The 70,669-nt window shown below is 49.5% G+C and overlaps 1 protein-coding gene across 5 annotated transcripts; it reads right to left on the reverse strand.

The window, feature by feature from the left end:
- Nucleotides 1-509: 509 nt before the first annotated feature.
- On the reverse strand, nt 510-52,134 carry NTNG2 (netrin G2). Of its 5 annotated transcripts, none has more exons than XM_042786883.1 (12): nt 52,050-52,134; nt 48,288-49,411; nt 28,378-29,021; nt 16,284-16,456; nt 14,494-14,520; nt 7,635-7,697; nt 6,408-6,482; nt 5,004-5,066; nt 4,409-4,483; nt 2,598-2,765; nt 2,007-2,141; nt 510-1,661 (listed from the first exon to the last, which is right to left on the reverse strand). In XM_042786883.1, exons 2-12 carry the CDS (start codon nt 48,498-48,500, stop codon nt 1,438-1,440), a joined length of 1,860 nt encoding a protein of 619 aa, XP_042642817.1. In that variant the 5' UTR covers nt 48,501-49,411; nt 52,050-52,134; the 3' UTR covers nt 510-1,437. The 5 variants fall into 5 exon arrangements, with proteins under 5 accessions (XP_042642817.1, XP_042642816.1, XP_042642819.1 ...); XM_042786882.1 differs by having other exon boundaries at nt 5,004-5,069; XM_042786885.1 differs by lacking the exon at nt 7,635-7,697.
- Between the last annotated feature and the right edge of the window lie 18,535 nt (nt 52,135-70,669).

A 70,669-nucleotide genomic window follows, 5' to 3' on the forward strand; every position in this document is an offset into this window, starting at 1 on the left:
GTCTCTGGTTTCTCCTGACTTTGTTTATATGCTTGACTGCAAACTCTTCCTCAGATAGGGTCATGTTTATGAGTCTTAAATGAGTTGATCTAGTCCCTGTGAGCTCTATATTGAAGTTCCAGGCTGTAGCTGCTTAAAAATAAACAGCTTTTTCTGCAAAGGTGCGTCACAGCATTGGACAACTGAGGTCCCCCTGGAGAAGCATCCCTGGACTACCCAGCCTTCTGCTGCAGGCTCATTTGGAAATGGCCTTTCCACACAAGACCAGTGCTTAATATATCACTCAGGCTTTGTTCATTGTCTACAGTTAGTTGTCTAACCTAGGTTCAGCGAAGTAATTAGGAAAAATAATTAACAGCTCTCAGTGATGAAGCAACCTCTCTCTCCCTCCCCTCTCCCTCACCGTGCGGTGCACCTTAGTAGTGACTCAGAAAACACAAGAGGACATTATGAATCAAAAAATAAGTCTTTACCTGTAATTAACTGTGCACACAAAAAGAAAAACGTGGTGATCAAGCAGCCATTAATAGTTGCTTTACTGGAGGAGGATACACCAGAATCAAATGCTCATGGCAAAATGTCCCTTTAAGTTGTGGTTCTTCTATAACATTTAATCCAAACAAAAATAAGTCTCTACCAAAAAAAGTATTTGAACCGTACACTCTACGGACATGTGTGGATAAGACACTGCACTCCTCACGTACCATATGCCTAATGGCCCCTGCGTTCTCTGTAAGTGCAAGAAAACAAAACCCAACAATGAAAATACAAAATCAATGCAGCAACTAGAGTTGTAGGCAACAGTATGTGTGCGGCCAGGCCAGGCCAATGGTGGGACGTGGGACTATGCAGCACGGATGGACCAGAGTCCCCCCTTCCCTCCCTCCCCTTCCCCTGCCTGTTGTGTTACGGGGCTCTGGAGTTGTCATGACAGGCTCTTCCAAAACAGGACACTAAGAAGAGGAAAAATAAGAACACCCCAGCCTATATCAAAGTAAATAAAGTAATAATAAAAAAAATATCCCTTAGATTGCGGCACTATGTCATCAGGGCCCCGGTGGCCCCGGCCCCAGGTCGCCCTGTGTGGAGCAGGGAAGGAAAGTCACTGCACGGAGGGAAGGGTGGGCTCCGTGGGCCCCGTGTCCCCAGTGGGCTGTGGGACCGCGGCCCTGGCACAGGCTGGTGCCGTCCCCGCGCTGCTGCTCGGCAGCCGGCTCTGCGCTGCGGCCACCCCGGCTGCTGCCGGGATGGGTTTGGTGGCAGGAGTCAGCCCCTGATTTTCTGCATACCTCTCTGCTTGGAAAGTGGACCGAAAGACGTTGTGCAAGTCCTAGTGTGAAGGAAGGCGGAGGAGACGGTGGGGAGAGCCATCCGTTACCTTAGTCTCCCCAGGTCCCTCGGGTGACGTGCCTGGGCTGGGCTCCCTCCTCTGCAGCTTCAGAGGTCCACCCGGCCGCGCAGCTGGAGGGCGAGCACTCCAAGGAGGATGGTGCCGAGGCTGCCGCGCGCGCTGGGGCCACCGTTGCAGTCCTTTTTGTCAGCTTCGCACCGGGATTGCTGGCACAGGACCCCCTTGAAGCCCACGGGGCAGACACAGCGCTGGTTCTGGTAGCAGGTGCCGCCGTTCTGGCAGAGCAGGAGCTCGTCATCGCAGACGTTGGCTACAAGGTGGGAGGGAGGGAAGGATGTGGGTATTAGGCTGGGGTATGTTAAACCCTTTGACTGCAGCAGCAACTAGAAACTTTGGCTTTCTTCTCGAGTTCATAGGGGTTAAATTTTCCAACCCTCATAGTGCTAGAACAGCCCTAAGTCCAGAGGAACACAGTGGGGGCTGCAAACTCCAGGGGCAAAGCTATCAAGTCATTTTGGGTTTGGGAAGAATGGCTGGAGTCTGCTCCCTGCACACCCTGAGCATCACAGGGCACCAGAGCAAGCAGTACTGAAGATCCCCAACTTGTTTGGACCCAGCTCACATCCCCGTCTGTCCCTCTGGCTCAGATACTTACGGAAGCAGCCCTGTCTCCAGTAGTAGTTGGGCAGGCAGTCATCGCACTTGGGCCCCATGGCACCTTCTTTGCATTCACAGTAGCCGGTCTCGTTGCAGCGGTCGTGCATGGAGCCGATCTGGTTGCAGTTACATTCTGGCCAAAGACAGGGCTGTTAGTGCCTGTTCCTGCCTGGGGGCTTTGTGCCCCGTTAACGCCCTGAGAGAGGTGTTGGGGACTTTGGAAAAGCCTGGCTATGTGCTACAGGAGGGATCTTAGAGACTTAAGGGCTGGGAGGGCATGGTTGCATGAGAGGCTTCAACAGTGCAAACAGCCATAGGTGCAAAGACCACCCTCCTTTGGAGCTGAGCAGCTCCTGGTAGAGCAATTAATCTGAATCAAGTTGGAAATATATTATTTGGGCTTTGTTTTCAGGGAAGAGATGCCTTGGCATGCTGCAGAGACTGTAACGGCTGCTGTCTTTGGGAAGCATGCAGGTGGACACACCACACTCCAGAGAGGAGCTGGACTGAAGCCCACCCCACAGAGCAGGGTCCCACACGAGCCATCCCATGTCCCGGTGCCGCTGCCCGAGGCCACTGAAACTCTCACCTATGCATACATTCTCATCATCCAGCTCCGCCGAGCTGTTGCGGTAGAAGCCCAGGCGGCAGTGCTGGCAGTGCTGGCCCCTCGTGTTGTGCTTGCAGCTCACGCAGGTCACCACGTTCAGGAAGTCGATGTAGCTGCAGCGGTTGGAGTGGCCGTAGCATTCGCAGTCTACGGAGAGGAGGAGAGAGCTGGGGAGCTGGGCTGGGACCATCCTCCCTCATGCGGGGCAGAGGAGAGGAGCCACAAGGCTTTGGAGGAGGCTCCTACTCTGGGGAAATGCAATGGCCACTGCTGACTGGGGTGGGCTGGGGTGGGGTGGGCAGGATGAGTGCGCACAGCGGCTGCTGTTCCTCACTGCCATGGAGTAATCGGGCTGGAAATCATCGCTCAGGGAGCAGAGCGGGGTCAGGGGGCTCTGTCTCCTTGGGGTGAGGACAGGCAGGAGCCAGCCCACGGCTACCCCAGGAAATGCACCATCATGGGAGCAGGCTGTGGAGGGGAGTCAGGTGTTAATTAACAAAGTGCCTTGTTAACAAGCAGAGCTCAGCTTGGTGCCTGGGTTTGGCGCTGGTGGGGCTGCAGGACCTGCAAGGGAGCTGTGCTGGGGTGCAGGGCCCCAGAAAAGGCTCTGCCAAAGGCTGCACGTGGCCTCGGTGTGGCAAGGAGGGACCCAGCCCATGGGATGGGGCTGGCAGGGGGTGCAGCAGCACCCACTGCCTCCCATGATCAGAAATCCCTGCTGCATGTCCAGGTAAAACCTTGCTGCCTCTCCGGCTTTTTCCTCTCTGTGTCCCTTCTCAGCATGCCCCTTGCTGTTTTACCTCCCAAACCAATGCTGGTCTTGAAGCAGGTGACTTCCAGGTTAAATGCTTAAAATGGGGCTATGCAAGGAAGTGTGGCTTGTGTGGGGTCCTTCAACAAACAGTGGGCAAGTGCAGGAGGGCTTGAACTGGGGCTGCCTGGCACAGCACAGGGACATCTGCAAAGGCCGCTGGCAGCAGGGGAGATATCCCATTGCCTGGCCAAGTACTGCTCCTGTCCCCAGGGCTGACCTCTCTCAGCTGTGGGCATGTGTTAGAAAACAACCAGCTGGGTTTAATTTCTAGCCAGAGGAATTTGATTACTTGCTTCTTGTGCTTTCTTTTTATTACCATGACTTGGGACCATGGCTACCTTGCAGTGTTAGATTCAGGGCACTGGATTCTTTCTGGGAGTTTAGAAGTGTAACACAGGAGGAGAGGAGGTGGTACCCTAGTTACCTTGTGGCCCAGCTGCCCTGGTCACGAGTTGTCCCAGCCAGCATGGCCAGGGGATAATGTGAGCAGAAACAGTGTCAGCCAGGTCTGAGCTTCCCCAGCCTTTGGAGAAGAGGAGGGAGGCTCAGAGCTGGCGTTTTGTTCCAAGCATTAAACATTTGAGGATGGCAGAGGGATGGGAGGGAAGGGTGTGGGTTGGCATGCGCATGCTACTGGAGGAGAGATTTGTCTCAATGAAATGAAGATGAGGGAAGATGGAGCAGAGCAGAGGTTTCCCCACGGTTCACAGCTGCTTGAGGAGGAGCTGAGAGTCTGCTGTGATCTTCACCTTCTGTGAAACAACTTCTGCCTGTTTGACTAATACCCAGTGAATTTCAACTCAAATACTTCTGGCTGCTGCAATTCCCAAGTGTTGTTTCTAGGGATGTACTCCTACATACAGCTAACCACAACTGGACTGCCAAACCCTCCCCACCTTCTCCATGTCAGAGGCTGCTGGAGCACATCACCTGGGCAAAGACTAGGAGCACTGGAGCACCACGCTCTTCCTCTTACCTTTATATGTTTCAATAGGAGCCACTGGGCCAGAGTCTGGTTTGAGCCGGATGAGTTTTGAGCTCTTTGAGGATGCTTAAGAAAAATCAAGAGACATGCTTTTTCTCACCGCTTAGCACCACTCCATGTCCTACCCTACTGTGAGCAGCTCTGCCATGAGAACAATGCCGAGCCGAGCCAAGAACACCGCTCTGGCAGCACTGGCATCTATTTCTGCACCAGACAGCTGGTAGCTGCTAAATTTCTCCTCTTCTTCTCCCCTCCTCAAAGTTTGATGCATGAAAAACTCAATGCACAGTGCTATTGCAATGTGCAGAGCCGGGAGGAGCTACTGGCACATCCTCCCTTTATGCACATTTGATATGAATCAGGATATTCAGGATAAGGATTTTCAAGTCTGAACAGTTTCAAAAAAACCCAAATCTACTGCCCATGGCCTCAGTTTGATGGAGGTCATGCCAACTGGCACCCGAAAAAGCTGCTAGGAGTGCAGCTAGGAGGAGGAACACTATGGAGGTGGCATCTGGCAGGGCTTGGTACAGGGTCCTGCAGAGCACGTACCACTCCAGCCCGGCTTGTCCCCACCAGCACGTACCTGGCTTCTTCCCATGCCTCTTGCCTGCAGAGTGTGCTGTGTGCCCTGCTTTGCTCTTCAGAGCTGCTACACCAGATGATAAAAAAAAAAAAATATCTGAGTGCTGTGTTGGGGAGAGGGCTCCCAGAGCCAGCCCAGTATGGCTGGACTGGGATATTTCCTCAGGGTTAGGGGATGCCCCAGCTGGGATGGTGCTTCCTTGGGGCTGTGCTGCCAGCCAGCCAGCCACTGGTCCCACACAGAATCACCAGGGTGCTGGGGGTAAAGGCCGTTCCTTCCAAACTGAGCTGATGGGGTTTGGTGCTTGGGGGGTTTTGTGTTTTGGTAACCCCAGGAAGGGGCAAGGTGGAGCAATGTTGAGACCCCACAGGGTGTTTAGGAATGGGTTCCACCGGTGTCTGTGGCGTGCCAGCCTTTGCACAGTGCTGTGGTGCTCAGGGAGGTGCTGGGTGGGCACTGCCAGCTCCGTCCCACTGGTGCTGGTCACATCCCCCCGGCGATAGAGACAGCAGGAGGTGGCCGTGCTCCCACCCCCAGGGCTCAGCCATGTCAGAGTGGGCCCGCTCCTGTCTCTGATGCCATTTGAGAGGCTGCTGTGGCATTGGGTCCTCCTCAGGTCTCCACGGCTTCTCCCGGTCCCGTGGTGGGCTGACATGGTGCCCAGACACTCCTCCACCGACACGGCCTCTCCAGCTTCCATGGCTGTGACTGGCCGCCGTGGTGCCCAGGCCCTGCTCTGCCACCACGGCCTCCCCCATCCCCTGGCACGATGGCCGAGCACGGAACATGGCAGCCTCTTCTCACAGCCACCACGGCTCAGGGGGACCAGGGCCTATTGTCCCTGCCATGAGGGAAGTGGGGCAGCCCAGAGGGGAAGGAGCAGCTCAGTGGGTCCCCAGGGTTCTCCAAAGCCCTGCATCTCTGCAGTGGGTGCTGCAGGCGGCTCTGGGGGCCATATCCCTGCGTAGAAGCCCCCCCATGGTTGTGCCTATCCCTCATGAGGAAGGGGCCATGGCCGTGAGGAAGCTCTATGGGGTGTTGGGAGCACGGTGATCTGCTAACAGGGCTTAGCCCTGTTGGGCCAGAGCAGTTGATCAGCCCAATTAATCTTGGCAAGGGGAAGGTGTATGCCCCTCGCCCCGTGGCAAGAAACCCCTTCCCAAAGCAGCTGAGGCACACTCCCAGGGCCCAGAGACAGCCCTGCAGCCATTCCAGCCCCGAACACCTCTCCAAAAAGATCTTCATGGGGCTGGATGAGCAGAACTGAGCTGAGGCAGACCCTCTGAGTAGGAGAGCAGATTGTACAATAGTGGCTCATGCTGAGGATGGGTGGGTTGTCCTGACCTACAGAAACTTGGGGAGAAACCTGTCCTGCCCTGTCCTTGGGGATGTGTACAGCCTTACCTTGAATGTTCTCAGGAGGATCCCGTGGCTTCATCTTGGGTCCAAGTGCTGCTGTGTTTGGTGGATGCTGAACAGCTTACAGTGGCATCAGTTAGAGAGAACGTCAGATTTAATAGAGATCTCCCTTTCGTTTGCTTAAAAAGGTGGTGAAGGGACACTGGAAGCTCTAGGCAGGTATCTAGGCTTGGTTGGTGGAACCATGTCTAGTTGAGGATGTGGTGAAGCAGGAATGAGAGACAAAGTCTCCTGGAAATTAGAGACTTTTAAGTGTGAAGAGAGACAGAAAAAGTACTCCTAAGAGGAGGGCATGGGAGCTGCTGAATGGGCAAGTGTTGGCATGTGGTCATTCCATTGCCCAAGCATAGACAGAAGATGAGTCTGCAGACCACTCTCAAGACTCAGAAGCCCCCCTTGTTTGGCACAGACTGTCAGCATTACCTGGCATTGATGCCCATGGTGTAGCCCTATCTCTTGTTAGAGTATCGAAGACAGTTTTGTCTCTCTGTGAGGCCGGAGACAGACCCAAGGGCACAATTCCAAAAAAAGCCTCAATTTCAGAACTTTCTGCCCCCCAGTTGAGTATTTCCAAACACTGGGTTGTGCCCTGGGCCCAGCTTCAGCTGTTGTTACCTTCTGCACTGGAAGGGATGCTAATGTCTATGGCTGGGGTGAGCTACAGGCATCTCAGCTGGGAAACAGCACTTGAGCACCAACAGGCAACTGCTGAAGCGTATGTGCTGGTAGGAACCCCGAGGAGGAGAAACTTCAGCCTCAAGAGCCAGCATGAAGCCTCCCAAGGTTCCCACCAGGAGCAGCTCACCTTAGGCAATCAAGCAGGAGACCTGAAGCAAGGAAATACATAAGAAGGCATCTATGCTACAAACGACATGGGCCTATCTATTTACAAAGTTATTCTGCTCTTCAAGCAGAGTTCAGGCTTGGGAGACGATGGGATTTCCATGATACTCTCCGTTCACCTCAGCAGCAAGCTGTGAACAATTTCTTCTACCACTCGCCATCCTCATCTTTCATGTATACGACTAAACCCCGAGGCTCAATCCAGCCTCACCAGATTCCCAGCTGCATGTCGGGCACAAACAAACCCTGAGTTTTTTTCCCAGGTGGGAGGACGAGAGAGCTGCATGGAAAACGGAGATGCAGAACTAGAAACTAAAGCGTTTGCCGAGAGTCGGGAGCTGGGACTCGCTCAGCCACGCGTCCTCCTACCTTCTGCTCCTGGGCCAGCCTTGCCCACTTGAAGGGGGGCAGCCGCTGACAAGCCGGTGTAGTCTTGCAACGATCAAAGGGGAAAACAGTGTTACTGAGTGTGCTGGGGGGGGGGAGCTGGCAGCCAGCGAGGAGCTCTGCGGTGCTCTGATGGAGGGCCAGGGCTTTGGAGGACACCGCCAGCCCAGATCCCCGTCCCGCGTGGGTTTCCACGCCTGCTCCCTGCAAGCACCGCTGCTGGCACTGGGCAACTGGTGCATCCTCGGGCACTGGAGGGGCCGGGCAGCCCTTGTGATGGAAAGGGTGGGGGGCAGCAGTGCGCTGAGCTGCCCGTTCTCAGCCCCGCTTGAACGCGCGGTGTTTCGCTTGTGTGTTTGCATCAGGACCTCAGTGACTGAGCTTGTACCCCTCTGCTTTGAAATAATGGGATGGAGAAATGGCACAGGTGTCTTAGGATGGAGGTACTAAGTCCTGGTTTCTAATCCAAACTTCTAGGCTCTCATTCAGGCTCTGCTCTTCCCTCAGAAATACCAATTAAATAATTTGCAAGCCACTGCAGAAAAATTAAACCAGTAAGAAATTTATAGATCACTTGTTTGATTTCCCTGCAAACCCTCACCCCCACTGGCTCCATACCCCTTCCTGCCTCCTCAATATTGGTAGCAATCTTCAGGTTTGCTAGAAAACAAACCATGGGATAAAATTTTAAAAGCCATATTATTAATTTCAAGCTCCAGTTGGGTAACATAAGGAGGAGGAGGAAAAAAAAAAAAAAAATCACGATCCTTGCCAAGTTTCAAAGGACAAACCCGAGTAGGAGAGAAATGTGATTTCCCAGCCTCGTCAAGGGGATGATAAACAATGCAGAATAAAAAAAGAAAAAAAAAAAAAGATTATTTTTTTTTAATGACGAGCTCTAAAAGAAGGTGATAGACATTGTCCTTTTCAGTTGGAAAGTGGAAACCAATTGATATTAATATGGTGTTAAAGAGAATATGAAAAAAGCCCTGTGCAAATTGGCAAGGGTTTAATTAGAGTCACAATAAAAAACAGCCCTGGAGGCATTTTGCTTTTTAGTCATTCACATACACCTCCACTCAATGGCATTTACAGAGCCAGGAAAATTATTAATGCTCATTATCCTGACAATCTTTCCCTTGTAGCTCTTGGACATTAATGGACAGTTTTACATTTTTGGGAGGGGAAGAGATATGTTTCACCCTCAGACCCAGTTCATACAAATGGGAAACACTGGGCAGCTCTTATCTCAGAGGCTTGTGTGAGTCCTGCTGAAAATTGCTGGTCTTGGTGGATTTCTGGGGAAGTAGCATAAATTGAACCAAGAAGTCACACTTCACAGCAAAAACCAGTGGGGCAAACACTGCTGGAGTAGTGGGGAAGGACCCTGAAAAAGTCCTCAATACAGAAACATGGGGTCCCCTTTCTGCAGGACCTACACAAAGCCAGGCTTTTGGTGTTCTTTCTGCTGGAGCTCTTAACCATCAAGCAGGGTGCAGGTTGGTTTTGTTTTTCCCAGAGGTGAACTGGTGCTGCCAAAACTGCTACAAACCAGAGCACGGCAAATGGAAGCAGGAAAAAAAAAAAAAAAAAAAAAAAAAAAGAGAGAAGCTTTTTTTGCTTATTTTGAACGTGGGAAAAATGTAACAAATGTCAAGGAAGAATTTGACAGACTCCAAGGAAGGTTTTGAAATAACAGAACTGCAGAAGGCAAATGAGAATAGCACTTAATTCATTCTCCTTAGGGTAACTCTGTGATTTCCCTTCCTTCTACCCATTTCGGCAGCCTCGAATGCCTTCAGACAACAGACCGTGCCCATAAACTCATTCTTCTCTCCCCTCTCACCACACGACAGGTGACCGGGCACAAAAGCATCCTACGAACATGACCACAGCTACACCTTGACCACGGAAAACACCATGAGCAGCCAAAGGAAGCAGATGTCTAGCAGATTCATGCAACCCAGAGACAACCCAAATCTAATCTACTCCTCTAGCCTACGTGCTATGTTGCTTTTTGCCTTGCCGCTACCCACTAGTGTGCGGAGGCATGAAGGAGAATGGAAAAACACATCAGTCTGGCTTTAAATATCTGGTTTTTTCTGTGTTTCTCTCACGGGCATAGAAGCAGTGAACGCAGAGGTTGGTCTGACGATGCTTGCTTATGGTGGGAAGAAGAAATTCAGAGGACAGAAGATAGTGTGTAAATTAGAGGGTGAAACAGCACAGGGATGGGGCAGGGCTCTAACAGGACTTTTTTTTTTTTTTTTTTTTAATGTCTGTCTGTCTGAGCTGGCTTTAAAGCAAGGAGGGATCTGTTTAATGCAAACGGGCGTTTTACCAGGAGCTTGAAGGGGCATCTCTTTAACAAGGTGTTTCCCTCAAGGTCTAGGTGAGTAAGATTCACAGCCCCTTGGGCATATCATGGTATTTAAAGAAGCACTTTACATTTTGCAGGACCAGAGAGGGAGGAATATCTCTGGTCAAAAGCAGATCAGAATTAGGCTGTGCCTTGATTCCCTGCTGCTGGTCAAAGGCACACAGTGGACCTTTGGCATCAAACCCAGCATGCTGCCCTGGTAAGAGAACAGGTCCCTGAGCTGCTGGGTGGCCCTGGCTACCTTCTTATTTGGAGCAGCCCCTCTGGGGACTGTCTCCAACCCCAGGCACACGGTTCTGGGGTGGGACCTGGCTCTGCAGAAACTTGGATGGGTATCTGGATGAGGGCAAGGAGCTCTGAGCTCAGGCCTGACCATATCAAGCCAGATATGCGGCAGCTACACTGAGTTTTATTTATTTATTTAGTCACTTGCCATCAGTTAATGAAAGCACTATGAAAACATTTTTTTTCTGCCCAGGAAGCAGGTTTTGGAGTAGGAATAAACCCTAAGGTGCGTGATGCCAGGTCCCTCAGGACAGTTTGGCAGGAGAGACTACCCCCACCACCCCCAATCCCACACAGATGCTGTCCTGCCCGCCCCAGATGTATGACACAAGCGAGGCAGAACACTGCAAATCATACACAAGATAGACACTAAACACACCACCCACACGTACGCAGCACTTGCAAGAAAAATAGACCTAAAATGTTGCTATGGGTGAGCATGGATAAAAATCAAATGACCCCAAGAGTGTGGTGCAGATGTAGATGTGGTCCCCTGTCGCTGCTGAGGCCATGGTGATGGTGTGAGCTCTGGGCAGGGGTGGTGGATGAACCTCCTTCTGCACATGTACAACACAAATCGGGGTGGGGAGCACTTCTTAACAGACCCTAGACTTGCACTCTTTTGCTCAGGGTCACTGAAGTTGGAGCTAAACCCTTGGCTTCCTGATTAAGTACTCAAGCAGGGTACTTCCATGAATATATCTATATTTGCATAAACATGCAATCAAGTTTCCTCATCCCTTTGACTGGCTTCTGGCAGCTCCCCCAGACAGACTGTTACTAACATACTGTGGGTGTAAAACGTCCTCCTGGGAAATATCAGGCCCAGAAAGCATGGCAAGGGGAGGAATGCGTGTCTAATTCCCCCATGAGAAGCTTAAAAAAAATGTCCTGCTGTTAAGTTTTATCTGCTCATTCCCAAAAGACAAGTGAAAACGCCGTCTCCTTGTTCACGGCGGGGAGGGAAGGAGGAACCCCCAGAAAAAGGACAAAAGTTTTCCTCCACGGGGTGATTTTTAAAATTAGGAAGGGGTGTTTCTGGCACGTGTGTGAGCTCCAGCGCTGCACATTCCCTCGCTGCTTGTACAGCGGCTGCCTGGGGAACGTTAGAGCACGGCTCTGCCCTAGGAAAACTGCCCTTGAAGATGCAGCCAGCCTGCGCTACATCCTTGAGTCTGGTCGCAGGGACCTGATGCGGGACTGGAAGAGCCAGCAAGGACAGAGCCAGCTTCTCCCTTGACCCTACGGCCCGTCCCTGGCAGGGCTTGGCAAAGCCTGCGGGCTGCTCGGCAGGAGCTGCCCGCTCGCACGCCGAGGCTGCAGCCCTCCACGGGGAAGGTTCCCCGTCCGAGCGAGCGGCTGGTGGGGCAGAGCAGCACCCAGCCTTCTCCATCGCGCTCTGGGAGCAGCACCCAGCCAGCACAGCGAGGGCAGCTCTCTCTGGTATCACAGGTGGAGTTCAGGGATAGAGCAAAATGGGGTACCATTCCCCTCTCCTTCCAGCCAGGCAAGTCTGGATACCCGGTTTAATTTTATGGCGGGACAGTAAAGCCTTCATTGCTTTCCTGCCCTGCCTTGTGATGGAGCTGTAAGAGAGCATCTCTTGCAGCCATGCCAGCCCTGTGCAGGACAATGTTGGCAAGTGGCTGTAGGAGGGATGGATTTTGAAAACCTTTTCTTTTTAAAAAAGCAGAACTGAGAGAAAAAAGGGAAAAGCTTTGGTTCCCCTGCATCCCTTCTTGCTGCCCTGATAATAACAGAGTGACAGCAGAGTGAGATCAGCTGGTGAAGGGGGATGTCAACCCATGGCATGGTTGTTTCTTGGCTCTGAGGTGGACCCGTTGAGGCTGGCTCCCTGCTTACAGGGACCATAACGCTTGCTCCTCGCCCCTGTTACACACGTCAGAGTGTCCTTGGACTGAATAGAGAGAACAACAAACCAGGACTGCCCAGAGGCTGGGGGCACGTGAACAGAGTCAGGGTGATTTTTATCCATCTCCCTTTATCATCCTACAAAGCAGATAACCAGGCCCACCGACACGGCAGCCCTGTGCGTTCCCCACCACCGCCAGGATGGGAAGCAGCCGAAAAGAGGAGCCTGGGGGCAGAGTCCTGGCTCTCTGAGCGAGGCAGGGAGGGTGGCACCCACCTGGCTGGGTGGTGGCAGCAGGGAGGGAGGTGCTGGTTGAGGTTGTGGTGGCGTGTGTTGCAGTGGTGGTGTTTTTTGCGGTGGCAACCCGCTGCCGCCGCTCATACGCTAGCAAGCAAAGGGAAGAGGCAGGAGGCACTTACTGGGAGGGAACGGAGGGTTTACTTGCCAGCCCACACACCCACGAGGCTGCTGCTGCTGGGGCTGAACTGGTGACCGATTTCTCAGCGCGGTTACAACTGGGGCACCAAGAGGATTAAGGCGATGGCAGCTCGATGACGCTGGATGCAGCGCGTGAGTGTGTGCGGGCAGGGGCTGGAGGCTACGGCCGCATCAGCTTACTCTGCTGGCGCAGATTTGGCTTAAATACTTACAGCTCTATCACAAGATAATTGCCAATTAAGCTGAAAAGGGGAAATGAAAGCACACCTGGGCAGAGGTGGGGTGAGGAGAGGGTGGGAGGTGCAGAGGAGCCCCCAGCCCACCCTGCTTGATGTTCCAGCTGGCAGAGCCTTGCCCACCCCGGCTCTGTAACCGTCCCTGCTGTCGCCCCGCAGGCAGCAAACTACCTGGCACCATCAAAACCAACCCGTACCGCTGGTGTGTATTAATTTCCACCGGCAACCTTCGTTTGGCAGGGCAAATTAATTGATGGCTTAAGGTTGGTGAGCCCCCGCGGAGCTGTGCAGGAGCGATCCTGGGTGCGGTGCTCACCCCCCCCCCCCACTTGCCACAACAGCCCGAACTGAAATAACACTCGAAACACAAATGCCTACTTAACTTACACCTGCTGCCCTCCTGTCCTTGTTTGTCCCACTGCTCTATGCAGATTATCATGCTTAATTTCATAATAGCCCTGAGCTAGTTTAAATACTTAATTTAGGTCACTTCTAGTCTCCTATGCAGGCTAAATAATCTCTCCTTAACCAGCCTTGGACACAAATCCCTCCCGTCCACCTCCTGTGCATTGCTCCCAGCACCCTCCCAGCTTCTCCCTAGCAGAAAATTTTCGTGGGAAACATTTTCCAGTGAAATAAAGGTAGCACTGAGGATGCCAAGCTCTGTTAAGGGGGGGAAAAAGAGTTATTAAAATGGTTTTGACCAGAAAAGCAAAGAATATTTTGGACTGTTAAAACATTTTTTTTTTTTTTAATCCTAAACTACTTGAGGAAGACTTTTAATTTTATATTTTTAACCATTTAAATTTAACTGCTTAAAATCTAAATATGGTTCATTTACCCAGAAAAACTGCCCTCCACATTTCAATTAGGTGCATTTTCCTTATTTTCATTTGCATTTCTCTGAAACTATTTCTCCTCCAGTTCTTTCCACTTGCCTGCAAACCAAAGAATTCATTATTCATTCAGCTCTCCTATTTGTTTCTTCTGGAGGGTAATTCCAAGCCACAAAATTCAAACCCAGGCTTCTGCTTACCCAAAACTCAAGGCTCTGTGATATCAAACTACCTCCAGCTTTGTTAAATAAGGAGTCCTATCACATCATCAATCTTTCAATAGAAATCCCCGCTGAGCTCTACTGTCTTTGCTGCCGACACTTCATAGACATCTGTTTGCATACATACACGTGTACATACAGATGTACACAAACTCTATACATGTTTTTTTGTCGATAGCCCAAGGTGACCCTGGCTGAATGCTATGCCAAATAATTGAAACCCAGATCCTTCTCAGAGCAGAATTCTGCAGTACTGGGAGGTGGGGGGAAGTTCACAGCGAGCACTGGTGGTTTTGAAGAGTCTTTTTTTATTTCCTTTCCGGCTGCCATACTAACGAACCTCATGGGGGGAAACCATGCCAGAGGAAGAGGCAAAATGAGGCTACTGAAGTCAAAGGAAGAAAATATAAGACTCTTTGACAGGACAGAAAATGAGGCACAATTAGGGAAGACGTATTGCCTAGAAAATGATAATGGACAGAAAATAACCATTTTTTTTTTCTCTAGTGACATGCACAAAGACCATGCACCGAGGTGTTAAATGCCAGCATTTCAGTTATGTTTTTACTTACTGCCAAAGGCTGAGCCTGCAGCTGCACCTGGAAAAACAAGAAGAAGCCCGGTCACTGGAAGCAGGATGCCATCAGCTCTGGTACCAGCAGAAGATCAAACAGACACATGACGTGGGACCGAACAGCAACTAATTAGCGGGGGTCTGGCTCATAGGCATAGCAGTTTGCTGCAACATCTCAAAAGCTGCTTTTGTCAAACCACAGAGGCAACCAGACAGTGCTGTCTGGGGTCTTGCATCTCCAACTTTTCACCTGGGGAAGAAAAACCACCTTGATCCTTTCTGATGGGCTTTTCTGTTATCCATTTGCTTGGCCTACCGTTAAAGCCCAGCAAAGGACAAGGATATCGGCTGAGGATCACTCTTCTAAGTACAAACTGTGGGGTCTGAATCAGCTTGTTGCACCTAGAGAAGTTCTCCGTGAGCAAGAAGGGTTGAAGACCCTTCCCACTGCAGCACTTGCTCAAGAGGATGCTGCAAAGCCACTGGCTTCCAACCAGCCCGTTGAAGGCCATCCAAGGATTGGCTTCTGGCTTTCAGCACCCAGGAGACTAACGGCCATGCTCCTCTCTACTGTAACAAGTGGATGAATCATGGCAAGTCTCAACTTTGCCTGAATATAAAGCACAGGACCACCAAGAGGAGAGGACTTCAGAGAACTGCCTCTGTTGCAGAGGAAGAAGATGCCGATGTGGGAAGGGGGAAGCAACAGAGAGATGGGGTGGGGGGGAGGAAGAAGACTGAGTGACAGATGGGAAGAGAGATGAATGGGAGAAGAAAGAGCAGAGGAGAAAGAGAAATAGGAAGAGACACAAGGAACGGAGGGGAGGGAAAGAGAGAGAACAGCATGTCTGTGCCTGTCAACACCAGAAATTCTCCCAGGCTCCTTTGAAGCAATGCAGCCGCTTGGTGGGAGCTGACAAGCTCGTTCCCTTTCAAAGAACCTGCTCGTCTACCAACCCTGGCACGCACAAAACATTCCCGTCACGGCCTTCGGAGCCTGAATTTCAGCTTTGATCATCTTAAAGCGCATAAATCTTTCAAAAAATTTGGGGGGAGGAAGGGAAAAGATTCTCTTTGGTAACACTCAAAGCTGCTGCTTGAAAGGCTGGAGTGGCTACTGTGGCTCTGTGACATTTAAACAAGTCTGCTAATGTGGACTGGACAGAAACCCAGGAGAACCTGGCCCATCTGTGATGTTTCCTGCCCCAATTCCCCTGCTCAAACGATGGTGGTATGCATCTTTCATCTCGCCTGCGCGCCTTTGCTTCTGTCAGTGCCTTGCTCCAGCAGGCAATTGGATGAGACTGGAGCTGCGCAGAGGGACTGCAGCTCGTGGCACTCGCCTGAAATACCAACATACACAGAACGGGACCTAGAAAGCAACCCAGAAAGCAAGCTGCACTCCCGCACTTGAGCAGTGCCAGCGCTGAGCCCATGAGCTATTTGACAGCCAGTGCTCTACTGGGGCTAAATATTATCTTCAAAGGACAGTAATTTGCATTGCCACAAAACCATGGACCTGTGTCTTGGTCCAAGTTCATCCTTCCTATTCTTGACCACCATTTGGACTTACCACTTAGCTACCATCCACCTCCGCACCCACCCAGATCCTCTCTCGTTTCTCTGCGTACCAAGACATGGGTAAATACCCGCTTCCCTTTCAAAAGCTGAACATCCTGCACTGATTCAAGATGGAGAAGGGCAAGATGAGAATCTGCTCCCATCTGCAGGCATTGTGCAGCCCAAGGTGGGAGTACGGCCAGGGCTGGCTCACTGCAGGTTACTTACATGCATTGGGGGACCCGTTGGGGAGAGGCAGGTAGGATCCTGCTCGCCAAGACCTGGAGCGAAAGTTCTTCTTGCACTTGCCACAGTCCTGCCCCGTGGTGTTGTGCTCGCACTCGCACTGAAGGCTGCCCTCTTTGAAGGTGCACAGGTTAGCATGGAGGTTGCATTTACACCTGGAAGAGAAAGACATAAGAGCTGTCAGGTATTACTGCTACTCCTCCTTGCCCCTGGCGTAGTGCATGAGAATGAAGCTGGGCTGGTTACCCCTTTTCTGTTCCTTCTGCAGGACTTTTTCACTGCACTCAGCTGTTTTCCCCAGGTGCCTGGTGCTGGAGTTACCATGTCCGCTTCCTTGCCCAAGCTGGATCTGCAGTCTCTATTCCAGGATGAGAGATACTTTACTCCCACCATCTGACTGCAGTAGCACAGACCGTTTAATGGTAAGTCAACATCTCCAGCTGAGACTCCGGGAAGGAGCCACACACATTTCTGGCTGTTACAGAAATCTGGGTGATTAGCTCAGATGGAGGCTTTTACTTGGAGGCCGAGAGAAAAGCCTCAGGTTTTAGATGGAAGAGCATGGCTAACACTGGTGGGACAGCCCCTTGACCCCTGCACAACGTACTAAAGTCAAAAGCGTTTTCTCCCCTGGTGTGAGGTTGCACAACACAAACCCTTTTCCCTATGTGCAGCACAGCCAGCCTGCTGTGACCGAAATAACAGAGAGAACAAGTCACCATCAGAATCTGCCTTTTAGTCCCTGCCTCATCAGAGAAGGCAACGATGAAAAACACTATTCAGCAATTTGCAAACATTAACAAACTTTTAATGAGCTGTAGTGCAGTGTGCAGGGAATAATTATCTCTGTGTACAATAATTCCTGTTGCTCAGACTCTGGAGGTAACTTGCGCAGAGCACAGAGGCTGAGCCCATAATTCACATGTAGCTCTGGTGACTCCCGGGCCCGAGCTCAGGCCATCAGACAGAGACTTCAGGGACCAAAACCTCTCATTTCATTCCAGACAGTGGATCCCTAGCACAGCTTGTTTTTTTTTTTTTCACTGCTTTGTGCAATAATTTACACTCTTGGAAGCAGAAGCATTAGAAAATGGTAATGCTTTGCCTTATGTGAACGGATAGAGAAATCTGACCGGGCAGTGCTTTATTTTACAGGGCTAATTGCACAAGAAATGCAGAGCTGAAGGGAACGAACCGCTTGCAGAGAAGATAGAGGAAACATGGCCTGCCTCTTCTTGTGCTCTGTCTGCAGTGGGATGAACAGTCTGGATTAGGCTGGGAGCTGGGTCCCTCCTGGCTGCTGGCACCGTTCATGGCCACCAGTTCCTGGTGCCTCTGCCCCTCTCCCTTGGAGCCCCCAAAGATGCTCCCCAGCTGCCTGCCTGACCTGCTGAGGCTGCCTTTGCTGTGCTCCTTCTCATGTGTGGCTGGATAAGATGACCCCATGTATGATTTTTTTTTTTCTCCCCCTCCCCTCTCTGTCCTTAATTCTAGCAAACCCTGCTCAGAGGCTAAGCATAAGCTGGATGAACAGTCTATCTCCCCATCTTACAACCCTGGCCTGTCTCTGACCAAGAGGAGGGAATATTGTAGTCTTTAAAAGGGAGGAAGAAAGAAAATGTGGTCCATGGAGCAGAGGCAGACACGCTCAGCATGCTCCACTTGAGTTTGTGTGTTAGTGAGCGCTGGAGATGCCGTGTCACGGCTGAAAGCACTAACAGCCTCTGAGCACCAGTGCTCTGGGAGCAAGCCGTGAATTCGAGCATCCAGGGGAAGGAAGCGGCTTTGGCTGGTGCCTGCACAGGACGAATGCTGTATTTCAGCTGCTCTGTGTCTCCTCCTCCGATGAGGAAGGTTTTTGGCTGAGCCGTCCCAGCCCTTTAGCAGAGGCGGTGCCCAGCCCTGGGGTGCTGCGGAGCTGGACTGAATTATTCAGTGTCCACACATCACGGCCGCCTTCTCTCGCTTCAAAACAAGCAGACGGGAGGAAAGCAGGCAAGATAGTGGGTTAAAGCAGGTCAGAGCCTCACTGCTGCCACTCTGGGCCCAGCTTGAATCAGAGCAACAGCTTCTGGGAGCTGCAGCTCTCTTCCCTTCTACCACTGGTGGGATTGAGGTGGTGGGAACCAGCAACCTTAAAATCCAGCTGATGGGGAGTTTAAGAGCCACAGGGGAGGCGATAAAAAGAAGGCAGGGCCTGGCATCCCCCTTATTTTCTCTGAAGTCTGAGATGACGTGAAGGTAGTGCCTGGCTCCTGTCCTTGACCCTGCTAGTCTCGCAATGGGCACGTCAGCCCTGGGTGACCACCACCTTGTCCCCTGCGGTGGCCTGCAGCAGCCTCTTTCACCCCTCTCTGCCTGTAGCACATCCACGCTCCTGGAATCCCCTGCTGAGGGCCAAGCAGCTGTTTTGGGGTGCTTCTGCTGGCTTCAAGCTGCTGCTGTGCAGGAGAGTGAAACCTGCTTGCCGTTAATTTGGCTCCAGCTACAAAAGTTCCACCACGCAGTGAGACCCAGCCTTTGCTACCGGGAGATGGAGGCACGGATGGTTGCAGGAGGCAGACAGACGTGCCTGCTGGTACGCACACACCGCTCAGGAGAGCCAGGAGCTGAGCACCAGCTCCTGGGACAGCCCCCAGCTGCCTCCCGTCCCTGCAAAGGCACCCACGCTCCCCTGCCAGCAGGATGGGGACAGGGTGGGTGCTCATGGACATCCCCCAGCCACTGCATGTAGGGGTGGTGGAGCACTGCTCTTCCCAGAGAAGACCCTCACTCCCTAATTGATGTAAACAAAGAAAATGGAATAAAGAGAAAGCAGAGGTAGCTGGTCACCCTGCCTGCCTGCGCCCAGGTCACTGATATTTCTCGCTGGCCGGCCCTTCGCCACTGTACAAAAGTTTTGTTATCCAAAGGATCAATTTTACTGGGGAATTGCTTTCTGAATTCGACCTTTGAGGATCATCAATCTAAGCAGAGAACTGTAACCCCAGCCAGCTGACCCCGCAACACAGCACTTTTCAGCCCAATCAATCAGGCTGCATTATTTAATAGCAAACAGCCGAGCGCCTTCAGCCAGCCCTGATTGCCAACCCCATTTTGTGTGAAGGTTTCTGCATCCGGGCCTCCCTGCTGTTTGGGCTCAGCTTTAACCCCTTCTTCAAGCTTTTCTGTCTCCTCCTCTGGGCCTGCAGCCTAAGGACGTGCACTCACCAATGGTATGTGCACAACGTCTTTCCTCAGCCAAGATCCAGCTGGTGGAGACTGGAGTAAATGGCATTAGCCCTGTCCCCTGGGTGGGAGCTGCTAGTCCTGCTTGCCTCTGCTCATCTTCCTTGGGCGAGAAGCCATTGCAGGAAAGAGAGGATGAAGGGAAAGGTTAGGAGCTACTTAGCAATGAGGCTTAAATAGCAGAAGTGGGGCAGACACCTGCGCTGTGTCCTGCAGAAGGCAGCAATGGCCCTGCTCCAGTCCCGGGGCCGCTCCAGCAAAGTGCTGGTTGCAATATGGTCTCTTTGGCTCCAGAGGAGATCGGAAGAGCTGGGAGCGTTTCTCCTCTCTAACTCATGGGTCAAGGCTGGCGGTGCCAGTGCTGTTTCTCGGTGAGCATTCAGAGCACGCAGAGGGTGCAGCCGTGGTGGGGCACAGCCCCGGGGAGAGCAGCCCCAGCTCACACCCAGCAGGAGCTACAGCACCCACGGGCACCCTCCACGGCCCGGGGGCACCCCAGTCCTGCGCTGGGCTGTTAGAAGGCGCGCACAACTGCCTTTTGCATCAAACAGAAACTGGCTCACACCTTTCCCAGCAAAAGTGGCTCCAGCAATGTGTGGCCCAAGACATTACAGTTTGCACGACGGGGTATTTATGAGTTTATTTCAGTGCAGGTCGTTCAGTGGCTGCCTTCCCTCAGAGTGGTGCAGCATGGTCTGATGCTGCCAATGCCTCCACCAGGGAACATCATGGAGCTCAGCGCGCCAAGGAAAGTTTACAGGAAAGTGTCCTTCTCTTTTTTTTTTTTTTTTTTTTTAACAGCCATAAAGAACTGTTTGCCATCCCTGTATTTCTCCAAGTCAGCATCCTGGAGGTCACAGTCTGGTGCCAAGCCCGTGTGTGAGGGAGGGAGATGCCCGTGCACAGGCATAGGAAAGGGGTGAAGGCGGGGGTGAGTGCCACAAACCTGCATGAGCCACACTGGGAGTGGGAGAGCAGCCCCTGTTGCTGAGCTTTCATAATAATGACTTTTGAAATAATTTTAAAAAGCCATCCCAGACCTTTGAGTTCCTTCCAAGGATTCTTATGTGTTTTACAACCTCTTTTCTGTCTATAACTCCACTTGCTGAGCAGGGAAGGAAAGCAGAGAAAGGCAAAGAGCATCTCTTCATCCCTCTCCCTCCCTGCGGGGCTGAGCCAGCTGTGGGGTGCTGACACCCCCTCCTCAGGCCTGATGCCATGACCCCACTGCTGTGCTGGGTTGGGCTAGAGGAGCCACACACTGGATGGAGACCTGTAGAGCTGCTCCATCCCTGTGTACCTCTCACCCAGCTCCCACCATGGCCCAATCCTGTCTTGCCCACAGCTCCTTAAAAAAACCTGGGTGAGGACATGGGGCAACAGAAGTCCACTACAGTGGGTGACCACCTCCCTTCCAAGTCTCCTTCCAGCCCAGCCTGTGCTCTCATCTCCACGCCGTGCTCTCCATGAGGACACTACTGCACAGCCACATGGCCCCAGGGATGTTGTGAAGACCTGGTCCCTTTCTGCTGGCTCCCGGGCCACCAGGCTCCAGCTTTCCCCTGCCACCAGCTTGGCAGTGGTGGCCCCTGCTCCCTTTCCGCTCGCCCGAGCTGGCGTTGGGGAGAGGCAGCACACAGCAGAGAGCTGCTAATGATTGCCATCCAAAGGAAGGCTTATGATAGCTTTCCCCTGAATTGTTTGCTCTCACTGTAATTGATGAGCCTTTAATGAGTCTCATGGGACAATGTGTTTGAAGGGAGCTCTTTCCTCTCCGTCCCCGAGGAAAATGATGTTTCAACTGATCTCAGCTCTTGGAGAAACATGAATAACTCTTCTCCATCTCTCTATTGTCATCCCCAGCCGTCGCTTGCAGCATACGCTGGCAGCTGCCTGGCCATGACTTACCCACTTTTTACCAGCTCCTTTGCAACTGTTTTGGCAGCTCAGCAAAAGCAGGGAGCAAATCTTTTCGGCAAAGCATAACGGGTGCTGAGCTTGGATTGTTTCTGGCCCATCTGTGCGTGCAAAAGCAGGTAAAAATAGCTTCTAATGGCTGGGCCACGGAAGAAGCACCGTCCCTTTGTGAAGAGCTGTTATATTAGGATTCACCTTGCTGGGAGATCGCTCTGGCAGAGGTTTGCTATTGCCAGTGGTTGGAGCAGGGCTGAAAGGGCTGAAGAAGGTGACAGCAACTCATTCATCGCAGGAGCAGGGCTGGGAGTGTAACTGAGCCTGCGGTCCAGGGACTGAAGGGGGAGGAAAAGCCATTTTAGTGTATTGTTTCTTTCTGCTTGAACCAGATAGAGAGGCATCTGGGTTTTGATGCTTTTTGCAAAGCCAAAAAACTGAAAAAAAACACCTGGTTTAGGTCAGAGGGACATGTTGTGAGGTTTTTTTTTTTTAACTTGTGGGTTTTCACTTTTGGTTGTGTGGTAGGGATGGATGAGTCTTCCTGGCAGGGAGGAACCCTCCTCACTGCCCTTCGAAATGATTTGAGGTTTGGGTTACAAAGAGGAGACAATTTAAAAGATGCCAAAGTGGAGAGCACGCTAGCTGGCTGTTCACATTCGAGAGGCTATTTATTTTAAATAAGTTGACACTCACCAGCTGTCAAGATCCTGCTGACTGGTGGAACATTATTTACATTCAAAGCTGTCTTAAAAAGCAAACACGAAACCAAACCTCCCCATTAGGGGGTCAGGCAGCAGAAGGGAGGAAGGGTGAAGAGGACATCACACGGATATGTGAACATAAATATTTGCAGAGTAATGTGTATAAATGCTCTTGGTCTTTCTTCTGGAATGCAATAATGCCTGCAATTGAGTTCATTGGCCAAATTGAATTTGGGCTCCTGTAGAAGTCTCTTTATATTAAGTGCTTTAACATACATCACCTTCTCAGTCTATCGATGAAATTCTATTATCCGCTCAGGGCCGGACGCAACTCGGCAACAAAATCGGAGGGGAAATAAAAACCTTCACAAACCGAAGGCAGAAGCAGGTAATAGGACCTTGGGCATCCATCTCCGGCTATTGACAAAGTGTCACAAGCATCTGGGGGAAGGAGGAGCTCTCCAGGTTTCTCGCTAACTCCCTTCCTCCCACTCAGAAAGTTTCCCCTTCATCTTGCTGCAGTGGGAGTAAAAACCTTTACAAGACTCAAGGAAAGCCAAGCAAACAGTTGCTGTGCATTAACTTAATTTAACTAACTGACCAAGAGCAAGATTTTACTTGAACTCAAGATAATTCCAGCCTGGAGGAATGCCAGGGAAATTCAGCCATCCTGCTCTCGGGGGCTGCCCAGCACGAGGCGAGGATGGGCTGAGGAACGTGGTGCACCATTGGCACAGACTTGGCCGTCCTTGACACGAGGATGCTGTTACCTCCTGGGACCCGAAGTCTGGCTGCCAGGAGCTGCGGGGGGAGGAGTGGGGACAGGCACAGGCACTGTTCATCCTGGTTTTCATGGTCTGCCCAAAGCTGCTGAGTGCAGGTAGAGGCTGCCCACAGTCTGCAGGGGCATTGGGCTAGTTCTTGGGGGATGTTTGGGTGAGCCCATGGCTATTTTGGAGGTGATGCTCTGGCACTGGGGCTGGGCAAGCTGAGCTGGGGAAGCTCATGCTCTCACAGATCCTTTACCCCAGGTCCCTGCCTGTCCCCCTTCTGCAAAGCAGCGGTGGTGCAGCTAGCAGGTCTCATCCTGCTTCTCAGGGAAAAACACTCAGTGGGGGCACTGGTCATCATGCAAAATATAAGACCCTCAACAAGAGACTGTTCCGTGGACCAAACCTTCTTCTTTCCTCCTGTCTAGAGACAGTTTTGTTGGATAAGTCAAGATTGCAAAACTGTATGGCTGGATGTGCTCCAACAGCTTCATCAATAGAGTCAGAAGGAAGAGCGTCCAAGCAGGGCAAAGCAGCCTGGAGGCAGCCAGGACGTGGTTTCTGCTGGCACCCCTGGTTCAAGCTGAGCTATGACTAGAGGGGAAGTGTGCTAAGCTGCCATCATTGTGCTGGCCTGGAGGGCAGAAGCAGGAGGCAGCCACCAGCCTGAGCAGGAATTGCTTCATCTTTAACAGCAATACAGCATTGAGCATCACCTCATCTTGAGAGCCACCAACAAGGCAGCAAAATATATCCCTTGCATGTGGCTACCACTGACAACTAACCAGCTCGGTTTTTTGAAGGAGGTGCTTTGGGGGGATGGCCTTGAACCTCCTGGTCCAGAGTGCCTGATCCCAGCTGTTGGCACCAGGATAACGGGCTGTGCAAATTCATTCTTATTCGCTAGCGCAAACTCTCTACTCCAAGTCACGCGGAGAGCAAAGCCCCCCCCCCCCGAGAGCATCCGTGCATGGCACCAGGAACCACACACGGGGAAGGCAGGGATCAAGGCAGGGGAGCACAGAGGACCTGTGCCTTCAGTTCTTTTGTGTAAGCAAAAGAGAAGCCAAGGAAACCCTCAGAAAAGCTGTTGGTGAGAGGAAAGGTCATGCCAGTACAAAACTGGAAACCTCGTCTTCTGTTGGTGCCTCTTTGGCTTGATCAAAGCCCAAGATGAGGCACTGTTACATGGAGCTGCTTGGTGATGAGTAAAACTCCCTCATTCTGCCTTCCTCCGGGGACTGCTGATCACCAGCAGGATGGACAAACAGACAGTCAGAGAGAGCAGGCACTGGGGCAGGGGAGGACAAAGGCGAGAAACCTTAATAATCAGCCTAAAATTGATTCACTTCTGCTCAATCTGACTTCTCCTAACTGGATCCACATGTCCTGGCCATGGCACATTAACTTCAATTATGGCTTATTAATGTTTCCGTGATGGAGCGTGCCCCGCTGAGCACTGCGGTGACTGATGTTATGAAGGGGAAAAAATTACTCCAAAGAGACACGGTGGGTAATGGAAAGAGAACTGGCGGCTTTCATTGTGCCGACCGTCAGTCCCGGCAGCCAGGAAAAGCTCATTCACCCATTCTTGAGAAGATGACTGAGCTCATTTCTGCACTGAGGAGAAAACTAAGCAGTGAATAGAGATCTGTGGGGAAAAGTCTTTCCGCTTCCCTTCCCCACCCTGCCTGGCACACACACAAGCACACAGGCTAAGGGCTTGCTTGTGTCTATTCCTGTCTTGACTCCTCTGCATCTCCAGTTACTCTGCAGATCAATAGAGACAGGATGGAAGAGGCTAAAAAAAAAAAAAGAAAAGAAAAAGATACCAAGAAGAAAGAGAGTAAAAATAAACTGTCATCCATGAACAGAGAAATGGACCCGGCTGAATTTGTGGGAGGAGAAGATGCAGAGCAGGCCCTGAAGCACCAGCCCATTGCACCAACACCCAGGAAGGGTGCAGTGACCCTAAAGATTCACCACACACTCTGGAGATCCTGGAAAACTCTTGAACTACCCTGGTCCATCTGGCCTCCAAGAGGAGAGAAGGCAGCAAACTCCTTCCCTTTGTCCCTGTGTTGTTTGCTCTGTCTCTTTCTGCTTATCCCAAAAGCTCGGGGAGATCACGGTGAAGGGTTTTCCTTGGTGGGAAGCAGATGGATGAAGGACAGGGTGTGTTTGGATGGGGGCCCAGGAGCACATGGACTGAGAGGATCAGAGAAACCTCTCTGAACCCACCGGCTAAGGCTGCAGCATGAGAAACTGCCTGGGCTTGTGGTCTGCTCTGAGGGCAAAGTGTTTTGTTCTTCCCTTGACCGTGAACATCAGCTGGAAATGAGCTGCCATGTGTCTCAGCACCCCGCGGATGCTGCCAGCTGCCTGCCAATATCCTGGTGCTGTACAGGGGCACAGGTGATGCCACACACTCTGACGGCACACACTGCTCCTCCAGTGCCACATCTGACTGCTCCTCCAGTGCCACATGCCGGGCACTGCTCCTCCACCCTCCCGGGACTGCTCACATCTCTGCTCTCCAGCTGGAATTTTCTGGCTGCTTTTTGCATTTGAGACCTCATTTCTTCATCTTCCCTCTCATTTCTGTGACCCCTGTAGTGGGTTCCTAACACCAACCCCCATTTTATCTAGGCACTTTCCTCCTGTTTCTCAAACACAAACTGGAAGAGGCAGCTTGTGAGTGTCTCCAGCCCTGCCTGCCCTGCCTCCCCCCTTTCCCATGCAGCGCTCCTGTCAGGCTCGCATTGATTTCTCCTCTCTTCCTCTCAATAACCCACCTCTTGTTGAGCCATACACAAGATTTAATTTGGTTTTAGTCTTTGCACTGTAACTGGCTTTGCTTACAGCTGGAATTAGATTGCTTTCCAGCAAAAAAAACCTGCTTGCTGGGACCAGAATAATCACAGGAGCAGAGTTAATTCACATAAAGCTTCTCCACCTTATACACCACCTATCCACAGCTCCTCAGCCAGTCATCCTTCCCTGCCCTGTGCCCATCGGAGCTGGAAGAGTCAGTTCAGGACAGGCATCGACTTCTTCCCTGTCCAGGATGAGTGTCCCCCTCTCCTGGGGACCAGCCCAGCAAGTGGGGACACCTGGCAAGAGATGAAGCAGTGCAAAGCTGGGTCTTGCTGTAGCTCAAGACTTGGAGTTTGGGCTGAAAAAAAGCAGTTTTTAGAGTTTTTTTTGTCCCCAGTCAAGGAAAAGCCCTCTCCTCCCAGAGGCCCTGCTGTGTTGGAGGAGTTGATGTCAGGCAGCTCGTGGTGAGCGGGGCCAAGAGGGGAGTGGAGGCGAGCAAGCGCCGCTGCTCTGCAGCAGCCGTGGGCAGCTGTCCACGCAGGCAACCATCCACGTCAGCTCCAGGGGGAGGCCACCAGGAATTAGCCAACAAACCCCAACCCATCTCATTCTGGCCCCAGCAAAAAAGCAGCATTGCAGCCTCCACCGGGCACTCGCAGCCCGGATGTCTCAAAGAGGTTGTGCCCCTCCCTCCCTGGGGTGTTTGAAAGGGTTTTCCTCCCCTGTCAGAGTTGCTTCTTTTCACAACGTTTGTAGGCATTTTATCTCTTGAAACTACCTCTGCTACCATTAAATGGGATTAGATTTGGGCAGTGAGTTCAAAAGCTGGTGGGGGACTGGGTGAGGAAGGAGGAAGACAGCTAATAGCCAGCAAGGTGCTGGTTTGTGGAGAATTCCACCTGCTGAAGTCAAAAGTACTCATGCAACATATCCTGCACAAGGCAGTCAGAAAAGGTAAAGGGCTCAGAGGAGGAAGCTATTCACAGGACATCAAGAGTATTTTAACATGTATTTTAAAGCATCGAATATTCTGAAGCTGCTGTAGATGCAGTAGCAAGTCCTGGGTTATCTGCACAGTTATAGCCATGCTTGGAAGTCAAAAGTCATTGCACAAGCATTGACATCAAACATTTAATCCTTATTTACCCCTTTCTGAGCTGAAAACTCTGTGTCCCTGTTACAGAGTCTAACCAGCCCAGATAAATTGATATACCAGCTTCAACCCTTCCCACCAAGCCACCTCGGTCAGCGTGGGCTTTGGCTGGGAATTGCCCCCTGTAGCTTTGCCACTGTTGGCAGTAACATCAAGTGTCCCTGCGGGCAGCTTGGCCACCCGGGGGGAGCGGGGCTGTGGCAGACGGAGCTGGGAGCAGGACTGGCTGCGGTCGGGGTGGAGGGGAAGGCAACACGCTGGCCTTTTCTCTTGCCTTTGCCTGCTTTCCCTCCCTTCCACCCTCTTTACTTTGCTATTTTGCCCCATCCTGAGCTGTCTGAGGACCGTGGATATTTAGGACACCTGGCAATACTTTTTAAGGGCAGGTGCAACGTGTCTCTCTGCACGTATTTATACAGGAGCGCATTGCACCGAAACCTGGGCGCTTGCAGACGCGTGCGGAGGTGTTCTCCTCCACCTCTGCCCGTGTGCCTGAGCTCCTCAGGGCTCCTCCCTGAGCAATCCCACCCGTGGGCACCCCGACACGCCACCGGCCCAGCCGAGAGCCTCGGCTGCTCGTCCCAGACAGGCGACTGCTCTGTGAGAGAGACCTAGCCCCCACCGCTGCCTCCTGCCTGTCTCCGTGGGAGGAGAGGGCTCTCCCATCCCTCACTGCAGCTTCCTATCCCTTGGAGCCGTTTCAAAGCCAGCCTCGATGGCACCTGCAGAACATTCTTGCTTGCAAGGCTCAGAAACAAACAGTTTGGAACCGATACAAACGGCTCCTCTGTCGCTGTGGTGATTCTTGTTAGCAAGGGGTGGGTGATGGGGAGATTTTTCCCCTCTCGCCTGTAAGTCTCGCACAAGCTGCATCCACAAGCTGGATGGGAAATTAGCCATCTCGGCATTTTTCCACCTTACTTTGCTTTTTCGGTTGATGTCATAACGTAACATATGGCATCGTACAGAGAAATTAAAAACAAAGACCAGGAGAAACAAACCCCCTCCTGCCTTCCCCTGCCCCAGACCTGTTGGGGTGTTTACCCTCACCCCAAACTCTGTCTGCCAGAGCCGGGGCTGCTCCAGGGGTGCAGAACTGACTCCAGATGACCCATCCTGCTTGTACTGGGAATGAGCTGGAGTATAGTGGGGCAAGCCTCACTCCTCACCCCCCTGGATCCACTAGCATGGGCAGGGCATCCGAGAGGGAACTCAGACCCCAGCCATCCATCCAAGCCGTGTCCCAGCTGCCCCAACTCCAGGAGGACACAGCCCTTCTCTCAGACACAGCCTTGGAGATGCCCCAGCCATTCCCTGCAAGCACACATCTATTTTATCACCGATGCTGCCCTGCCTGGGGAGAGAGGGTATTAGAGGGAGAAACACTGGTAAACTTATTGGTTGACAGAAACACTGATGGCTTAGTTTTCTAGCAGTAACCCTCTTCTCATCTCTCTGAGAAGAAATGCCCAAAGAAATACAGCAGCTGTTACCTGCCGGTGACTTCAATGTTGGAGACGGCATAGAAGTATTTGTACAAGTTCTCCCTCTGCACGTAGGTGCCTCCCAGGGCTGGTCTCAGCAGTCTCATCCGCAGGTCGGTCACGGTAAAGAAGTCCTTGAGCCCTTTGGCGCTCTCCAGCCGGGTGTATAAGTTGTCCATGTTCTTGAGGTCAGGGCCAGCAAAGATGGCAAAGCGGTCCCTCACCTCGAACCGGACAGTCTTCTCTTTTTTGGAGCCCGCCCAGCGGGAATACTCCTCTGTGCAGAGGACCCTGTTGGCACTGGTGGTGGAGAGGTCCCGGACCCTCCGTGCTGGCATGCTGAAGGCCTCCATGCAGTCATCTGCGTAATATTGGTACGGGTGCCAAGTCCTCCCGTTGTCCAGCGACTTCTCCAGCATCATGATGGTGGGTCGCCCGTACTCAAAGGTTATCACGATGTCATCTGTCAGCTCGATGCTCTTGTTCCAGGACAGCGTGATGTTGGCCAGCAGCGGCTCCGGGTACCGGCGCCACGTCACGCTCTGCCAGTACGTGGCCAGCCCTTCGTCCTCGCTGTCGAACATGAGTTTCGGCGGGTGGGCCAGGTCTGGGTTGGAGGCGTCGCACTCGTCGCTGCACAGGTACGGGTTCTCCTGGAACAACAACAACGGTCACGAGAGAAGAAGGCAATGCCTGGGCATGACGTGGGCACTGCGTGGGCATCGTGGGCACACAGCCGAGCTCGCACCGTTACTGGGCTCTGGTTTTAGCTGCTTGTGTCAAACGTTAACTGCTGGGCTGAACTGGAGTATGCTGGGGGTCTGGCTCTGCATGATGCTGTTTCTGAGCATGAATTTAAGACAGAAATACATGGCTTTGCCTTTGCTATAAGAACAGCTGAGCCATCTCCTTTGAAAGGCCCTTCCCCAAAGGGAAATCAGTTTGGCACGGGGACAATTTTCATAGAAAGTGCTTTCCCTGAGACGGTCTCAGGGAGAAACTTTGCTTAAGCTTGGCCAAGTTACAAGCCTATGGAAAGCTGCGTTCACCCCTGCTCCCTTGCAAGAACTGAATGACTAAGATCCCCAAAGCACATCTGTGACTCTCGTGGCTCTTGATGCTGAATGGGCTGGGGACACAGTGTCCCCCCAGCACCTCTGAAATCCAATTTCCCTAGCTCTGAGCTGGGACAGGACTGGGTGGCAGCAGAGAGAGCAGAGATTTGGGCTCCTGGTGTCTCCACTGTCCCCAGGACAGCATCCTGGCCTCAGGGATGTGCAGAGCAGGTATGCTCGGGATGCAATGCTCAGCCCGATGTGGTCACTGTTGCTGGGAACTCCTCAGTTCAACCTACCCAAACTAACTGGAGGCTGAGCTGACAGGGTTGGGAAGGGGGCGGGTGGGTCTGTGCCCACCCGCCAGCACCCAGAAAGGACCTGGGACCCCCACAGCCCAAACAATGTCCCCAGCCACTTGCTGCTTGTCCAGGTGCCATTAGCCCATGGCAAATAGAAGGGAATGTCAATTAATGCCTGTCTTTGCAGAAACCGAGTTATGTAGCTGTACCTGGCAGCCCTGCTGCCCACGAGGACAGGCGCTTCCCAAGCCATGCTGCCCTCCCCAGCTGCAGGCAGGAGTGGCAATAGTCCTCACCCACCCACAGGGACCACAGTGGGAAGGATGCCTCACCCCATCCAGGTGACAACGTCTGCTGCTACTTCTGCCACATCACTCGTTGCCTGCAGGCCTGGGCAATGGGAGAAAAGGTCCAGCCACTCCATTTTGCCCACAAGTGACAGTGCGTGGCGAAGCTTGCAAGTTTTGCAGGGACACACACACACATCCACATGTACTGAACTGCACTAGGGACATGTCGTCGAGGTCATACACAAAATGTTGACGTTTTGGAGGTGGGCATCTGGGTTAGCTGTGCCAGTGGGTTTATTGCTCATCCATGTATGTTAAAGCCTGTCATTCCTTGCCCTGCAGCCCCTGTGTCCAGGAATGTGTGGGTCAGACCTGCCTTAGGGATGATGTGGGGCTGTGTTATAATGGGTACTGTCCGCAAAAAAACCCCTCTGCAACATACTGCAGACGTTTTTTGCATATGAAGCATCTCTTTGCTGTGACTTTACCTCCCTTTCAGACTCAAAATCCAGAGGATCAAGGAGGGAGAGGGATTGATACAACAGTGAGCTCTGCTGCAGTGGGACCCTCATCAGGGAGGCAGAGACACCTGGCAGAGGAGGAGGAGGAGGAGGAGGAGGAAGAGGAGGAGGAGGAAGAGGTGATAAAGCAGCTGGAGCTGCTCAGAGCTGATGTCAAGGAGCCTGCTGGGGTGCGAGGTCTGGTCCTCCTGAGCTCAGTGGACTTGCAAGGTAAGACCGAGCTGGGTTTTGCAGTTTGGTTTGTGGATGTTTTGTGCGTGGTTGGGAGCCCATGGAAGGGCCCTCCATGGAGGGAGCAGCGTGCTCCTGCCCTGGGGATCCCTGCAGCACTGGGGCTGTGCTGGTGGCTGCTGGTCCCAGCCTCGCAGGGACCTGATGCTGGTACCTGGGGGCTCAAACAAGCGAGATGCAGGCCTGGGGTCCAGCTGCATCCCAGGGCTGGGAAAGCCCTGCTGCAAGCGTGAGGAAACATAGAGAGAGGCTGCTCCTGTGCCCGTGGCCCTGTTGACCTGGGAAGCTGTTGGAGCCTAAGTGCTTGTGACCTGCTTTTAGGGTGCCCCATGTGTACCCCAGGCAAAGCAGAGGAGGGGATCTGGCTTGTACAAATGGGTGCTCTCAGGTGCAAAGTGGGGCTGAGCTTTAAACATGGAAACTGCTGAGTAACGTGAGGTGCTTTGGAAAATCTGGGCTTTGCCACCTCCAGCTAGGCAACCAAAAGTCCTGGGAACTACTTGCAGCTTCTCCACTTCGTGTCTGTAAAATGGGCCTTTGGTGCCTCCCCACAGCTCAGAGACACGCACTGAATGTGAGCAACTGTTTGCATAGCGAGTGGAGGCCGCAGCTCTGAGGAGCCTAGAAAAGCTCAGGAGAACATAAATAATTCCGTCTTCTGAGCAGTGTGCGAGTAGCACGCAGTAAATGAGGCAGAAGGTTGCCCGCCAGCAGCGGGGATAAAACAAAATAGTGAGCAGCTGATCTGTACGTGAGCACCGGCCTCCTTTGCAGGGGATGTGGCGGCAGACTTGGGGAGAAAAGGGGACTCCTGTAAATAAAGGGTGCATTGTTGTTTGTGCGTGCAGGAGGCTGCCAGGGAAAGCAGGAGAAGCCAGTTTTTAAAACAAGGCAAAACTCCTATTGCTTTCAACGTTGTCTTGCTCTCAGACACGCACCTGCCCGACGGTAAAGCCACGAGTGCCGTGCTGGGATTTGCTCCTCCTGTTACAGCCTGTTGAGCAGCTTTTGCTTTTTGATGACTTTTGCCATCTCCGTGTGTGCTGGGAGGAAGGGCTGCAGCCGGAGCTGCTGAGCTCCGGTGAGGTGCCCGTCCCAGGAGCAGGGAGGCTGCTAAATGGACGTTTCGGTTGATGTTTGAAAAGCAAATGGCTGGATAGTTTTTACTGTTTTTTACTTGCTTGTAGCTGTGCCAACTGAGCAAGGGAAATCAATGGAGTGCTCAGGCTTGCTCGGGTGGGTGGGGGCGAGGGGACCTGCCCGGGCACTCCCCACTTTCTTCCCAAACAGGGGGGATGCCCTGAGCAAGGGGAGATGCCAGCTGGGGTGTGACAGGGCTCTGAGCTGTGCTGCGGGGGGGGGGGGGGGGGGGGGTCCTCTCCTGCTGCGACACACTGTTCCGGAGCAAGGATTAAAAAAAAAAACCCTTAAGATATTGACATATTTAATATGCTCTCCTGACTTGTCACGTTCAGAGGAATTGTTTACCTCTGCTAATGAGACACAGCTTCCTGCCAGGGGATGTAGCTACCTCTTAGCACAGCTTTACAGCAGTGCCTGATGGAAAAGAAAGAAACATCCCCATCAGCTGAAGTGCTGGGGGCTCAGAGTATGTTTCCTGTGCTGAGGCAACATATTGTGTTGCAGTATGGTCCTACTGCCAATGTGGTCATACAGATGGTTTAATAGGATGGTCCTGAAAAGACCATCCTGGAGGTCCATTTTCCTCTCTCATCTGAAGGAGGGTGCAGCAGTGCAGCATCTCGGTGGGCTCAGGTGGGGAAGCAGCTCGAGATGGCAGCAGAAAGCTCCCCAGTAAACCCTCTCTTCTGCTCAGCGGCTCTGTTTGAGCAGGTCTGTGTGCACGGAGCCATCCTGGCAAGGGTGCCCTTGCCATGTGGCTTCCTTTCCTTGCGTGTGGTAGCCATCGGGGCTGCCAAAGCCCTTGAGCTGGTGTAAGATGGCTCTCCGCTGAGTATTTGCTGGTTGAGCTGTCCCCAGCATGGTTACAGCGGCCAGCTTCACCTCCAGGGCTACGGATGATGCTCCTATTGAGGCTTCCTTAAGCAGCGGCCAAATTACACAAGGGAAGGACTTTGTGACCAAACCACAATCAGCAAACATTACCCAGACTGGTAAAGGGTGGCCAGGTTGGGAGGTGGAGCAGGTTTTCCAGGAGCAGCGTGAGGGAAGCAGCCAAGTTTGACAAGTGTGATCCCCTTCCCTGTGTCCTGTCTGGAGGGACAGGGCTGGCCAGGCATGGCCCTGGCAGGGGACCTGGCGGGTCAAGAGCAGGGAGAAGCGGAGCCAAAAATTCTGCCTGTCTCCAATATGCTCGTCCCAGAGATCAGGGACTGGAGGTGCACGATCCCTGATGGCTCCTGTATATCCCAACCTGTAAACATGCCCAGCTCTGCAGGTACCGAGCCCAAAGATGTCTTTAAGCACCCTGATGCTCTGGAGTGGCACACGGCTCAAGAGCTGTGTGGTTGTAACAGGGCAAATGCAAAAATAACCTCTAAGTGACAGTGCTGAAAGGTGGGGGAGAGCCTCAAAAGCCACCGAGTGAGTCACGCCACTATGGCTTCCTCCGCTAAAATGAAGTGTTCCTTTTTGGTTTTAGGTTTATTGAATTGTCCTTCCTCCACGGGATGCTCAATGCATTTTCTGCTGGTGGGGTGGTTTGAAGTCAGCCAGGAGGGCAGGGGGGAGCGGAAACAGATGGCCATACTTTGACTGCTCCGTTGGTCCAAGTAAGATCTGTTATAGCACTGTTGAAACAATTCCAGGTATTATTTTTGAATCTGGTTTCCTCCTCCAAGCTGTGTGTCCTCCAAAGGATCTGTCCAAAGTCTCAAGATATTTAAGTCTTCAATCTAAAAGTCAGAATGCATTAGGCAGGCAAACTTGGGCTCAGAGCTTAAAATAAACCAGTTCACTTTGAGTCTCACGCTATTAAATCAGTCGTGAGTGTCCTCATGGCAACTAGACATTGCAGGTTTCCAGCTCTCCAGCATGCTCTTCTGGTTGCTCATTTCTTGAGGGTGCACCAAAGAGCACTGCAACCTTGCTTAGGTCCAGCTCAGCCCAAAGGGACAAATCCCCAGGGGCAAATCGCAAGAGCCTCACTGAGGACAAGTTGTCCTAACAAATGGCATCACAGCAAGATTGTGCCTCCATGGGGCACATTATAGAATGGTTTGGGTTGGAAGGGACCTTTAAAGGTCATCTAGTCCAACCCCCCTACAGTGAGCGGGGACATCTTCAACTAGATCAGGTTGCTCAGAGCCTCGTCCAACCTGGCCTTGATTGTTTCCAGGGATAGGACATCTACAGCCTCTCTGGGCAACCTGTTAGAGTGTCTCACAACCCTCACTGTAAATAATTTCTTCCTTGTATCTAGTCTGAATCTACCCTCTTTTAGTTTAAATCCATTACCCTTTGTCCTATTGCTACAGGTCCTACTAAAAAGTCTGTCCCCATCCTATTATAAGCCCCTTTTCAGTACTGGAAGGCTGCAGTAAAGTCTCCCTGGAGCTTTCTCTCCTCCAGCTCTCCCAGCCTGTTCTCACAGGAGAGGTGCTCCAGCCTTCTGGTCATTTTTGTGGCCTCCTCTGGACCCACTCCAACAGCTCCATCTCTTTCCTGTGCTGATGGTCCCAGGGCTGGACACAACTCCGGGTGGGGTCTCACCCGAGTGGAGCAGGGGGGCAGAATCCCCTCCCTCGACCTGCTGGCCACACTGCTTTTGGTGCAGCCCAGGATACCGTTGGCCTTCTGGGCTGCAAGCACACATTTCCATGTCCAGTTTTTCATCCACCACTACCCCCAAGTTCCTCTCCTCAGGGCTGCTCTCAATCCTGTCATCCCCCAGCCTGTATTGATACTGGAGGTTGCCCTGACTCAGGTGCAGGACCTTGCACTTGGCCTTGTTGAACTTCATGAGGTTCACACGGTCCCACTTCTTGAGCTGGAAATGTGTCCCAGTGACTGCAGACCCAGGCCTTGGGTTTTGCCCTTTCCAGGTGCCTGGGGCCAGTGCTGGGCAGAGATGCTGCAAAAGCAACTTTGTGAAGGTGACAGCAGGGACTTGCTCCTTGAGAAGGATTTCTTAAGAAACGAGATACTGGTCTGACAAGGCATGATGACAAGAATGCAGGATGCTGCAGTGAAGCTGCTGCCCACCTTGCTGGGGAGGGGAGGGAAAGGGGAAAAACAGCCACACTAAAAGACCCCAGTTTTACAAAGCCCAGCTGGTTTCCAGGGATCTTAATGAGCGCACAAAGTTGTTTTGATTTATTTTTTTTTTTCCCCCCTGGCAGATAATGCCGTTTTTAAGCCTCAGAGCATAAAATTATATATTTTTGTAGGTGAAATTATTTGATTAATCATTAAGCTGTTTAGTATTTTAAACAAACTAGGCATCTGTTGTCAATGGTGAAAGCTGCACAGAAATAAAACTGCAGCTTTTAGGAGATCTCCATGCCAAAGGGAAGTTGGAAAGCAATCGCAAACACTAGCTGCACAATGAAGAAAAATAATAAAAATAATGTTAAAAGGAAAAAAAATCCCCAACATTTGAGCAAAGAAAAATACGTAGATGGTGTGAAAGTTGGTACTGCTCAGCCAAGGGTGCTCATCACAGCTCCCATAACCTGGTGTGATTTGTTTAACGGTGTCTTGGCCCAGGGAGTTGCTTTGCTTTCAGGGCTCTCTTCTGCTTGATGGAATTGTGTTGCCTCAGACAAGGCCTCTGCTAAAACCCCCATTACCCTGTGGCCAACTTGTTTTTAATTACAGTCAGTCTCCTAAAAAGAGTAATGACAAGGTCTTACCAACTTAGACTAGTTTTGGAAATCCAGAATTTGTATTTTTTTTAGTTGGCAGGGGGGAAAATACGTGGCTTTTTATAGGAAGATTTTTTATCAAGAGGGAAAAAGTTAAATGCATTTATTTGGCACAAAGATTATGCTGTTGTGTGAGCTTCTCTTGGGTCCTTTATTCTGTAGTGGGTTTTTTCTCCAAGAACCGGTTCTCAAACTCAGCCATAGAGCTCTCAGACCTTGGGTGTCTCCAGGCTCTCCTGCAAGTGCTGACAATGGTTGGGACCAGGGACCATCTGATCGCCCCCTCCATAGCCTGAAGAGCCGGCTCTGATTCCCTCAACATGAGGAGGAGCTTCCTGCAGACTCCAAAACGAGTGATCTGCTTAATGACCAAGCTCCTCGAGCAGCCAGGAGAAAGTCTGGTGCCCACCGAGGGCTGGCCCTCGCGGGGGATGGAGAGGCTGTGCGTGAGGAGGGTTTGCATGGTGCTGCCCCTCTCATGTGCCGGTTTTAATCCGGTTTTGCTGTGTGGCACAAGTAATTCAGGGCAAAAACACCCCTGTGTGGAAGCAGCGTGTTGCTGGAGTGATTTCAGTGGGGCAGGAGATGGCACAGAAGACTCCTTCCCTACTTCTCAGGAGTGATTGTGGCCAAGGAAACCTTGGTCTGAGCCTCCACCTCCACCCAGGAGGGAACAATTCCCTCCTGAGCACTTGCCTCATCCAGCCACGATGCTTAAGCAGCTCTCAGGTGTGTCCCAAAGCCCTTCTGCTTCTTCCAGGGCACTGACAGCCCTGCCTTTGACTTTTCACTTAAAGGTTAGCTGATGAGGTTCACAAAGTCCCCACATTGCCGTGCACAGCAACAAAGCCCTTAAGTTGGTATCAAATTTCCTCCAGATCCTGCAAAACAACCTCATCGGCAAAATCCTTGTGTGCACCTGATCCCTCGTGCCCTGCTAACATCTCTGCTGTGGACTGGTGCCACCGTGGATGTCCTGCAGCTTCCCCTTCCCCGAACAACCCATTCATCATGGAGAGGACTGATGGCCATGGGAGATGGGGGGTCCCCAACCCATGGAGGGAAGCGGGGGCCAGCCCACTCCATTCCTGCCTCTCTTATGGGTATTTTGGAATACATTCTCCCCTAAATTCAATTTTCTATCCCCTCCCTTTCCCCGTCCAGCACCAAGTTGGATGCGTTTGCCCAGGAGGCTGCAGGATAAAGCTGAAACAATCATCTTGGTGTGTTTGCTTTCCTGCTTCCTTACGCTCAGCTGAGTTCCCCCAATTCATGCCAGGATTGAGCTGTGGGGCGTTCATTTTGCCTCCATCCCCTGCTCTGGCTTCTCTGGCTTTTCAGGGATCTCTGTCGCTGTCCCCATCCCAGCCGGGCTGTGGGTTCACTCCAGTGCCTGTCAGCACAATTCAGTACCGGGAAATAACCCGCGGAGTGGGGAGGATGCTGTCCCTGACCCAGTCCCGGTGACAACCGCTGTTATCCTCCCCACTGATACAGAGTTAAATCTATTTTCTGCAATGCAAATTTTTGTCAAGGGCCACATTGAGTAATGTACGTTTTGGGAAACTTCTGTAGTTTTTCTTCCAATAACTGTTCCAGGATGCGATGCTCTTTCCCAAACAGAATTGCTTTTACCTGGGAGAAAATGCAGGCTTGTCCTAACATCATTATGGGGTATTTTCACTCTTGCTGCTTCTGACCTGAGGGTTCAACTGCTCTATCTGGATTTATGAAAAGGCAAGGTGATTTTATGATCAAAAATAACATTTGTGGGTAATTAAATCTCATGCTTCAGGGCATAAACCATAACCTGCCAGTGGCCAAGATGGGACTCCCAGAGAACTGGAAATACTCTCTGACAATTAATTTTCACTCTATTCATGGGCTGGGAGGGATCAGAGGGGTGAAACAACCATAATTAATTTACAGCGATTATTTCCAACAGCTGGCAAGTGGCATAACTCACAGGGAGAGATGGCTGGGAGCACACAGATAATTGAGGAGAAATACGAGGCCCCTCTTGAGCCAAACAGCCCCGCGCTGGCCCTTCCCCGTGAGCCCGGGTGAAGGTTGGTGCCCTCCTTGCTCGATGCTCCGGGGGATGTGGGGGGACGCCGGGAGCCGTGGGGAGGCCACACGGAGCTGCCTGGCCGGGGTCTGCTCCTCTTGCACTAATTACCCCGTCCCCTGATGCCCAGGCATGGCTGTGACTCGAACCTGGCAAATATCTTGGGAACAGCTTTGCCACTTTGATCAATCTCTATGTATTTGAGATAATCCAGAGCTGTTTTATATGGTAGAAAGTTGTTTTCCCAGGGGCTGCCCATGCAGCTGCTGCCCGAGCACTGCTCAGGTGCTCAGGAACGCTCCAGCAAACCCCTTGTCCGCACACCCCGCAGGCATCGCTCTCCTCTTCGTGGTAACCCTCCGAAGAGATGTCTTTAAATGGCCTGTGTGTGCAGGCAGGCTCTGGCAAGGCATCTCTGGTTCGGTGAGGGGTTATTTTGCAGTTTCACCTCCACGGAGGAAGGGCGGTTCCAGCTGGGAGGCAGGACCTTGCGGGGATGGGATGGGAAGCTCAGGGTGGGCTCGTGGGGTGGTTTGCTCGCTCGTGTGCCCTTCCTTCACTACCTCCCTCCCCCCAGTCATCTGCAAGGGGCTCTTATTAGGGCAGAGACAGCAAGAGAGGAGAGAACCATCCTTACTAACAAGCTGTTTGCTGTTTATGAGCAGGTAAAGGGAGAGCTGGAATGAATTATTAATAAGGTGGAAATGGGGTCCCTCCACAGATCTGCTAATTCTGCCTCAGCGGAATGTCACTCCCTTCATCTCCCCCCCTACGGCCGTGGTTTGGGGGGGGTTGATTGCTCCTCTGCTTCCTGCCCCTTCCTCCTGGATGGGAGGTTGTCCAAGTACAAGGTCACCCCTCGGCACGGGTGTCAGGACACGCTTTGCCTGCGTGCGGGATTTGGGAGAGCGTGAGTCAGCAGAAACCGGCACCGCCGGCTTCGCGGCACGGCTCTTCGTGAGCACACGCCAGGACGGGCTCAGCGAGACGTTTTGCTTTGCTTTTTGCCTCTTCCCTTTGGCCTGAAGCAGATACTCATTCACTAAACAGCACGCCGCTTGTTCAAGGCTCTTGGGCTCCCCTGGGCCCGTCTCTCTGCCAGAGAAGAGATTCAACCTGTACTTGCGGCTGCTCTTCCCCTTCCCCCTCCAGCCTGCTTCTGAATTCGAGAAGCATCTCGTTCGTATTTCAACCTAGCTCAGCATTGTGCCCTTCTCCCCACCAGCCATGGGGAAACATCCCAGTGCCAGACGGGGTCATGTAGTAGTAGTGCAATGCTCTACCTCCAGGTGGGGAAACTGAGGCATGGAGGGATTTCAGGAGCAGCTTGGGGCTTTGCTGGGAGTGCTGAGGGCTCCACCTTTCTGAAGATTGAGCTCCCCCAAGCACGTGCAGCTGGGCGAAGTAGTGGCTCCTTCATCCAGTCTTGATCAACGAAATCTCTGCTCTCATCCCACACTGTCTCTGAAACTCTCCCCCATGGTCTGCTTAGTACCTCCATGAAAAGGGCATGAGCTGATCTTTGCACTGCGGATGGTACAACCTCTGCAGGAGGCTGCCATCCAGGCAGGAAGCATCCTCTCTGCAAAGGGAGGATCTGAGGGGAGATACTACACAAGGACCAACCCAAGTCACCCACACACCCTTGAAATGGAGCCGACACTGCTTGTGCACTGATGCAAATTGCTTCATGCCCGCTCTGGCTAAGCCGAAAATGGTCAGAAAATCTAGTGACATGATGAATTTTAACCTCTAGACTGAAATCAGCCCTGTCCACAGGTGACCTCTCCCAGAAGGGCCCTAAGCACACCATTTGCAGGGTGATCTTGGGGTAGCACTTTAATTTCCAAAGCCCCGGGATGGCCGGGCAGCAGCTTGGCTTTTGCTGCCCAGCACCTTGTCCCAAAAGACACATGTATAGCTGATCTGTGGGTGACACAAGGGTTAATGCCACCCAGAAAACTCCACCCTTAAGCAGATAATCTAGTCTGTGCTGGGCACACATGCATTGCCTGTAGCCCAGCCTCCCATGGAATCATTTTTGAGCAGCTCTTTCTTTGTCAACTGCTAATCCCCCGGTGAGCTGCTCTGACCCCATCCCTCCTGGTGCCCTGGGCTCACCCCTGCACCCACCTTCCCACTGGGGCTGCACCCCTGCAAGTTTGTGGATTAAGGGGTGACCTAGAGCCCGAGATCAGAAGCTGATGAACCGGACACCCCGCAGCCACAACCGTGGGCACACGTTGAGAGAGACAGGCATTTAATCCCATTGACTGCTTTTTAGCTTGTCTCCAAATCCAGACTTTCTGTACCCAAGAGTTGCAAGGTTTGCTCTTCCCAGGGCACTTCCCTGAAGCTTGTCTACAAATTAAACTGCTTGGATCCTGCCCCGTCCCTTCTCTACCAGATTATTAAATCCTTGCATCTTGCTAGAGAGATGTATTTGTGTCCGCAGCCCCTACCAGCAGGAGCACAGCAGCAGCGACCTGTGTGCTGGGCTCCAAGTGCATTATTGATTCAGGACTAAGAAAATGCTTAGGAAGTAGGAAAAGTGTCCTGCTCTCTAAAAGCTTGTGTGCCTTGTAAGCTCAATACATGCAGCCTTTGCAGAGAGTCTTGCTATGCCGCTATTAATATTTTATTCTGTAAGAGAGGCTCTGATGGTTTGAATGGGGGAGGGCAGGACGTGGAGGCTGGGGGTGGGAAAGGGGAGGGAGTGGGGGCTCTGCTGTGGTCCTCAAACGGAGGTTCAGATCTTCCCCAAAGCTTTTGCAGGAGGAGCATGGTTGGGGTGGACACCCCTGCACCCGCCCCTGGCCTCTGATCAGGGCCCCTGTGTCTGCTGCATCAAGCATTCTGCTTTCACATGCAAAGTATTTGTCTGCTTTACGCTCTATTTTAGGGGAACGATTCAAGTAGGTTCCTGTTAGAGACTGTGATCAGCCCGAAACATGTCCTGGCTGTCCCCGAGGGCAGGACTATGATCCTCTCCTTTTAGAGGGCTCCCCCAAATCCTCTTAATGGCAGCACGATGGAGCTGGAGCAGCTGACTTGGCCAAACGATGGGGGCTCACAAACCCTTTGGCTGAGAGTAAAAGCCAGTTGAATCTCTGCTAGTTCTCCCTTTGGGCTATTCCCTCCAAAAAGGGACGTGGGCAGGACTGGATGCAGTGGTGGCAGCATCTATGGGGAGCTCAGTGTCAGGGGAGCAGAGACCCATTGCTTGTGCTGCAGTGTGCAGCAAAATGGGTGCTGCTCCTGGGCTGTGGGTGCTGGAGCCACCCGGCACCGCTCGTGGATGCGTGACCCTGCGGTGCGCGCCAGCACCCATCACCACTCTAAGGGCACGCCGGCGCTCGCCTTCCCGTGCCGCTTGTCGGGGGCTGAGGCTGGAGTCGTGGAGCTGCTCCGGGGAGGGGAGGAGAGGCCGCTGCCTTAGTGGCTTCTGCACAGGCGTGAGCAAGCGGGGAGAGGTGGGAGCCAGCTGGGCTAGAACCCAACCAAGTGGCTCCGCATCGCTGCGTGCCTGCACTCACTGAGCTCCCGGACGAGCAGCACTAGCCCAGTCCCCTCTCGCGGCTGGACAGCTGACAAATGGAGAAACCCCCATGGAGCTAAAAGCCACAGGTTTCCCTAAACCTGCCCGCTCGTGGCACAGAGCAAATGTGCAGGGGCAGCGGTACCAAACGCCGGAGCAAGCGCAGGTCAGGGCAGTGGAGCAGGGTGGGCGTGGGGTAAACGCTGCAACATGCACCCTTTGTGGGTCCCGGTGACCCTGCCTGAAAGATGGGGGGACTTGTGGGAACCTCACGGGACACGTCTGAGGCTGCAGGGGAGGGCACATCTGCCTCGGGTGAAGGCTGGAAGTCTAAACTGCTGTTTGCCAGTGGGTCTTAGCAGGCATCGGCTTCTCCCGAAGACATCTGAATGGCTGACACGACGCAGTGCTGTGCAGCCCATGGAGGAAAAAGCCTCTTTGGTATTTTCCAGCACAGGAACCTGTGTGCTGTGTTGAACTGCCCGAGTAACGCCCGGGGCATATTCAGCACTGCAGGCTGGGTGCCCGGGGAGATGGATGCCTGCGAGAGGGCAGCAGCAGCAGTGGTGCTCACACCATCTCAGTGGAGAACTCCTGCTAAGCAGGTCAGCAACAGCCCATGTGCATAAGAACTCCCCAAGTCAGAAATTCGGGCTCTGCTAGCCAAGCATGGCTGAGCTGCTGTTGCTCACGCTTGATGGAGCTCACCATCTAGGTCAGAGAAGGAATTCATTAACCTCAGGGATCCCGACATGCTTGTGCCGTGGGCAGGGGTTTTGATGCTGCTTGGGCATGTTTCCATTTTGTTTTTTCCAAAACCATGGGGTGAACCACATGAGGAGCTTGGATGGTCCCTGTTGAGGACATCACGATTGTTTGGTCATTGCTGGGATGCCCCAAAGCATAACTGTGGGGAGAGGGGTCCCCATCCGGCGCCCTGTGTGATTTTGCAACCCCATTTCTGCAGTTTGCTGCCTGTCATTGCTGTAGATGACCCAGCTGTTGCTGCATGCAGCGCTGCTGGAGCAGAAAACAAAGTGTTTTGGGGTGTTTTGCAGATTTTTCAGATGGATTAGTGAACTGGTCTGACCAACCGTGGCTCTGCAGCTTGTAGTGCTGCCACAGGGTAACAGTGGAGACATGGCTGTCATTTGTGTGGGTCAACGGGCAGGGTTGTGGGGCTGGGTCAGCCTAAGCCGCACGTCTCAAAATCCTGACGGTAAAAAGGTTGTTTGGGGTCTGAAACTGTAATCAGGCTCAACTAAGGTTAAAACTGGACTTTCACTTAGAGAAACCAGATCATGGTAGGAGAGCTCACCTTTCCACTTGGGCAGTCTTTTCTGTAGGGAGAATTTCTTTTAAAGTTTATTGGGAAATCATATCTATGCGATAGACTAAAATACAGATCTTAAATGAAAACAAATACAAAGGAAGGATTTCCCTGCATCCCTTCAGCTTCAAAAGTTGATTATAGAAAACTGTGATACTTGGAGCTGCTGTATATGAGCGAGTGTAAGAGCTGCTCTCCCAGCTCTGGCCATGCTCCCTAGCAAGTCTTCAGAGTCAGTTCTCTCCAGCTTTTCCCATTTGGACACTGTTCCCTTTGAAGAGCAAAGCTTTTCTTAAAAGCAGTTTATTCTTCCCTATCTCATTCAAAGTGGGGGTAAACTTTCTGCTCACTGTACCAATTAAATCTACTTGACAGCTTGATTTTTATCGCTGTGTCTTTTCCATCAGCAAGTGGAAATGATCCTTGTTAGGGGAGCAGCATCCCACTTTACAACAAGATGAATCCCAAACTGGGCATTTAAGGAAATTGCTACGGACTGCGAGGGGAAATCCCGTTTGCTCAGCACTCTCTAATTTAAAGCTGAATTGTATTCTTTCCTTTTCTATAAAGCCTCTGCTTTTATAACACCGAGATCTTGCTGCACTCCAGAGTAGCCTCTGTGGCAGTAGTGTGTAATTTGCTGAGCAGCTAATAACATGCAATCCAAGGGTCTGGCCCCAAGGGCAAGGAGCTGCTGATCTTGACTTCAAATACTGTTCTCTGCAGCAACCCTGATGCTGAGAAGTGATTGAGGGTGGGAACAAAACTGAGAGGCCCCAGCCCTTTCTCCCACGCTGGAAAGCAATGCCTCCACAGTGCAAGGGGTGGATTAGGGAAACCTTCATCCAGACGGAAATGGCAGCAGTTGCTTTGGGGAGAGCCTGGAAAAGGCAAAGAGGAGTATTTCCGAGATGTTAATCTACTGGAGGGTTCGAGGGAGGAGGCTGTTAGCCCTTCACATATGTGAAAAGAAAGATGCAGCTTCCCGTCCCCACAACCCTGACCGAGATGTCATGGGCAATGTGAGAGCAGAGAGTGGATTTCTTGTGCTGCTGAATTTTGGCTTAAAGGCAAAGTAATTGTCCCCAATGTCATATAGGCCCTATAAGGAAGAGCAGAGGGGCCAGCCCTCTGCTAAGGCCAAGGATGGGTTTGCAACCAACAGTGGGTAGTGCTGATTTATTCAAGGAGGAGAGAGAACATCCACTTTCCTTGGGAAGGATTTTCCATTTGACTTGTCTACAGGCTCCATTCAGCCCAAAGGCTGCCCTTGAACCCTGGGGTGGTTGCAAGGCTGAGGACTCCTCATGCTTTGCCCCCCTGGTTCTCCTCCCTGAAACAAGGCGCAGGGGGAGCATGGGCATGTCCTGCAGGTTTTGTCTCTGCTCAGAGTACCAGAAGGGCTGAATCCATCCTTAAACCACCAGATCATGCTGCATCTTTAAAAATGCTTTCGGAAGAGCATTTCTGAAGCAATCCCATTTTCCTTCTTTAAAAACTTTGACTTTAGTTTTAATCATCCCCAAACTCACAATCCTTTGTTTACACACAGGGGTATGAATGAATATATGCTTGCGTAGAGTTGTATGTGAGATGGGCTAAGAATGTAGGGAAAAGAGTCTGTGTGTCGGCTTTTTACAATTTTAGCATCCAGTCTAAAAAGAGAAATAGTTCTTTAGTACAAGCCCTATAACCACATGTCATTCAGAAAAGTTTAGCTAAGAATTAAACTAAACATCAAATCTGACTGAATGTGTAATGAATAAATAAAGCCTTTTCCTTTCATGTACCCGTGCCAAAATCAACAAGCTCTATTAGCTGATGAAACAATGCTGACGCCAAATAAAAATACCCCTGACCCATCAATATGGGCTAAGAGCTCGGCCCTGCATCAAAGAGCATTGTCTAAACAAGAAATACTCTCTTGACACCTCTGGGGGGAAAAAAAAAAAAAAAAAAAGGGCTCCCACCCCTTTGGGTGAGCTGAGCTCCCTGTGTGCCAGCCGGGTGCACAGAGCAATCGCCGGGGTGTCGAGAAGCAGCAAAACCCTTCTGCGATAGCCGCTGTCTCACACGCAGTGTGCTCCAGACATCTCTCCTTGCTTTAGCTAGAATGATTTGGAAACTCCTTGAGCTGCAAATCTATCTGCAGCAGGGACCAGGGCTTTGGCGTTTGCTTGCTCCCCGTCGCCCACCCTGTGTGCAAATTGCTCACAAAACCTGTGTAATTTTTTATCCTATGTGCAAAACACCGATGCTTGAAAGTGAAATTCTCAGAGGTCCCTGCTCTGTATCAAAGTAGTGCTTCAGTATCTCAGAATATCTCAATACCTGGGAGCACCCTGCCAGCTGTGCCACCCTCCTCCTCCCCGGGAGGGTGGGATGGCGAGGTAAAGCCGCGTCTCTCCTCAGCCCCACGCAGCCCGTGCAGCTCTGCCCTTCCCCAGCACGCCTGTCCTGCAAACCCCTCTCATTTGAAATCTGTACTTAGCTGCTCCGTGCTGTGCCCTGGATGTGATCTTTGAAGTCTCACCCTTCCCTCCACTTCCTTGGTTAAAAGATCTGTTCCCTCTTAGTTCTCAGTCATGCTTTTAGATTCATTCAGGCTTTTATTTACTTATCTGTCTTCCTGCTCCCACCACTCCCCCTGCCCTGCCAGAAGGGAAAGTACAATTCATTTTCCAGGTGACCCTGCCAGAAAGGCATTGACATGAATAGGAGAACGTTCAGTCACCGTAGAAAAAGCAAAACCTCCAACTTCAGTAAGTAGCAAAACGCTTCCTAACCAGAAGGGAGCAGCCAGATGTGCCTAGAATTGCTGTAAAACAGCAAAGACAATCCTCTAAGTAATTCCTGCAATCCCCCAGACGCCTCCTTTTGCAGAACTCTCTGTGAGTGCTGCTCGAAGTTGTTACAACCGTAGTGAGCGACCCTGCGGGCTGTGCGATGCCCCGCTACAGCATCGTAGGAAACACTCTCAGTCTGACAGGGTCCTGACTTTCACCAGGACTCTCCTCCTCCGCCTGCCCTGCAGCGATGCCCCGCGCCGGGACATGGTCCAGCTCCCTCTCGTCTGGCTGCCTTAAGCATGAGGCGAGGTTTGGGTGTCTTTAATTTTGATTTCAGTTGTCTGAGCAGGGCAGGCAGCCTGCTGAGCTGTGCTTAATTCTGATTAACATTAGTTTAACTGCACGGACAGTACCCTGCTGTTTTGAAAGACACCTAAGAAAGCAATATAGTCACCGTAAGAACTTCTCTGCTGGAAAGCCGGGCTCCTACGAGAACCCACCTGTTACATAAAAACAATTAAAACCTGAAGAGAAAGGATAACAGGACACTGAAAGGCATCTGAGCAGGCCAGCAGGCGAGGAGGTGTGCAGGGTTCGAGTGAGCCACTAACCCTCCCCTCTTGCAGCACAGGCCAGGGCTCAGAGGTTGTAACGATCGGTGGGCAGCGACATTGATTTTTGCCCGGCGCTTCCTTTGCGCCGGGGTAGCAAAACTCCGCTCGCATCCTCTGCGGGCTCCGCTCACCTCTCTCTGCATGTCAATAGGTGTCAAGTCACCACCCAGGACCGGGGATGGAAAGGCCGTTTCTTGCTGATTCCACTTTCTACTGACCATAAGGGGATGCTCCGCAGTAAATGGCCACGTGTCATTCTCTGTGACAGAGGCCGTGCAAATTTACCTTGGTGGCCTCCCGGCACACAGCACTCCAGTCCTTAGGCTGGACTAGAGCCCGGATCTCTCCCGCAGCCACCTCCTCCTCTCTGCACTAAGTGCTGGGTGGGCTCCTCGCTCACCTCAGCAGGGCTGCTCATCTGCTTCATTTTTAAAACTCTTTAATCCTCTGGAGAGGACAACACTGGTGTAAGATGTGGGAGAAAGGGCCAAGAATACAGTGACATTTCATAAACCTATCCCAAAAATCTGAAAAATTACTTGCAATATATTACTCCTGTTCTTAGCTTGATTCTTCATCAGGAAATTGCTTGGGGATGTGGCCGTGAGTGCTGGTTTCTGTTTTGGCAGATGAGAGCTGGGCCAGGCACGCACCCCGGGGTGAGGCAGGGACAGGAAGGCAAATCCATGTTTTGCATTTGTGTAACTCCCATTCACGGCTGTACACGGTGTTTGCAAGTGTTACAGCACATGGCAGGCGTACGCTACAAGGAAATACTGCTGGTGCCCAGAATAGAAAGATTTTAGCTCAGTATTGACTGAATCAAGAGATGTAGAGAGCTGATTGCAGTTTGTGCCTTTTGCTTCCTCGGAGGTCAGTAGACCTGAAGTGTGGAGCATCCTTAGCCAGAAAGGGTTTGTAAATAGCTGCAGTGAATGTAGTGGAAAGCAATCTGGTGTTCACCTTTTAATCCTTCTGCAGCCAGTCAGATACATGAAAATACAGACTGACCCATCGATAATTAAGTGTTTTAATTGCAACCTTTGACTTAATCTTTCTTTTCAAATGATCTTTTAAAAGGAAAAATCTGCTACTTATCTGGAATTAGTGAAAATGTCTTCCTTGGTACTAATGAGACCCCTTAGGCTGGAGGGAACTGGACAACTACTAGCAGTGTGTTCTGATGGTCATAAATGTTTGGCATCCCTTGTTATTAAAGCAGCATTTTTCTCTTGGATTTTCAAGAGATGTCCTGAGCTGGTTGGACCAAGGGTATTTTCTAGGTGTCTGTGCATTTTCTAGGTAGCAAACTGAGGCATGGGGTATAAAAGCCTGGGTAATGCTGGCAAGAGAAAATGGGACTCCCTCCACTGATTTAGAGGGAGAACTCCCCTTCTCATTACAGGCAATAGAAGAAAAATTTTTTTTTTTTTTTTTTTTTTTTTAAGAAGACACTCCTTGTCCAGTGCTTACCCCAGTGGAAACCCTGTCAGCATGGGCTGGCTTGGTCCCTGTGCCTTAAACATGTGCTTGGACCACTCCTGGAGGACGTTTGGGAGGGGATGTTACAGCCATATTGTTTTGCTCTTTGCTTTGACCCCTGAACTCTTTTTAACAATGTAAAGCCTTGTGAATTATAAATCAAATGTTCCTGCTGAGCTTTGTGGTGCATGGAATGAAATGCAATGATTAATATTTAAGAGAAAATAAGTTAAAGATTTTAACTACAAGGGCAAGTGTCTGTCCACAGAGTCTTTTCATGGGGAGGTTAGAAGAGAGGGCGGACGACATTTTCAGGGACTTCAGTGAAATTTGTGACTGCCAGACCAACTGCCTGAGCTGCGGGTGTGCGGGGGCCACCCTGGCCTCTGCCACCCTGCCCCTCGCTCTTATGCTGCGAGGATGCACCCACCTCTGATAAAACCCTGGTGCCGACACAGCCTTTTGGGATGGGACTGGTGAACGCACCCCGCGCGCTTTAGTGAGCGGAGGGACGCGCTCGGAGCAGCTCGGCTTGTGGGCTCGCCGGGGCAGAGCTTTCCCAAACCCCAGACGTTACCACCCCCGAGCAGGACATGCTCAGCACTCCCCCTGGCTCCTCCTCACCTTCCCCTCAGCGTGCCGGCACCCTCCCCGCTCTAGGGCTGACCTCTCCTCAGCACCGCACCGGGATGGGCAGGACACCACCTCCCCATTTTGGGAGCTCAAGGCAGGAGCCACCATCGCCACCCTGAACTGAAATGTCCCTTATAATGGCATCTCAGCAGGACAGCTGCCTCTGGCCACCTGCAAGGAGTCTGTCATAACACGTGAGATAAGGAGGGAGACACTTACATGGGTGCAGAACCTCTCCGGTGGGTCCCCACAAGTGATTCCTGCTGGATCCACCCGTACTGTCACATAATCCTTCATCCGCATGGCCTTGGGTTGACAAGCATAAAACTCCCATGACGGGCCATCGTCCGTGGTCACCCAGGACTTGCAAATGTCATACTGTCCCATGGCCAAGGGGAGACAGTGCAAGAGGAGAGCAACCAGGTAGAGCATGGCAGCTGCGGCCAAGTGCGGGACCCCTGGGCGAGGGCAGTGCCGAGAGTCCCGAGGAAGGCAGCTACTGGGCTAGGGGTTGCTCTCGGGATCAGCATGGAAACTCCTCATCTAAAAATGATCCACTCAAAGGAGATCCAGACGATAACAGCAGTGATCCCACTCTGCACGCTGTATTTGGATGTGGAAGGTTTCCCTTGGCACAGAAGCCAAATTTGCAAATCACTTGATTGGGAAAGTTTTGGCCGGAGTTGCTGATCAGTGGTCAAAAGTCTTCCTTAATCTCATTTTTCCCCCCCCCTTTTATTGTATTGAAAGGGCTTCCAAATCAGCATGAAAATATCTAGAGGTGACTCCAGTCAATCAATAGAAAGATCAAGTTCTGAGTCGCTGATGAAATTTGATAGGAGTAAATTGGAGAGGCCGTGAGATGGTGCTGGATCAGGTTTTCCTCAACTTTGTCTGCTGCAAATGCGTCGCTGTGAAAAGTGCCTTAAACTGTGGTCTGCCTTAAATAATTATTGGGGCTTTGGAACATTAACAGATAAAATAAATATAGCATCTGGTCATCAGTACAACTCTGACAAGAGAGACTCTTTGGAGCTGAAATTCCTTTCTCCCAGAGGATGGTTGTGTCAACGTAAGCACACCAGGTGGCAAGATCCGCAGTGGTCCCAGTAGGGTGCTGGGTGGTCAGTGGGTTGACAGGAGCAGCGCTGGCCCTGCCGCTTCCCCCTCTGTGTCCTGCAGCAGTGGCGATGCGCTCATGGGTGGGGACTTCTGTCTGGCTCTGCCTTTTGGCAGCTGAGCATCAAGTTCCCAAAGCTTTCAGCTGCAAGCCATGCTGCTACCGGAGGTCTCCTCTCTCTTTCATGGTCAGGGCAAAGGGAGAGTTCATTAGCAGGCTGCACCTGCAACAAATTGAAAGATAAATTAGCTGGTAGCAAGAGGGGGGGGGGGTGGTGCGGCTCAGCTGAAGCAACAAGACTTGTAAGAATAGGGGTCCCCCAGGAGAGACACAGCCCTCAGCTGGGCTTCCCAAGCCACAAGCCAGGGTTTTGTAAAAGGGAGATATACAACTTTAATAAAAAGAAATCCATAGTAAGATACTTATGGCTCTTCTGCTCTTTGGGAGACGGGAAGGAGTGCTGCCCCATTTAAGGTATCTGGTTTGTAACAGCAGCTGGACAACAAGCGCTCTAATGGGTCTTTAAATAATATCAAGAAGCAGCTATAGGTCATTAAAAGATGGAGAATATGCAGACACAGAGCAAGGACAGACAGACATATTGATAGTCTTAAAAAGATAAGCAAATAAATAAGACAGCTGGGGAGACAGATACATTGTCCAGCGTCCCCATATATGATTTATGTGAACAATAACATTTAATAAAAAACAATTTGAAGTCATAATAACATTTAAGGTTCACCTAATACAAAGAGCAATGACCTTCCCAGTATTCATTTCAGGTTAGAGCAACATTTCTGCAATTTTGTCATCTTTCCAGTAGAGCTATAAAAATCTTAAGTAATTACAAAAGAAAAAGACAAAGAACTGGATGGGAAAAAAAAAAAAAAAAAAAAAAAGTCAAACCCTCTCTCAACATTAGATCCAGAAGGGTGATCTTATATGAAGAGGTGGGAGGCACGTATCTAGAACAGAAATTTAGGTCTGGATAATTCCTTTTCTATTTGATTCTCCAACTTTTCTTCCACAATTTAGGGATGTCTGCTTCAACGGCATGTTTAGTATTTGCTTTCTCATAGAGCTCAGAAACTCCAGGTTAACAGAGGCATTGATCCATGTCCGGGGGCTTCACATCACTGTGCTACCATCTCCCCTTCCCCCCTTTTTGGTTGAAAGATTGCCGATTTAGATGAATGAGTTCAGAAAACAGACGCTATCTCTCATACTTCATCGCCAGCTCTCAAAGAAGAGCCTATTATAGCTGCGTTGGACCTGAATAAACTCCCAAAGAAAGAATAGACTGGCTGCTATTTTTACATTATGAGTAAATGTAGTAAAAATAATAAACTGGTGTGACACAGTGTTTATAAGTCCCGCTGACATCAGAGCTGTCTTTTCAGTTATAACAAGTCAGTTCCTAATTATTACATCAAACCGGTCACAGCCAAGTGCCTAATAACAGGAGAAAGCGTGAGACTCCTGTATTGTATGGAAAACAAGCAGGGTAGTTTTAATGAGGACTCCAGTGCTGTTAAGTTTATGGATCTATTTTCATAGCCTTAACAATTATATTTTGCACTTGAATGGCTGTCAGGGAAAAGCCCGGGAAGAAAGGATCTATAATATCTATTAGTGTCTTGTTATGCTGGCTAAATGTCACAGATTTGCAGGGAAATAAAAATGTGCCAGAAAATTTATTTACTGTCAGTCAATCAGCCAGGTGTGCAGGTTCCCTGCGAAGTCTGCGGTGCAACACTCAGCCCGTGCAGTCCCTTTGCAGAAATAGTTGCACAGTGTTGCTCTGAAATAAGGCAGCTTACAGCAAACAGGGGGGAGAGACTCTTGGAATTAAAGGGTTTGCCCTGCTTGATTTGGTTTGGTTCTTTGAAAATAAATCTTCACCTGATATTATTAAGAAACTGCAGTTCATGGGAACAAATAGAATCAATGCGCTTTGTTTTCTTTGAAGAGTCCTCGGCAATCTCTGGGGACTGATAGCCAGAGTATTAAAAACACAAAATTAGATTGTATCTTGATTTAGCCGGTTCCTTTTTTATTATTATTGGATTAACACCCTCTTGAAATAAAGGGACAGCACTGAGCAACAACTGAGAATTAAGACCAAAAAGTAAACTCAATGAAGGAGTTTTCAATTTTCTTTCAGAAGTCTTGCCTTCAGAATAAACCCCAACCACTCTTCCCCCGCCACCACTGATCCAGCGGGAGTTTTTCCTCTTCTCGCCGCTGATCACCCCCTCCCCTCCACCCCGAAAAGCGAAGTTCGGAGCCCCCCGCGCTGCCTGGGCTGTGCCAGGAGGCTGAACCCTCCGAATAGCGTCGCAAAGCTCAAAGGAGCACCGGGCTCCCGACGGAAAAATCCTCTAAATCTCACTTACATTCAGCCGCTCTCCCCAACGCATTTGCGGTTCCAGACAAACCGATGCCGCTCCCCCCCCACCCCCCCCGCTCCCGGTTTCTTTTACACTAAAGGACTTTTAGGGACTGCAAGGGCTGCGTGAAAAGTGGGTAAAGCGGCGGGGAGGCGGCCCCGGGCGGGAGCATCCCTGCTTCCCAGCCCTCTTCGGCAAACTCCGAACAGGAAAAAATAAAAATCCATCCCGTAGTGGGGAGCCGGTGCTGCTCCCGGAGCTGCGGGGGGGGAACGAAGACGGGACACGCACCCCAGGGGAACCTTGGAGCAACTTCGGGGAGGGGGGGGAAGACAGGACAGACGGTGGTTTTGGGGAGATGGGGGCAGTTGCCGGCACCGCGCGTCGCCCGCCGATCCGCAGACACCCCCACCCCCCACCCCCAAATTCCACCCCCCCCGGTGGCCGGTGCTCGGCGCTGCAGGTCCTTACCGGGAGGGAGCTCTGCGGCGCGGGGCTCCCGGCGGAGCCGTGAACTTCGGGGCCGGGGGGAACCCCCCCACATTCCCCCCCCCCCCCCCCCCCTCCAGTCCCTCCCTCCCTCCCCAGCCCGGCGGGCAGCCGCTGTGCCGCCGGCCCCCAAGGGCAGATGGCCGGGAAAGCTTTGTGCAATCCCCGGCTCCCCTCGCAAGTTAATGCCGAGGCTGAAATCCCTTTTGCTCTCACTTTCAATCACAATCGGAGCTTTTATCTCCGTGCCTGATCCCGGCTGCGTAACTTCCTCTGTGCAGCTTTAGCACACACCATCCCACCGGCGAGCAATGTGCTTCTTAAAGGTGCAGGGAGGAAATGCGGGCGGGGAGGGGGGGGGGGGGGGGGGGGGGAGGAGGAGGTGGAGGAGGGAGAAAAACCACCCGAGGAAGAGGAGGCTGCGAGCGGGCAGCCTTCAGCCCCGGGGGTACCGCGGCCCCGGGTGGGGTGGCTGCAGCATCCCCACCGTCCCGGCGCTGCCTCTGGTTAGATAACGACAGGCCGGAGTGCCACTCCTTAGTGTTTTTTTTCTTTTCTTTCTTGTTCTTTTTTTTCTTTTTTTTTTTTTTTTTCCTTTAAGGTTTTTTTTTTTTAAAAAAAAAAAAAAAAAAAAAGCACACACATACAAAATCATGAGATCATGTTTTCTCGAGGAAAAAAAAAGCTCTAGTCACGAGGGTTTCCCCACACGTGTAAGTTCTCGGTGGTGTGCCCTGAATATTTCGGGGAGGCTTCTGCTGGCGAAGATGCTGTAAATGAGGCTGCGTGCGTGTGTGTTGGGGGAAGAGGGGGTGGTTGGAATTAATAGGATAAACAAAGCAGGAACTCGGAGAAGGGGAAATCAGATGGCTGGGAAATGCTTTGATAAGGGTGGGAATGTGCTTTGGGATTTAACCAAACCAAGTTTTTCTTTGGTAAGGCAGGGGATTAACATGCAGGGCTGTAAGGTGTGAGAACAGCATGGGGATGAAGAACCTATAGGCGTTGCTTAGGTCAACTCCCCTGCATCCATGCTGAGGAGGCTCCAGCTTGGACAGGGTGGATAAAGCTGTGGCAGGTAAAGCTCAAAGTTTTCCCTGCACCAAGGAGGTGCTGGAGACAGGATCATTCCTAAGCAGCGACAGGTTTTTGACATGCACGTGGATAAATGACAGTCCATTTACGGGGAGGAAAACCAAAGAATCCCCGCTGCCCCCTATGTATGCGACCACCAAAAACTCACTGCTCCTTCCTAACCAAGAATTCAATAATTTCTAAGCCAGAGAGTATATTGTCCAACTTGCATGTAGTTTGCAATCTCATCGACTCAGTATTTTGTTATATGATTTCCTTTGGCCCATTGCTTTGAGGTCTCTATGCGGCTTCTCCCATCTAAGAGTCCCTGGAAAACGCACGATCCATCGTGTGACCAGGCAGAGGTGATTTAGAGCTCTTCTGGGAAACGTTTCCCGTATACTGGAGCATAAGTGAGATTTATTAAATGCTGGCATGTATCTTGACTGTGGCCCAGCCTAAATGCTACACTGCTGCACAGGGTGGTCTTAACCTGCAAGACTGTCTTTGATCCTGGCTCAGTCTCCACTCCTCTGGTCAGGGCACAGGCTGATACTTTCCACATGGTAATTTTTTCTGTAAACACTTATTTTATGGCAGCAGTATTACTTAAGTGAGAAGCACTGGCTGGGAATTCATGGCTGGCTAATATTCCTGGATTTCACTTTGTGCTTTTAGGTCTTCTCTGTAGTAATGACTCCCCTGGAAATTCCCCACGTCTCGCTTATTACTCCTTTATTAGTTATTATGGTACAGTAACAGGATAAAAAGGAGTTGGTATTTCATTTTCATTCCCTCTAATAGCCACGGCAAAGACCAAGTGGTGTGCTGATTATTGACATCAGAGTTAAGTGATACGCACGCATCGTTAGGTTTCAATTGGAAAGAATAACAGCACAGTATGAGTTGTCACACTTCTAAACTACATGGCATTTAAAGAAAAACCAAAGTCGTTTTTCTCAGCCCTGCAAGCTCAAAAGATCAGAAGCTAGCAATAACACTTGTGTAGACACAGGTAAAAGGCGCTAGCTTCAGGCAAATCACCAGAATTAACTAATCGGCGTAATACCCCGGAGAGGCTGGTAGCAGCTGTGCGGCTCGTCCAAGGTTACGCAGCGATTCAGGAGATCCAGGAACAGGCTTGGAGGGTGGGAAATCGTGCTGCTCCTGGGGTAAACAGCCGGGTCTGGCTCCGAGGGTCCTTGTGCTGGGATGGAGAGAGCTCATCCGTGGCACTCGGACACGGGAGCCCAAAGGAAGCGGCTGCAAAGCAGCCGGCGGTGCTGCTGTCACAGGCAGGAAGGAATGGGGAAGAGTTGCAGCAAATGTTTCATTTTAGACCATTTGCCTTCTTTTAGACAAGCACATTTTGCAAATGTTTAATGCTGGGTGTCGTTTCCTTCCGGGTGAAATTTCTGCGAGGAGCAAAATGGACACGCTTTTCCTTGAGGGGACAGCTCTGCCTCCTCCCATGCGCTGAGCACTGCCTTCTCACGCAAGGAGAGTGTGGTTGAAAATCAATGGGTCTGCACTGAGATTTAATTACTACAGCATAGGCAGGGGTGGAGAATAAGGCCCTTAATATTTAATACAGCCTCTGCTCCCAAAGGGATCCCTGGGGCTCAAGGGCCAAATGTAAACCCATTATAAGCAGGTGTAATTCTATTGACATATGCGGGCTCGCACCTGTTTGTACTATGGCTGTATTTGGCTTCCTAAATCTAAATGGCAAATGGTGCTTTTGACATACGCAGGAGAAGAGGAAAGTGTTTTCCTAACTTGGGATGATAGAGGATATTCTGAAACAACAGAAGGTAAACGTGACACCTCCCAGTCCCCGTTCGCAGTGGCGATGCGCTTGCTAACACTTGAGCTGAGCTGAGTCCGTGGAGAGAGATCCAAGATTACTGCCAGAATAATAACCAGGCTTATAAAGGATCTTTCATTTGAGGATACATATTGCTGTATCACCTATAATAGCAATACGTTCTTTTTATAGTCCTTATCTAGCAATGTGCGGCCAAGGATGTCAAAGTGCCTACTGCAAGTGAGTAAGCATTTTATTAGGTGGAAACACAAGGCTCATAATTGTGCTCCGAACCCAGGAGCAGGCGAGAGACCCCTTTGCAAGGGAGGGTCTCAGGTAATATTTGACAAGCACAGCTCAGCCCAACCCCTTGTTCCAGCGGTGACTTTCTCCAGCTCGCCAGGATCTCCAGGGAGAAGTTTGGAAAGAAAAGGGGAGGAAATTACTAAAGGTGCTTTTGTTTTAGGGATGATGGGGGGGAAGGCTCCTTGAACCTTGTGCTTAGCAGGAAGGATTTGTCTCATCTCACCACCCTTGTACTGTCCTTTTGTTCTTAGCAAGCTGAACGTGAAGAAAGCTTCCAGCTTGATCAGAATGGGAAGGCTTGTGCTTCCCAGTTCCTTGTGCATGATGCAAAGTCACTGAGTTTTAAAAGGAAGAGAGACATAATATTTTGTGGCTAGGAGAAATGCTGGAAAACCCACACAAAGCCTGAGAAACTGAGCAACAGACAGCTTTGGTACACGCAGTCCAGGAGGGTGGGTGGGGGATATTTATTTTTTTGCCCTCCCCGCACGCCACTGCTCTAGCGTCGGGGCCAGGCTCCCAGGCGCTATGGGTCCCCTGCTCTTAGGCAGACACATACATACCCCAGTGAGCAGGAGAGAAAAGAGCCGAATGCTTCAGTCCCTGGAGTACTCTACATTTTTTTCCTTTGTGAAAGCTACTGGGGAGATGGCAGAGAGCATCTGCTCGGGGAGGGGCGGCTTCCCCCGGCTCCCTGGCTCACACTCTCCCGCACACAACCTCAGATGCATTTTCTGCAGCTCAGAGGGTTTTACAGGGCCCTTGGTGAATTTTGCCCTCCCTGATTAGATAATCAAAGGAGCAGTGACTGTACTCTCTAGAGAGAAGATGCTGTCTCTTTCCTGCCAGGAGGACAGCTGGAGGGAGGGTGGGATTTTCAGCGTGCAAGCACTTAGCCAGATCAAGGAAATGGGATGCAATGCATTTTAGGCTAAGAAAGGTTGTTTTGCAGGGAAACATGAGGCTGCTGTTCTGTTAGGGAGATAACGCTTCGCCAAACTGCAAGCCTTAACTACGGAAGGTCATTGCCTCTTTAAGGAAAACAAGCATGACAAGTCAGAAAAAAAGCCCATCACTGTCTTTGCTGAAAAACTTTGATCATTTAAATATTATTGATGCACATTAACCCCAGCAAAGACTGGCTGGGTGATGGGAAGTGCTTCACCTTGACACAGGGAAAATATGTTGCTTTCTGTTGCCTTGTCTTTTGCCTTGTCTTTTGTTTCATATATCAAATCAGAGCTTAGCCAAGTGAATCAGCTCAGGAAGCATTTAAGATTTATTTGATTTTGGGGAAGGTAGAGCTTTCCTTATCTTTACTAGCTGTGGGGGAGTAAGTATGGATAAAAACAGGAGAAGCGTTTAAAGGAGGGATCTATAATTAACAATCCCTCAGAAGGGGAACTTTCCTTTTAACTTACTATTGAAATGGAAGTGTTTGAGAGTGTACGGTTTTGGCTCTGGGGATCTCCTCCGTATCCTTGACAGAGCCCTGCGAATTCCTCTAATCCCTGCCTCAGAGCACATCTGTGCTTTAAAAACAGCTCCTTCCACCCCACGGAAGTCTCCCCTCAACCCATGGATTGATTCCCACGGGAAGCCCCAGCGTTGCCCCCCCGGCCTGGCTCGGGGCGGGTGGCGATGGGGACAGCAGCTCCCCTCCCAGCACAGGGCTGTGTTTCCTCGGCAGCCCCGAGCCTCACACTGAGAGGAGACGCCTTCCACAAACGCTTTTTAACCTGAGGAAGGAACGTGTCACTTCTAATGGAGCTGACAGCAGCAGGGAGGGTTTTTAGGTTAGTGGTTGAAGAACACACTTGTAATGAGTGAAGTAATTGAATAAATGCTGACAATTTGATGTGGAAAATGCATAATCAGCTAGCTGTGGAAGGTTGACTTGTTCTTTTTTCTCTCTTTCCTTAGCACAGGGATAAACATGTTTATTCTCTTCCAAGCAGGTGATGTGTTCAGCAGCACAAAACCAGCAGACACATGCACATGCTTCCCTCCCAGGCACACACGTGCCGGTTGCCAAATAATTGACCCACTTATGCTAATATGCTATTTGCATCACTGGAACTTAATAAAAACATATATAATCAACTTCAACACTGAACTTTTTATTGAGTCATGTTCTGGTTGAATACCCACTTCTGTAGTTTCACTGGCTCCAGCCCAGATTACTGTAGCTGTGCCTATACTAGGGTGGAAGGTGGCAGGCCCTGGCTGGATGCAAATGAGGCGACACCAAGTAGCACCAAGAGCTGATGGTGCAGGAATAGCTGGGAGTCTAACTGGCTCTTCAGATCCCAAACGCAGCTAATAAATTGTGGATGTAGATGGTGGAGTTGACATATTCCAGTGCAGTGACTTTCCCTACTCAACCATCATCTCAGCTTTATGCAGATGGAAATTTAGTTAATTTCTTGTCATCAAGCCCCCAGTTTTAGTCTGACAATGGGAACAGCATCATCTGTGTCATGTATGTTGGAAGCAATGAATAGAGAGCTGAGCTTACTAATCTATTTGCATATTGAAAATATGGAAAAAAACCTCTCTTCTTGCTTACTCTGCTGCCTACTCAAATATCTGCGAAACAAGGAGAATATGGGCCCTCCTTGTACTTCAGATCTCATTTCCCTTGAATAAAGGAGCAATTGCTCACTCCAGCCTTCTGGGATGAGTATGAGACTCAGAACGAGCTACGGTGACAAAAGCTCTCCGTATCAGCAGGCTGGTGGACAGAAGACAATTCCTGGATTAAGAACGCTCTTCAAGATGGATACTTTGACTTTAGGTCATCAGGACACCTTCTCCGCTCCACATCCGAATCAGCACTTGCATATCTAGGGCATGGAGGTTTGCCCTGCCAACTGTTAAATAGATTATGGCATACTCCCCCCCCAATTATTAGCATGGAACAGCACACATCCACAGGAGAGACAAGCTAAGGACACAGCGGTTCACAAGAGCAATGAGCCGTAGAAGCTTTTCCTTTTGGATAGAGTTGAAAGAGTTGTTTATTACAGAAAAAGTGAAATAGCAGCACACAGCAGTTCATCCGTATCCCATGGAGGCATTGGGCTATGACTCCATATTCAAGGCTGAGATGTAGTTTGGGCTCAACTCTCCATTCAGCAGCTCTGGATTATCTTTTTTTTAACTTGAACAGATAGGTTTCCTCTAGGTTACAGCTGTTTTAAGCAGTAGAAGTGAGATCCAGATCAAGCTTTAAGGGTTGGAATATACATGCTTTTTCTTGTGCTTCTGGTATTAATTTCATATGCAGTGGAAAAGTAATATCCTGTCTGTCACTAGAGAGGAAGAGATGTGCGTGCGTGTATACGCACAGTCATTGCTAACTGTTGAGCTTTTTCACTCAAATTTTATTTTTGTGAAAATTTCTAAATTAAAATGAAAATCGGCTGCAGAAATGATGAATGTGAAATACCAATAAGGCAAAAGCATGAGATGTTTTCTCTTGTTTTCGTAAGTCATGGTCTTTGTGTGTAAGAGTGTATTGCATGGCAACTACATTCACACTTCTCTTTAATAAAAGATCCTAGCAGATGGACCCACTATTAACATGTATCCCCCAGATTTGCATATTTCATATTCATGCCAAGATGGCATTAGGCACACATGGGATGAACAAGGCTGATATAAACACAATTGAACCAGATTAATGCAGTGATCAAAGGGTATTGTCCTGGCATCTCCGTTAGGAATCCAGTTTAATATTAGTTATTAATATTGTTAAACTCCTACTGGAGTCAAATTAAGGACTTCCAAATACAGTTGGACAGGGCTCTTAGGTACTACAAGTTGATGAATATGTTATGAATTCCTGAGAGAGAGGGCTAAGAAACAGCATTTGCATCTGAGCTGTGAATCCAACACTGGAAGTGTGCAGACTTCAAGGTTTGGTCCAGCATGCTGTGTAATTAGGACTCACTTGAAATTCAGGTCTTATCCAAGATCTGTATCTGAGTTTCTCAGAATTCAAGTGCCATCTCATCTAGTCAGAAGACAAGCCTATCTGTAATATCTTATCAAATATTAGGCATTACAAAGTAGTATTCTGGAGCCCAAAATATATTTGATCCCATTGTTCTAGTCTATTAACCAGACACTGCACTGCACATACTAATAGGATCAAACATTAGGAAATATTTATGAATGAGCATTGTTTTGACTGCAAAAATTAAACACAGCAGGTTTTAAATACACAAGATCTCAAAAAGGAAGACTTGATTATCTCCTGTATATCTGGTGCCAAATTCAGAGTGAATTTTAAGTGAATCTTAGGTAGTCTGTGCTTGAGTAATTTATACTTTCTTCCAGCTCCCTTCAGCGTGTAAATTATACCTGCTTCCACCTATATTGAATCTGACCCATTGCACCAAGGATACTAATGAAATGATGTAGCACCAGATAATGCAGTTTCAGCGAGGCAGGGGACTGTGTGCACACGCCATGGTGGTACTCGGGGTGTACAGACTCAAACCCGTGTACGATACCCCTGTACTGGGTCTTGCATCTGCAGCTCTCAGTGGAAATAAACCACTGCTTACTCACGTGAGCACTGCTGCAATGGTATTTCCACTGCTTCTGCTGTGGAATCTGGACACGGTAAAGTCCTTTTTGGGTGCTGGGAGTTTTGTCTCTTACTTCAGTGGGGACAGAATTTTGCTCGCTAGATCCAAAGGCAAGGCATGGCCTTGGCATAAGGTATACAGTAGCCCCACAAGCCGTGGTTTTGTCAAGAATAAATCATGTCAAACCAATCTAATTTTCCTGTGACAGGACAGCAGGTCTCAGAGAGGGGAGAAGCTGGAGATGTGATACATCTTGACTGCATTAAGGCTTTGACACTGTTTCATATGGCGTTCCCAGGAGCAAGGTGGGGCAATACGGTCGAGGAGAAAGGCTGGAAGGTACCAACCCAGCTGGGAAAGCATACTGGAAAGCTATCGGCTATTTATTGTTGAAGTGGAAGAATGGCTTGAGGATGGTGCTGCAGGGGTCTGTGCAGGGTCCGGTATTACTCAATATTTTAATTAGTGACTTGGGTAATGGAATATGGAGTAGACTTATTTCATCTGCTGACAATACCAAGATGAGAGGGGCTGCAAGTGCTCTCAGAGAACAGGAGAAAGATTCAAAAATCTTAACAAACTGAAGAAACGGGCTGGAAAGAATAGACTGACGTTCAGAAAGAACGAGAGCAAAGCAGAATGTATGAGAACTATCAAAATGCGTGTCAGGAAATGGCTGTGTAGGCAGCATTTCTAAGGAAAATGGGTAATAACATGAGTAAGAAATTAACCCTGAGCCAACTATGGTACCCTGGTGTGAGAAAAGCAAAGCTGACACCGAGGTATGTTAAGAGAGTGTGGTATGGTACACGGCTCCTGTCTGTACTGAGTGTTGGGGAGGAGCAGTTGTGGTCATCAGACTTCCAGAAAAATATAGAAAATTCAAATGGTCAGAGTTCTAGAAAACAAACCTACTGAGAAGGAAAGAAGGAAAGAACTGCAGTCAATTACTTAAGGCTGATGAAAATTCAGTAATCTCACAAAATGTAAAAGATGCTACAAAAGTAATAAACTGTTGCCCACATCCACTGGGGTTGGACAGAAGTAGTGGGATTAAACTGCAAAAAATGCAATTTGGGTTAAAGTTGGGGGAAAATGTTTCATCTATAAGAATAGCTGTCACCCAGAATAGACTGTCTGGGAAGCTTGTGGAATCTGCTTGAAAACCTCCAGGGATGAACAGGTTAGAGAAACTCCTGTCAAGACTGATTTAGGCAGGGTTGATCCTACCCTGGGGGAAGGAGATGGACTAGGTGACCTCTCAAGATCCCTTTTCTCCTTATTCCCTGTGGTTCTATGCATATTTCACATGGTGGTGATATTGTGAGAGCAGAGAGCTTGATTCTGCATATTGGGTAAACATTTTACATTTAAATTGGGAAGTCTTGTTTACTTGTCAGTCTGTTGTTTTTTTCAGTTTAAATCTTACTAATTTAAGTTGAATAATGAATTATAAATTACAGCGATGGGTTTATGAGGAATATCTGAGGAGGCAGGTACTGAAACCTATTAATCTATCGATCACATTGATTGGGGTGTTTAATTTAGAATAGCATATTTCTATTTTTAAATATGCCTTAAAAGACTCCATTAAAGACAACTTTGTTTTATCACAGTGCAGGAATTCTCCTACTTTATAATAGGTGTATACCCTTAAACAGGCACACAGGAAAAATTGATGCTGGCATATACCAAAGACACAGGATGAAACCATGTGCTCCCACAGTAAAAGGAAATCATCGGGTTTTTGAAATGAAGTCAGGCAGTGATCTGGCTGCCAATTAACGAACATATTATTGTTAAGCGATAGCTTTAAAAAAAGTTCCCGAGTTCTCATAACGGTTCTTGCTCCCCTTTCCTCCAAGTATTCTACCGTCTGCTCCTTTACGTGGAGCCCCTCCAGCAGTGGGATATAGTAGCTCAGGGCCTGGCAATGAATAAGGATCCTGTACTGTAAGTGTGAGGGGGGGATCTACGGCAGCAGAATGTAATTCCACAAATTAATTTGTTCAAGACCCAGGGGTTAGCACTAATTTTGCACTAAGTACCAAGAGAGCTTTAATGACCGCAAATAGCAAACACTTCAATCTTTACTTCGTCCCATTCAGAAGCCAAAACTGCCAGGTTTACAGTGCCCTCTAGTATCGTGCTGGAGCATTAGCTTTCCTGTGCCACCTACTGAACTGCCACATCGTAGAAGCACTGCTCAGTACAGCAAATTTTTCCTTCAGTGCTTTTGGAGCGGGAGAGCAGGAGCCTGGGCTGGGCTGGCTGGAGCCACGCTCGGTCCGCCTCTGCTGGCAGGCGGGCAAGGCTCCCACTTTTGTCCTTAGGCATCACAGGTTTAGGATAAAAAGATGTGGCAAGATAAAAGTGCATGATCTCCTTAGAGGGTTGCAGTGACCAGGCTGCTTGGAAGAATGATGTTCAATAGTCTGTGGCAATTTGGCACAGTGATATTAATAATAATTTGCCTTAAAATGATACTTCGCAGCTGTTGCTGCAGAACCACTAACTAGTGAAATGCACACTGGTGAAGGAGAGGGAAGGACAAAGGAGAAAAACCTGAGTCATACGAAACCCATTAGACATTACCCGGGACCACATCCTAGCCAGCTGAGGTCACTTAATGCAAGGGCTTCTCAGAGCTGTGACCTTCAGTCTCACACGGATTTCTCCCTGGAGCAGATGCAGGAAAATTCCTTGGTGGAATAGGACGTGGCACCTGCTGTAGGAGTGGGCATATTTATAAAGCACCTCTAAAGATTTCCAGCTGCTGAAGTAGCCTGTGGAGGCTGCCTGTGCGAGACTGAGCCGACGTGGTGCAGTGTTATTGCTGCTCTGAATGGCGCTGTGGGAATGGCACCGTTCCCATGGAGTCGTGGAGGCAGAAGGAAATCTTAAACTCCTGCTTGCCTCCAAACCAGAGCGGTGCTATATGCAGGAGTTCTTCCCCAGAAAACCCTTCTCAGAGGAGTTGAACTTATAGTGATTTGTAAAAAAGCTGCCTGAATTGTTGTTATTCTAAGAAAGCTTGCCAGTTCCTGGCAGTGAATGAGTTGGTCCGGATGACACCCATGTCACCCAGAGATTTGCCTTGTGGGGACAACTGCTTAACTGGTGAACTCTGGCATGTACAATCAAACAGTTGGTACATGAAAATTATTAAGTTACATTAACTAAGCACATTTAGAAAATGAATTGTTAACATCCATCTTCAGATTTTTTCCTTCATTTTACATGATTGCCAATGAGATTGTCATGGATGAAAACGGGCATAAAGACAGAGCTTTTCTAGTACCCAGCATGACTGGCATCTGCAGTTTCCTTTGAAAAACATAATCATAGGAGAAATCTCCCTTTCATCTTAGGCACTGACTTCTAGTTACTTCAGTTCCTGGGTTGTAAGCTACTGAAGAAACTTGAGCCACCCTTTCTTGACTGCACATCAGACACCAAAATCTGGTTTATAGCAACCATTGTTATTTTTTGAGAAGAGAAATAATTCTTCCTGCTTTTAAACCATGTGTGAGGGTATTACACATATTACAAATGAAAATGTTATATGGAATAGTAATCAGTGTGTCTAAAGGACGGGGAGAAGTTAGGAAAAGTGTTAGTAAAAGAAAATAATAGTAGAAGTAGGAGGTGTGAAAGAGGAAACATAAGATGAAACCACTGGCATGTATCTAGGGGCTGAACTGAATCTTATTAGTCTTACTGACTTTCAGAAATCAGCCATCTAAGATGGTTTTCTCTTTTTTGTATTGTATGTCTGTATGGTACATACAAATATATTTAGTTTCCTTAGTGTCACTGCTGAACAGCAGGACAAAGGATGTATGGGGATAACCTGCATCCCAAACAAGTACCGTCCCTTCACACTCCCCCAATCTTGTAGCACGCTAACAGTTTCTGAAGCACAGGATGGGAACATTATTGTATCCAGCCAGGTTCTTTTTCATCAAAATATTTTCTTGCCCTCTCATGTACTATGCATTCAATGTAAATGCTGAACTTTCATTATTGCCAATGTGATTTCTGCACATGGAACCACAAGAGTCTGAAATAAGAGGTCTAGAGCCCTTCTGCTTTAAATTCTAACTCCTGCAAGTAGTGTGCTAGAAATGAAGAGCTATTTCATTGTATATGCAATATGTAAGCAGTTTGACAAGGATGTCTCTTTACAGCTTAAGTGTCAGCTCTGAATAGATGGATTGGGGGTCTTGAAAGACACGCTCCACATCTCTGCATCATTGTTCGTAAAAACTTTAGTAAGTATCTTAAATTCCTTGCACAGCAATACAAGCAACTGCCTCAGCTTCTCAAGGGCACTATACCTTTGATAATGAATATATTTAAACAAAAAGGGGAAAAAAAAGCTTTGCTGAATATAATAGAATGCAGCTTTCTACTTTCATATTTCATGGGACGTGAAGGTTCATCATTTATTGAAAATAAGTTGTGGACCATCAGTAACATCCTGTCTAGATTTCATATTCAGAGTAAAATGCCTTTCCAGTAAAATTACAAGAAACTGCTTTTCTCAGACAAAACCCTTGTGTTCAAGCTGTGTTGCAGTATTCTCTAGACTAGTTTTTCTCTTTTGCTGTGCTCTCTGTTACAGCTTGTTTTGCCAGCTGAGAAACTTCCTTTGCAAATCCATTTTCTCTTTTATATTTAAAAATTATGTGCTTCATGTGGGCAAATCTCCATAAGCCTTTAGGACTTCAGATTTACTGTTATTCCTCACTGGCCAGCAGACAAATTAATTTGATTAGAGCTCAACCCTCAAGAGAGAATTCTGAGGGAAGCAGACTCCAATCCAGGAATACCTGGGATCAGTTAATGAGTGAATGCCCCCTCGTTAGTATATTCTCCCTCTTTTGTGAGCTGAACTAACTGTACGTGAGCAACACCTCCAGCTCCACGTGTCCCAGGACAGTCACTGCAGTAGAAGGACCGAGGCGTGTGCTGCTGGAGAGCTCGTAGCCTACAGGAATGGGCACGGCTGAACAAACCCCGCAGGGACTATTGGGGAGCTGCTGTGAATGAGGCAACTGAATGCCAGACGCCAGGCACAAGCACCCAAGGAAGAGGGCTAAAAGTGACGCCTGATCCCCATCCCATGGCAATCAACTGATGCCTAACAGTGCTGAGGACTGGGGACTTTGAATGAGGAGCAGAAATGGCAAATAGTATTTTCTCTCTATAGAAAAAACAGGAAAAGCTATCATCTCCTTCTGAGGCAGTTCTCTTGCCTGCAGTACTTCTCTGACATCCAAGCTAAATTGTGCAATGGATGCATTCCCAGAGAATGACACCATCAGATCAACAGGCTGCACCCACATCACCTTGCAGTGTGATATTTGCTGCTTTCACAAACTAACAGGGCTGCTGGGTCAGTGGCTTGAAGGCAGATCTCAGTGGAAACCTTCTGTGCTGCAAAACATTGGGTGGCTCAGATGCTCTGTTTCCTTAGAATCAATATTGGATTAATGCAGTGGTATTAGATTGGAGGCACCATTCTCTGGGAGATGCTAACTGTAAGATGAGATATGGAACTGAAGTGTACTTGTAATACCTACTTGTAATATTTTAACAATTCAGTAACAACTTTGTAAGGCAGGTTATTAGCTGGACTGCATGAAGCAATTCTAGCCAGAGCAGCTGAGTTCTCTCACTACGAACCTTGTCCCTGCATTTTTATTTCTGTATAATATTCCTGATTTGAGTTCTTGCATGGTGTTTCTATGCATTATTAAACTCCCGCTATTTTCCACACCAGAAATGGCTGCATTTAGATTTAGGTGAACTTTTGGTGGAGGGGTTAATCTGCAAAAATGTCATATAAGTGCAAACTATTAATTACTACTTTTGTATTTTAAGCTGAGGACTCATGGCTGCCAGGATAAAGTTGGTGCACTGGCTCACTAAGTTACTAAACACTGATACTCTCCCTGTGGAAGAGCAACTTTCTCTCCCTCTTTTCTCTTTTTCCTTTTCTTTTAATTTCTTTCCACTCCCCCCCCGGCCTGAAAAATGCAATGACCAGATTGTTCATCCCTTTTCTCATTGTGAATGGTCTCCTAAACACTGAAAGATGGCTTGGGGAGTTTGTTCAGAAGGTTAGCATCTCTTCTCAGAGCTGGTCCCCAACTGTATTCACATTTATGAATCCATATAAAGAACTCTTCAGAGTAATATATAACCTGATGATGCAACAAGCCAGGAGACAAAAAAAATAGCCCATTAAGAGGACAAAGCAAATCAATACTAATAGCAAAGACTAAGATTTTAAAAGCCTCTCAATGAAGTCAGGCATAATCTTACCAATCAGTCAATGAAAAATGAAATGTGTTGGGGGGAAGCTGGGGGGCAAGTCAGAGAGAGAGAGGAGACCATTTTTTAAGAGAGACTTGGATGGGTTGTTTTCCCTGGATGGTATGGCAAGTCCTGGCTGCAGGTGGGTGAGATGGGAGGAACAGCAGCACTTGAAGGGGTAAAATGCTGACAGCACATGGAGAGATCAATTTGGTTAGTTCCTCCTGCCTCCTTTCCCTTAACTCTTCCAGGTGCAGATAGGATCTGAGCAGCAGGATCACATGCCCTGTGTCAATGCATCTGTGCTCAGCCTTCCTCTTCTGTTCCCAGATCTGCTCACTTTCCAAGACAGAAGGTATTGTGGTTTCATTCCCTACCTGGCAATAACTAATTCACCCAGGAAACTGGCAGACTAAAGTGGTTCCTTCTCATTGCTCATCTCCACAAGGATGATTATGGATTCAGTGTTTCCCGATCATGGAAAAGACACTTCAGATGGTCTTCTGTTATTTTGACTATGTTTTTTTGTTTTGGTTTCCAAAGTTCTTTGACAACTTTCCTAGCCCCTTGCTCTAGCTTAGCCTCTTTGGTACCTTTCCTGTCACTGTAAGTTCACCTGGTATTCCCAAAACATAAATAGTGCAGACTTTTTCCTTCATCAGAGTTGTGCCAAGCCCTCACTTGAGCCTGTCACAGAGCCCCATCCATCCTGCATCTCCCTCCCTGCCCTCACCTCCAGTTTAGATTGTAGAGATTTTTTTCCTGCATAACATCTCTAAAATGCAGGCTCTGATATCCATCCACATGGACAAAATTCAGGCCTAGACTTTATCTTGTGGTATGTATTCCTGTGTGTTGATAACGCCAACATCCTTTCTCTTGGCCATGACTGATGCAGGCCTTGTCTTCTGACTCTCTTAGAGAAGCTTCTGGTAGAAGTGTTCTCCTACCTTTCTTTGTACCCTTTCTCTGACTTTCCAGTATATCTCCATGGGGGAATTCCTCCCATGAGTGCTTGAGAATTCACCTCATGCTCTTTCAAATCCTTCCTACTCACTCATTTTCTATCCTGCTCCTGACCACTGTGCCTTGTGTCCTCTCTGCTGCCTACCGCACTCCCTCTCTCTCACACTCCAGCTGCAGGTAATCCCCCACTCAGCACCACCCTCTGCCTCTCACCCCAGCCCTGCCAGACAAATGCTGGCCCGGTGACCCAGAACATCCTTCCCTCACCCCTTGCAGTCCAGGAAAGCTGGTGGACAGAGGGGAGAGCAGTGTCCTCCAGCAGAGACGGGCATCCAAACAGAGCCGTCACATCAGCCAGCCCAACTGCATCCAGAGGAGATCATGTAAGTGAGTCCTTAACACTCAGAGATAGACTCTAAGAGGACTGAGCATCGCTTTGCCCTGTGTTTGTGTGGTGCACAGCAGAGCAGAGCCCAGGTCTGAAAGCACAGGCACTACAGAATTAGTATCAATAAGGTAAAATGGCAACCAAAGCTTCCCACCCTGTGCGTCAGCACTGGTGCCTGGCTGTGAGCTGCCTGTGAAGAACAGGAAGGTTGCTCAGCTGCTGTAGTTCTGCCAGTCCTTGGCCCCTCCACTGAAACTGCTACAAAGGCAGAAAATCACTTCAGCTAGGACTAAAGGAAGCAGCAGTGCTGTGGAGCTGCGCTGGGATCGTTAGGGTGGTTAATATTCAGCAGGCATATCGCTCGAAAGACAGCGCATGCTAAGAAAAAAAAAGCAACAAAACCCAACCCTGCACGTAGGTCTGTCAGAGATATTAAAAGTGATGATGTTTTTTGTACAACACGCAACTAGTATCCCATAAGACCGGAACCACTGCTCTGCCACATCTCACTGAGGTCATCGTGGAGCTGTTATGAAACAGTCATGAGTAACACGGGCCATATGTAAACCCATGAATTAGGGATTAAATGCTTTTTACTGCTTTACTGGTCCTCCAAAGATGACTTCTCTACTTCAGCACAAAATATTCTGGTCAAGCTGACATCATGGCTTTGGTCAGGGGTCCAAAATAAATGGCACTGAACAGTACTCAAAACTGCTTGTACACATACAGAAATATATTTTGCAAGAAATCTCTTTTAATTCATTACAAACAAATCAGAACTCAAGGAACACTCTGGAAAGGTCCTCAACTGGAGATAAAGGCTGTCTGCCATCACAAATGCAATGTAGCTGTGAAAGGAATTTTCAATGTATATAGAGAATGTGTAGTCCAAAATGTGTTATCAGGCAGAAAAACCAAATCCCTGTAAAGGGCCACCTCTTGCTATAATGCAGGTCTTTTCTATAATAGAGTCAGCTCTGATATAGGACTATTGCTGCACTGCAAGCTGTAATAAATATTAATGTGTCAAACTGTATGCCACCTCTATTTCAGGATGGAGGCAAAAGACAGCTTTACAGAGGATGAGTCGCAGCCCTGCTAGGGAGCTAGTGCATTCCCAGGGCTTTTGGTAAGGAATTTTTATCTTTGCAGTGATTGCTTCCTGCATTTCTCTAAAGAACCACCAAACCCTCCATTCTACTCTACAAGAAAGGCATGAAATCTGTCTGTGCTTGGGGCTATGCCTTGGGGGACTGATATTTGCACTTCATGCTGTGTTCATTGAAAATCTGCCCTCGCTCCAGTCCAGCATTTTGTAATGCAACCCCCCAAGGTCATTCCTTACCAACTGACAAGTTGTATGTTAAAAGCCCAACAGATACCACCTTGCAAAGAGATTCTGATATTTATATTGCATTTGTTTCTCATAGTGCAATTACTCTACAAAGAAAACTAAAAATGTATATAGTTGTGTGTTTGTATATATATCTATAAACTAATCCTTTAATTTTCTTGCCTGCATCATGACACTGTATTAAATATCTTACCTAAGCATGTCTGAGTAGTATTACTAGACAAAACATTTAAACATATACTTGTCTTTAGACATAATAAGATTCTAAACATAGGATATCAATGTAAATAAATTTTATACTAAATATTTATGTTTACTATCCCATGCAACACTAGTTTATCAAATATTTACTAGCCTACTTACCTGTGCTCTTGTGGGCAGAGCTGCATTAACTACTTATGCTACAGTGTTTTTGTGGTTGATTAAAATACATTTGTGCGTATATCTGCATTGTTTGGTAGGCCCAGTTAAACAGCCGCTTACAGAAGCAAGCAGAGAATGCTGCTCCTTTAAAAAAAATTAAGCTTGCTATTATGGATTCTGCATCATCCTTTATATGAAGCTCTTATTAGCACCATGCTAGGTACCAGTGGAGCAGGAGGTTATTTTTAAAGTGTTGGGATGCCACACACTCTGTTGCTCTGCAATAAAAGATGAAAGGAAAAGCAGCCTCCATTTGTAATGAGCCCTGATCATTAGTTTCAGCTCACAACACATTGATGAGAGAGAACTATTTTCCTTTTGCAGAAATGTGTGTTTCTGTCCAGGAATTATCCTGTTAGGTCAGGAGACAGGAGAGAACTGAAAGAGTATTCCAATGTTTTCTTCAGCAGAAAATGGAGTAACATTGGGAACGGGATGATGATCCCACTCTTCCATATCACAGACTGAAGAGGAAAGGGGATTATACACTTCCACTGCAGGAGGATTCAGGCAGCATTTAGGTTTTATTCCATCCTTGTTAAATTTACTGCTCTACAGGCAAACACTGTTGCTACTGTTCACTCAATATACATTCCAGCAGAAACAATTTGCCTGCAATTAGTCAGCAATGAAAGTCAGTTCTTAGGCAATCTCAGGTGGCAGCAATCACAGTTCCTACTCCCTCTGTTCTGTCTCTAAGCAAAGTTTCATATTCTCATGATGCAAAAGGACTGTACTTGCCAACAGGCCTACTTTTTGAAAAGTCATCGTATAAGACTCCCAACAGAAATGACTGCTTTGGTTCAAATGTAATGGTAAAAAAAGTACTTTAAAACCTTGTTCATGAAGCTCATTGATAGCTCAGTTATTCACAGAAATACGACAGGAATGAGGAAGAAGCACAGGTTTTTGTTTTTTTTTTATGGTAGATTCTAAGCAAATAACCTTAAAGGCAATAGGTTGATGTGGTTGAAATTTCATTAATTTCAAAAGAATTATCTCAAATTTATCAAATTATAACCTGATGGCAGGTTTCTACACTAGAGAAAATCTGGCCAACTACTCTACAAGCACAGTGTCAGCCAGGAGGGCTGAGGGAGGTGAACTTTGTAAGGAAGGAGAGACTGCAAGGAATATGAAAAAAAAAGACCTCAAAAGAAAGCCATTAAGTGCTTTTTCATCCTAACTAAGTTCATTGTGAAGGGTGGTTGGGAAAAGGGGTAATATGAGACTTTGTTATTGAAAAAAATATTGATTGTTAGGAATCAATAGCATTAAAAAGCTGTGTCTTAAGCACCAAGCTTTGAAGGACTCCACAAGCTTTTCCATTCCCTGTCTATTCTCCTGCCAGAACTTTGA

Source organism: Tyto alba, unplaced genomic scaffold (assembly GCF_018691265.1).
Source record: "Tyto alba isolate M040663 unplaced genomic scaffold, T.alba_DEE_v4.0 Super-Scaffold_11, whole genome shotgun sequence".
NCBI classification, from domain to species: domain Eukaryota; kingdom Metazoa; phylum Chordata; class Aves; order Strigiformes; family Tytonidae; genus Tyto; species Tyto alba.

What these genes read in the sequence shown, in the direction of transcription:
- NTNG2 (XM_042786882.1), bottom strand. Translation starts at nt 48,500, where the DNA reads ATGCTCTACCTGGTTGCTCTCCTCTTGCACTGTCTCCCCTTGGCCATG. An exon ending in GAGGCATGGGAAGAAGCCAG is followed by an intron (nt 4,484 to 5,003) that starts GTACGTGCTGGT and finishes ATTTTTCTTAAG; the next exon opens with CATCCTCAAAGAGCTCAAAA. An exon ending in CTGGAGACAGGGCTGCTTCC is followed by an intron (nt 1,662 to 2,006) that starts GTAAGTATCTGA and finishes CCCACCTTGTAG; the next exon opens with CCAACGTCTGCGATGACGAG.